This window comes from Vipera berus (assembly GCF_964194415.1).
Source record: "Vipera berus genome assembly, chromosome: W".
In the NCBI taxonomy this organism is placed as follows: domain Eukaryota; kingdom Metazoa; phylum Chordata; class Lepidosauria; order Squamata; family Viperidae; genus Vipera; species Vipera berus.
Window position 1 is genome coordinate 53,884,058 of NC_138210.1, and position 72,089 is coordinate 53,956,146.

General features: G+C 45.0%; 1 protein-coding gene across 1 annotated transcript; it reads right to left on the reverse strand.

The window, feature by feature from the left end:
- Positions 1–1,733: 1,733 nt before the first annotated feature.
- On the reverse strand, positions 1,734–44,704 carry LOC308676149 (glutamate receptor ionotropic, NMDA 2D-like; the record flags this gene model as incomplete). The annotated part of the gene is made up of 12 exons (XM_081341893.1): positions 1,734–3,176; positions 9,895–10,127; positions 15,708–15,895; positions 23,912–24,072; positions 34,272–34,501; positions 34,670–34,795; positions 36,428–36,581; positions 37,767–37,920; positions 38,496–38,692; positions 39,392–39,506; positions 41,523–42,115; positions 44,306–44,704. The coding sequence occupies 12 exons, from the start codon at positions 44,702–44,704 to the stop codon at positions 1,734–1,736; spliced, it is 3,993 nt and encodes a 1,330-aa protein (XP_081198019.1).
- Positions 44,705–72,089: the final 27,385 nt, after the last annotated feature.

The window sequence follows — 72,089 nt, forward strand, 5'->3', positions numbered from 1 at the left end:
CCTTCTGACCAGCAAAGTCAATGGGAGCAGCTGGATTCACTTCATGATTGTATGATTCACTTAACAACTGCTGTGATTTGCTAAACAAGTGTGGCAAAAAGATCACAAAACTGGGTGAGCCTACTTAACAACTGCCTTGCTGAGCAACAAAAGTCTGGTCCCAGTTGTGGGTGTAAGTACGTATGGTGATTTTGTGCTTCTTTTGTATGGGAAGAAGCATAAGAAATGTCTGCAAGAGCACTAACCTATTCAGTTTCCCACACAAAATGGCACAACTACCCCTTTGCAAGGAAAGGACGGGGAAGTCATACAATCGCATCCACATCTTCCGCTTCTGCCCCTGCTGTGTGCACAGAGAAGCCCAGCACAGTTGGCTTAAGACAGTAGATGGAAATGATCATGTACAGCATTTTATCTATTGCATCAGATTTTTTTCTTCTTCTTTTATTGGCTTTGTTTTGCTCGGTTGAAGCGCTGTGCCCTTTTCGGTCAACTGAAGAGCATCCTAGTCCTGTTTTTCTATCATTTTCTATAATCACTCTCTTAACGTGGAGAGCATCAGTGCACTGGTGGATACGGGGCGCAGGTGTTGTGAGAAGGGACCCTTTTGGATATGACTCGGGTGGGTTGGGTGAAGTGCGGGGCAGCTGCGATTGTTTCATTTACTTATTTACGTCCATCACAGCACCCAGATTGATGAGTCTGCACGTCTCTGCCTACGAGGTGGTATTTGTTTGCCGTGGGTTGCTATCTCCCTAATGAGGGGAGCCCATGATTGCAAAATTTTATATATGCGATGGAGAAAGGGAAGAAATAAAAAAGTAAGCACAAGAAGAGCAAAGAAAGTGAGGCGGGAGAAGAGGAAAATGCGCAGGAAAAAATATCACAGTTTTCTGTTTGAACAAAGTCACAGTTTTGTCTCCTACCATCCTTTCCCACCGCAAGGTCCAAACAGTCATGTGGGGGAGGCCCTCCACCACCCAACCCCCCTGTCCTGGAGCCTGAGATGGCACTAGCTGCTCCAGCTGCCAATCTGTGGGAGGGCAGGGACTCGCCCCCGCCTGCTGGCACCCTCACTCGGCTCTTGTTCAAAGAGGAGCAGCCCTGCTGTTGCAGTAGCCCATTGCCACCGACCAGAGGACCCCACCCCACCGAAGTGCCACAGAGTGGCAGGAAAGCCCTTTTTCTGGATATAAAAGGTCTGTTATGGAAATGCAGGTGGGAACAGCTCCCCTGTACCCCCACCCCCACCCCCGCTGCAAAATGGCTGGTGCAAGGGATTGGGTGCTTTGTCAGGGGGGCTATTCTGGTGGCACTTGGGGTCGCAGTAGCAGAGTGTTGCCCCTCTCTGAGATGTTGTCTCTGTTCTCCCTTCTGATTTTTGTTTTTTTTTAAGTGAGAATATTAGTGGTTCCAGTCCCCACTGTGGTTTTTATCTGTGATACTCTTTTGGTTGAACAATTCCCCTTCTCTGTGGCAGGGAGATATATGACACTGTGCCATCTCTTCTTGGTGGCATTATGGCAGCATGCCCTTGGTGGGTTCATTGGTGGCCCTGATCTGCATCCCCCTCTCCGTGGCCATCTTCGTGGTATTGCCTTTGTTCCTGGAGTTGGGCCACGGTGCCATCTCCACCTTCGGAGTCTCAACCACAATTCAGTCTTTTTTTTCTGTTATTTCATCTTAAATGTCTTTCTCTACCCCTCTCCCACGCCCGCCCCACCTGGCGCTGGTCATACCTCGGACTCCAGGCTGGAGAAATGGGCCGAACCGCGCCTGGCAAAAAGCTCCCCGCTTCGACTCACCCGGCGTGGCAGCCACTCCGGGGAGAAGCCACCCTGGTGTCGATGGGAAGCCCCACAGCGCATCATGTGGCAGGAGCTCAGGTCCTCCAGACTACGGGAGGTCGGGTGGAGGACTCCACCGCCTGGCCCCAGCTCACAGGAATGATGGTGGCAGCGTCGGTGGAAGCCGTGGCGATGCCGAGGAACTAGGCAACTGTAGTGGCTACAGTGTCGATGCTCCCAGTCCAGCCGGCGTTCCAAATGCTCTTCCGAGCAGCTTAAATAATGCAAGGCTTCCTTGCGGCACGGCGGAGTGGGTGGCGGGAGCATTTCAAGGCTCAGGCAGTGCTGGCAAGGACCGTGACACCCGTGGCATTTGGCCAACTTGTCGGCCGACCAGTAGTGCAGAGGCTTGTGTGTGGCAAACAGCTGCCTCTCTCGGGAGGGGTAGGTGCAGAAATAATCTGGCGACTGGTACCAGCAGCTGTGGCCATCACTATCCCTCTCACAGATGTCGGAATCAGAGTCTGAAAAGTCCACATAATGACTTTGGCTGTGCAAACTGGCACCGACAGCAAGCGGGTGAGAATGGCTGCGGCAGATGTGAGCCCGGGAGCTCCTCTCGCGGCTTGACGTGGTTGGGCATTTAGCTTCTGGCTCAGCTCGTGGCAGAGACGTCTCCTCAGCATGTCGGTAACGGGGGACCGGCGGGGAACGTTCATCTTCGTAGGAGAGCCGGGTGTAGCCATACCGGCTTCGCTCTTTCCCGAAAGACCGGGAGGTGCCTCTCTCCAACTCACAAGGGCTTTTAGTAGGATAACTGCTTGTAGGGCCGTCATATTTTTTCACCTCAGAAGCTCGGCCAGCCCCTTTCCCTGTTTGGAAACTTTCATACAAACCCCGGAGAGATTTGCGTTGCCAACCTGATGCCACCGGTGGCATGTCTGGAGAATCTTTTTCCCGCACTATAGCAAAGTAGGACGGAGGGTTTTCCAGCCCACGGGAAGGCTGTGGGGGAGAGAGCTGACAGGGTGCCATTTTTTTGCTACTGACATGATCTGAAAGCCCTTCGGGTTCGATGGGGCCATAGAACCGGTGGAAGCCATCGGAGAAAGGACTCTTGAGGCTGTGGCGTGTTGGTTTCGTGGTAGGGAGTTCTGCAGGTGTAGGGGGGTACAAATCCTTGTAACAGTTGGGGCTACGGGCATGACGCCACCGTTCCACAATGCGCCGTTCACGAGGCAGGAAGCTGGAACAGGGAAGCGGAGGCCCAGGAGGACTGGGCAGGGCTGGGGCTGCCCCTCGTGATGGTCCGTAGGTGTGATTCAGGATGGGCAACTGCTGCTGGTCTGGTATTTTGGGGTCTTCACTGCTACAACAACTATACATGCCCTGGAAGAAATGGGAGAAATAGTTAAATACACGCACACACACACACACACACACACACACACACATATGAAGGTTCTTCAACTACAGCTATGTTTTTTACGTCTAGCAAGCAGGCAAAACTACCGTATAATGTAGAAAATGCACTGGAAATTTTGCGAACAAGACAGCGCTCCCTAAAATGACACCTGGGCAGGTAGGACAATAAAATACAGGTGTCCTCAATTTATGACTGTAGTTAAAGCTCAGAATTACAGTCGTAAATCATAGTGGTTGCTAAAGCAGGTCACCCCCTGATGATCCCTGATTTTATAACCATTTCTGTGGCAGTCATTAAGCAAACCCATTGTACCCAATAGGCACTTTTTGTGGAAAACCGGAAATAAACATCAGTTTCCGGCAAAAAAAGTTGTAAAATTCAGTCACATGACTGTGGGATGTTACAAACAGTCCTAAGCACCCAAAATGTAATCACATGACTATGGGGGGTGGGGGGTGGGGTGGAAGTCTGCCACAACTTTGAACAGTCACTAACTAACCATTCATAAGTAACCGAATAACAGAGTTGGAAGGGACCTAGGAGGTCTTCTAGTCCAACCCTCTGCTCCAGCAGGAAACACTATACCATTTCAGACAAATGGTTTTCCAAGCTCTTCTTAAGTCAAGAACTATCTGTATTAGTTCTGTATCAAGAAAATTCTAAGTTGTGTTCTCAGCATTATCTTTGAATAGCTTGAAAAAAATGCCTGCCTTCACAGAGATTGCCCAGATAAGGGAAACAATAGCCAAGCTAGCTGAGCTGGGGATCTCACTCAAGTTAAAACACCTTTTTATCTACCTGCAATAGCTCCTGACATACACAACAATAATAGTAAAGGTTCCCCCGCACATGCGTGCTAGTCGTTTCCAACTCTAGGGGGCGGTGCTCATCTCCCTTTCAAAGCCGAAGAGCCAGCGCTTGTCCGAGGACGTCTCCGTGGTCATGTGGCCGGCATGACTAGACGCCAAAGGCACACGGAACGCTGTTACCTTCCCACCGTAATTTTTTTACTTGCATTTTTACGTGCTTTCAAACTGCTAGGTTGGCAGAAGCTGGGACAAGTAACAGGCGCTCACTCTGCTACGCGGCACTCGGGATTCGACCCGCCAAACTGCCGACCTTCTGATCGACAAGCTCAGCGTCCTAACCCACTGAGCCACCGCGTCCCCTACACAACAATAATAACAGTATAACAAATCACTGCTCCCCAGTTTTACACAATTATCTTTTTCTAAGTGCAACTTGAGAATTTCAGTGAGATACAGATGACTCCTCTCACCAACCGTATCACTTCTTCCCCACCTGTCCATTTCCTGTGTCACCTCTGCCACCCAACACAATAATCCAGCATCCAATTCCTCGGCCAATTTGTCTTTTTTGAGTCTCTTTATATCAAATCCCCAGTTTGACAAGCGTCAGCCTAATGAACCCTTGCATAAGATACCTATTCAAGATGTACCAAGGCAGCGCTGTGAATTCCAGAAGAATTGGATTTCTTTACTTTGGTCAGCCCTATAAATTAGACCAGATTAAGAAACAGACATTCTGTAGGCCTAGATCAGGGGTAGGCAACCTTGGCTCTTTTATGACTCATGGACTTCAACTCCCAGAATTCCTGAGCCAGTATGGCTCAGCTTGGAAACCTCTCCCTTTCCCCTCAGCATGGCTGGCTCAGGAATTCTGGGAGTTGAAGTCCGCGAGTCATAAAAGAGCCAAGGTTGCCTACCCCAGGCCTAGATCTACTTTTACTAGAATAGCTATAGTGACAGGATCTTGTAAATTGGAATGCACTTCCCCTCCTCCCTTTTTTATCGTCATGTGAATTTGTGGGGGAGGGAGGTCTGAAGCATTTTTAAAGTACAGGTAGCCTTCAACTGACAACAGTTCATTTAGTGACCATTCAAAGTTACAACAGCACTGAAAAATGTGACTTATGACTGGTTTCCAGAGTTATGACTGTTGACACATCCCAGGGTCATGTGATAAAAATTTGTCCGCTTGGCAATTGGCTCATATTTATAATGGTTGCCGCGTCCCGAAGTCACGTGATCACCTTTTGTGACCTTCTGATCAACAAAGTCAATGGGGAAGCCAGGTGCACTTAACAAACTTGTTATTAACGTTAACAATCGCAGTGATTCACTTAACAACCGTGCCAAAAAAAGATTGTAAAACAGGGCAAAATTTACTTAACAAATGACTCATTTAGCAACAGAAATTTTGGGCTCAGTTGTGGTCATAAGTTGAGGACTATTTGTATCTTCCTTGGTATAGGTCAGGGGTAGCCAACCTTGGCTCTTTTATGACTCGTGGACTTCAACTCCCAGAATTCCTGAGCCAGCCATGCTGAGGAGAAAGGGAGAGGTTTCTATGCTTAGCCGTACTGGCTCAGGAATTCTGGGAGTTGAAGTCCACGAGTCATAAAAGAGCCAAGGTTGCCTGCCCCTAGTATAGGTAGTCCTTGACTTACAATCAATCACTTAGCAACTGTTCAAAGTACCAACAGACCTCCCCAGGGTACTTATAATTCAGCTCTGAAGCTCTGATGACCTATAGCCCCTATGGTCACCTGACCACATTTTGGATGCTTGGCAACTGGCCCGCGTGCAGTGGTGGGATTCAAATACTGGGTCTCTCTGTGGATGCTGCTTCCGGAAGTCCGTTCTGGGCCTGGGCAACAGAAAATTAGCTACCGGTTCTGCCGAAGTGGTGCGAACCGGCTGAATCCCACCAGTGCCTGCATGTATGGCCAGTTGCTGCACCCCATTCATACGACCGTGTTTTACAATGTTCTTGCTGAAAACTGGAAGCAAATACAGGTTTTTGGCAAAACCAGGCCACAGCAAAGAAGTGGCTCACTTAACAACCATGGTGTTTGCTTAATGGCCACCATAAAACAAGGTCATTAAAAAAGGTCGGTGGCCAGGTTTACAATCGTCATGACTTACAGCTGTAATGGGAAAGTTCTATTACAGTCGTAAGTGAAGGACTACTCGTACGGGCTCCAGCCAATTTGATTGTCAACTTGCATCTTCCTTCTGTCTATCAAGGGTGTCCTCCATATCAGTGTTACTCAGCCTTGGCAAATTTAAGATGGGTGGACTTCAACTCCCAGAATTCCCCAGCCAGGTCTGTATACAATGACCTCTACAATTTTCCATCTTCTCTCTTACTCGGTTATGGGAGCACCATGTGAATAATCCCACCCTGAACCTAAGTAAGATAATTTCTTTCTTAGATAATATTCACCACTATTGCAAAGATAATTTCCCCCTACAAATAACCTCCTGCTACTGATAAGCCACCATCCCCTCATGTTGCTGAATTTGCCTTTCAGTGTAGATATCTGGCTGCAGAGCAAGACCACCAGGCTAATAAATGGAGAGAAGCAGAGAGGAAGAAGAGCAGAAGGGATGGAAGAAATCCAGTTAGACAGTTAGGATTACAAGAGATCAGTGGGAGCAAGCAGAGAAATCAAATGTTAGATTGGATTTCTGCCACTTGGATGAACTGGAGTCTCTCCCACCATTTTTAAACTTAATTTCAGTACAAGACAACAGCAATTTTAATTGGTTTTTATAAAGTGATGGACACGTGCAAATAAAAACTACAGACAGCCCTTGACTTGCAACTACGGCTGGAAGTGAAAGTTAAGTCACGCCTGATTTTACAACTTTTTGGATTACGCTGGTTAAGCGACTCCAGCTTCCCCCCCCCCCCCGTTGTCCTTGCTTTTTGGGAGCCCCCAGGAAGGTTAAAAATAGTGATCACATGACCTTGGGACTCTGCAACTGTCATAAATACATGCCAGTTGCCAAGTATCCTGCAACGGTCAAAAGTGGGGAAAACCGTCATGAGTCAGTTTTTTCAGCACCACTGTAACTACGAACAGTCACTAAACGAATGGTTGTAAGTCAAGGACTACCTGTAATCATTTCTTCCTCTAAAATCACATCAGAGCTTGATGTCCCCTAGGCGTCCTTTAGTGGTCTTTTATGAAAGCTTAAAACTAGGCTTTAAAATCAAATACATAACTCCTCTTCTTTCTCCTTCTCCCCAACCTTTTTGAAATCAGTCACCAACTATCTAGATTTCTTTTTTAAAAATTAGAGGCATGGAGTTGTAGGATGCCGATTAACATCACATTAACATTTGATTGATGCATTTCTTCCTCTCCCCCCCCCCCAGCCCCAACTTCTGGGAGTGAATCTGGCTTCTCTCAGTGTGTCACTGCATTTGATAGACGTACAAATCAGCACGTCGCCACCTCCAGTTCTTCAAACAAGCCAGCCAAATTTTTCCCCCCCTCAAGTTGAATGAAAACATATTTATTCGACAGCATGCTAATAGTCTGCCTTAATTTAAAAAGAAGTGCATTTTTTTTAAAAAAAAACAACGTTGAGAATTAGGGTTGTTTTTTTTTAACGTTAAAGGCGCTAACAACCGAGTTACATTGGCAAGCTAGTTTTTGCTAAAGACTACTACAGCCAGGTTTTCCTTAGAAAAGAGATGCCATTTAGTGACCAAAACATGCTGTGTAGGCTTCAAAGGTGGGGCTACCGTGTTTCCCTGAAAGTAACACCCGGTCTTATATTATTTTTGCCTCCAAAAGAGGCCATTAGGTCTTATTTTTGGGCGGTGTCTTATATTTTTCACGACACCTGCCTTGCCTCACGGCGGCGGCACCAACAGGCCCATCCAGCAGGAGCCTGCATGGCTGCTAGCCCACTTCTGCTGCGTCCACTCGTGGCAGGAGGCCACGTGGCACATCGCACCGCTGCTGCCACAATAAGGTAAGGCAGGTGGGGGAGGGGATGGAGCTGCCCCACATGCTCCACACCCGCTTCCTTCAGCTGCCACCCCAGCTAGGCCATTTCTTGCTCCCTTTCACTCCCCTCCCCAGCGGGATTGCCATGCTTCCGTATGGAGGAGGAGCGGGGTAGGCCTGGTCCCCTTCCGCTGTTTCGGAGCCAGGAGGGAAGTGATGGCGAAAGGCGCTGCTGGAGAGGCTTTCTTTACACTCCACCCCACAGATCAACTGTCCGGTGGCTTCTTCTCCTCCGCCAACTTTCCCATGGCTTGCGCCGTGACCGGGTGGCACAAGTCTCTGGTGCCGCCTCCCTCCATCGCTGCCACTGGAGAGAACGGAGAACGGGAAGTGGAGTGGCTTTGTGGAGCGATGCAGAGCAGAGAAGAGCACTTGCTCACTGCCCTGCATCGCCCCACATCTCCGTTCTCCAAATGGCAGCCCCATTTCCTGCCACTTCTCCTCCCGAAAGTAAAAAAAAATTCAATACTAACCTGCTTTCCAGCTCTGGCGCGTTTCTCTCCTGCTGAAACCGAGTTTGTGGGACTGAAAAAATGTTCAGTCAGACCTTCCAACTTCTTGCGGGGAAAAAAAAGATCTTGGGAGAAGTTGGAAGGTCTGACTGAACTTTTTTTTAGTCCCACGAACTCTGTTTCAGTGGGAGAGAAATGTGCCAGAGCTGGAAAGCAGCTTAGTGTTGAAATGCAGGGCGGCAAGCAAGTGCTCTTCTCTGCTTTGCATCGCTGAGCAGAGCCGCTCCGCTTCCCATTCTCCATTTTCTCCAGTGATGGCGACAGAGGGGTGGCGGAGGGAGGCGGCAGGGAAGGCTTGTGCCACCCAGTCACGGCGGAAGCCACAGGACTGTTGGTGGAGAAAGAGTTGGCGGCTGCCGCCGGGCAGGTGATCTGTGGGGCAGAGCGTGAAGAAAGCCCCTCCAGCGGCACACAGCAGCAGTGGAGCCTTTCGCCGTCACTCCTGCCTGGCTCAGAAATGGCGGAAGGGGACCAGGCCTACCCCACCCATCCTCCGTACGGTAGCATGGCAGTCCGGCTCAGGAGGGGAGTGAAAGGGAGCAAGGAATGGCCTGGCTAGAAGGGGCCTGAAGGAAGCGGGTGCAGGGCGCGTGGGGCAGTTCCACCCCCTCCCCCACCTGCCTTGCCTCGTCGTGGCGGCAGCGGTGAGATTGCCACGCGGCCTCCTGCCCCACTGAGGCAGCGAGGTGGGAGAGAGTGGGTGGGGTCCTAGTTAGGGCTTATTTTTAGAATAGGGCTTATATTAGGCCCACCCCCACAAATCAGGGTAGGTCTTTTTTTCGGGGCAGGGTTCATTTTCGGGAAAACACGGTATTACTCAATTTATGTTTATCTGTAGACACGCCCAGATAAAGAGATGGGATTGAGGAAAATAGAAGCAGGAATGCATGACCTAAAAACAGCTGATTCCTATCTCAAGTAGGCTAGCTTCCATGTTCTGAACAAATGATATACAGCAAGCAAACCTGTGTAAGTTGATTTCCTTTGCATGATTTAGTTTTAGGTAATGTCAGACCTAACAGTCGTACTTGCAATCTCGACGACCTCCTTGCTCTTGTTTATGAGTTTCCATATTTCATTGCCTATGTACACACACATATCCTCCAAGCCTCCAGGAACATGGTTTTTTTTTAAAAAAAAAACAACAAAAAACAACAACTATAAAATTCTAAAAAATTCTGTATCCATTACTCCTCGGAATATTTGAGCAATGCAATCACTGAATTCCTGCAGTTCTAGATAAAAGGAGAGAAGTAAGAGAAACTGGGAAGACGTTCATGCAGAAGGAAGCAAACAGCTCTGGGGCGTACATGGGAACTGCAGCCTCTTTTACGAACTCACCCTGCTGAAGGCCAGTAGGAAGTCCAGCCGGCCCGTGTGTCTCATGCAGTGGCGCAGTTTCCAGTAGATGAGATGTTCCCAGGCAAAGACGAGCAGGCTCAGCCCCATGGCTACCAAAAGCATGTAGAAGACCCCTGCCATGTTGTCTATATCCAGTTTACTGCTCATCACCTCAATTTTGTCGTTGTGGCAAATCCCTGACAGCCACAGGCGCTCCAGGAGCTCAATCTCATCTGAAACAAAAGAAGGGCAGTGGGTAGAAAAAGATTGCTGTTGGCCCTTTGAGGTGGTCCAGACAAGAAGCAACATCTGTGAGGACTAATGCTTCCTTTATTGCAAATGGAGCCTTCAAACTTGGCCCTTTTATGACTTGTGGACTTCAACTCCCAGAATTCCTCAGCCAGGCACGGGTGCCTGGCTGAGGAATTCTGGGAGTTGAAGTCCACAAGTCATAAAAGGGCCACGTTTGAAGGCCCCTGTTGTAAAGTGACAGCAAAAGAGTCTTTCAGGTCTGAAAGTGTCTCTCCCCTCCTGTACTTTTCCTCTGCTGAAAATTAGGGAGGATCCCTTCTGAGACGCTTTCTCCGTTCTCCTCATTCAGAGTCTGATTTTTGTTTTATCAGACTGGCTGTTGTCTAGTCTGCAGCTCTTCCTCTCGTCTCCCAAAGTCATTGTCACAAACCATTATGATAGGACCGCGCAGATGTCCTTCTCCCCTGTCCTTTCCTTCCTGCCATAAAATGCAAATCCTCTTGTTCTGGACAGAAATTGATTGCCAAGGCCTCAAATGACCAAGCAGCGCTGACCGTCTCACACAGCCTTCCTTAAGGCGTTGCCCTCTGGTTGCATGAGCAGCATAGGCAGTCCTTGACTTACAACCACAACTGAGCCCAAAATTTCTGTTGTTAAGGGCGACATTGCTTAAGTACGGTAAGTGAGTTTTGCCCCATTTTGTGACCTTTCTTGACAGAGTTGCTAAGTGGATCGTGGCAGTTGATAAGTTAGTAAGCTGGTTGTCAAGGGTGTCCGGCTTCCCCATTAACTTTTGCTGGTCAGAAGATCGCAAAAGGGGATCTTTTGGGATCCCTTGGGACACAGCAACGGTCGTAAGTATGAACCAGCTGCCAAGCATCTGACTTTTGATGGCGTGACGGTGGGGATGCTACAAAGGGTGTAACTATGGAAAACGTACATGTCACTTTTTCCAGTGCCGTTGCAACTTTGAACGGTCACTGTTGTAAGTTGAGGACAGCCTGTATACAGGAGGGCTAGAGAAATCTGCCAGTGGTGTTCACAAACACAACGGGGGGGGGGGGGAGCTGATTCAGGACCAGAGCAATATTGGAAGGCCCTTCCACACTGCCTCACTTCCACTCCTCAAACTTTCATCTACTCTTCTTAATGCTGGCCAGTAATTCTCCTCTCTCCTCTCAACCTCAGCAGCAAACAGCATCATATGAGCGAACCTCAATTGACCAGTGGCTGAACAGAGAAACCGGCATCCAATCAGGGCCACGCATCCTATCAGAACTTAAAGGTTCTGCCTATTTATTTAATGTCTTCTAAATCAGGGCTTTTCAACCTTTTCACCCATTGTACCACTTTTAGGATATGGCAACATCCGAGTACCACCAGTCGCCTAGCAAGGTGTCAAAAAATTGATGACCAACAAAAAAGAAAAAAGTGATAAAGTACAGGTAGTCCTCGACTTACAACAGTTCGCTTAGTGGCTGTTCGAAGTTACAATGGCACTGAAAAAATGAATCAGTTGCCAAGCATCTGAAGGTAAATCACAAGACCCTGGAGATGCTGCAACATTCCAGCTGATCGGCGCTTCTTCTGGGCTCAGGAGAAGCGCTGGGATCAGCACCGAGCTCCAGCTGGAGCCTGGCGCTGATCCTGGTGCTTCCACTGAGCCCTGACAGCCCCGAAGAAGCGCTGATCCTGGCGCTTCCGCTGAGCCCTGACAGCCCCGAAGAAGCGCTGATCCTGGCGCTTCCGCTGAGCCCTGACAGCCCTGTAGCTCCAGCCGTCTATCGCTCAGGCTTGTGCGGTGCTGCCACCAGTTCAGCTCATTCCCCCACTACCACTTTTCTAGGATGGCCGCATACCACCTGCCAGGTGCCAATGTACCACAGGTGGTAGCCGTACCACTGGCTGAAAAGCCCTGTTCTAAATAACCAGAGTAACCCTGGCAAAGACTAGCAAAGGATTACCGTGATACTTCACGATGCAGCCCTGGAATGTTGCCAGGGCTGTTGGGGATTCGGAACGAAGTGAGACTTCCCACCCAAGGGAAATTTGAAGCTTAGACACGCTGCAAAACTGAAGCGGCAGAGGCAGAAGTTGTCTCTGCTGTGAACAATGAAGTTGGTGTGTGACCAGAGAGGTTACGGGTAGTCTTCAACATACAACAATTGAGTCCAAAATTTCCATGGTTAAGCAAGACAGTTGCTAAGTGAATTTTGCTCCTTTTTATGACCTCTCTTGCCACCATTGTTAAGTGAACCACTGCAGTTGTTAAGTTAGTAACACGGTTGTTAAGTGAATCTGGCTTCCCCATAAACACCTGCCAGTTGTTAAGCATCCAAATTTTGTTCATGTGACCACAGGAATGCTGCAATGGTCGCAAGTGTGAAAAATGGTCACTTATTTCAGTGCCATTGTAACTTTGAACAGCCTAAGTGAATGGTTGTTAAGTCAAGGACTAACTGGCTGGCATATCTGGGAATGGTGCAAATGCCAAGATTGGAAGGATAGAGGAGGCCACTAAGGGGCCTCTTTCTATAAACAATTGCTTTAAAAATAAGATTTTCATCAGCTATAATGAATTTGAGTCTGCAGCACTGAAAAATGCAAGTATCATGAATGTTTGAGAAAGTGATGATAAAAACTTAGTTTGCATTTTTAAACTGGAATAGAACTGAATTTTGCTAGCTGAAGTTGAAGCAGACAGCACAACACAATGCCTTGTTCTTTCTCCCTTAATTTTCAGTGCGTGAACAGTGCATTTGCTGCTTGCTGCAGGAATATCCATTTGCTTCTATTATGCTCTACTTGTAAATCAAATTGATATTACCAGTAATATTTCATTTGAAAGAAACTAAGCATAGACTTCACAATACAGAAGAAAAATGCAATTTTATATTTGACAATTTTTGTTCCAAGTATACAGTAAATGAATAATTAGTGTGTGTTAAAAATCATCAGTGCTAACTAAAGCTTACAAAAAAGAAGATGTTAACAAAAAAACATGAAAACAGAAGATCAAATAAAACTGATGGAGAAAACTGAATTTTAATAGTGAGAAAAAGTAAAATACCTGGGGTATTACTGTGACAAATGTGAACTGTATGTTATTTCAAAATAAATTATGTTCAGATATGGTATGAAATTAAGGACACGTTAAGGTGGGAAAAATTAAAACTGTCACTTTTGGGGAGAATTTCTGTGATAAAGATCAATGTTTTACCTAGAATGTTTTTGTTTCAGACAATACCTGTTTTGACAACTGATATACCATTCAGGCAAAGGCAAAAATATATATCTAGATTTTTATGCAGGGGGAAAAACACAATTTAAATACAGAGTGCTAACAAAGATGCAAAGGAAAGAGGAGGATTGGGTTTTCCAGTTTTGAAATTATATTTTGGAGAGTTTGTTTGTATGAAAAAATGGGTATTGCTGAGAAACAAAAGACTTTTAGGATTAGAAGTACAGGACCTGACATATGGATGGCATATATATTTATGCTACAATAAAGTTAATGTGGATTTTAAAAGTCATTTCATTTGACACACCATACTGAGAACATCGAATAGATATAAACCAAGCCTGTGCCCCAAAACAACTCTGTGGATCTCAGCACAAGAAACATTTTACATAAGAGAAACAACAGGCAAAGATAAATAGTTAACATACTAGAAAATTATTGGAGAGTCAGCAACCCCTTTAATTTAACATTAAATCAAGAGAGCAACTAATGGAGTAGGATATAGTTGTCTGTGGTTTTCCCTTTTACAGTTATCAAAAAGATTTAAAATGGATAGAAAGACTTATGGCATAAAGAAAAGGAAGACAGGATTTGAAGTGCAATTGTGCACTGATGATGAACGTGTAATTGCTAAAATATATACCGTAAACTTTTCTTGAAATTTGAAATGAAAGAAAAGCAGGTTAAAGAAGTTATGTTATATACAAATGAATCAATCTATCAATATATGGTCAAAAAGGTTGCAATTCACATTGTTATGATCTCCAAGTTAATTTTTATAAAAATGATGTATTATGGGTACATGAGACCAGAGAAATTATTTAGAAGGTATAAAGGTATTTCAAATATATGGAAATGTGAACAACTTGAAGGCATATTTTATCATGCTTTGGAGATGTGTAAAAAAGCTTTTAAAAATGGATTTCAATACAAACAGAGGATTTTAGACATTCAGTTGAAGCCAGAACCTTTCCTTATGAGACTGATAAAGGATAAAGGGTTTTTAAAAAGCCATGGAAGATTATTTCAATATATGATTACTGTGGCAATTATCATTTGCACAAAGAGGAAAGTTTCAGCATTACCCACCATGGAGGGATATCAGATGAAATTGACAGAATTTGCTGAGATGGCCAAATTGGCTTCTTTGATTAGAGAAAGGTTATTATTGACATTCATCAATCACTGGAAACCCTTTATGGATTTTTTTTTGCATGAAAAAGAAAATGATTTTGTGACTTATGGTTTTGATGATTAAAAAGAATAACGATGATGATGAAATCTTGGAGAGAGAGATTTGATATTGTATGTATTATTATTACTGCTGAGAGGAAAATTGGACACCATTTTTAATATCTCTTTTCATGTTTCTCTCTTTTTTTCCTTTTCCTTTCTTTTCTTCCTCTTTCATATTAACTATACCTTTGTCTTTGAATGTAATTATGTATGTAAGAGGTATTATAAAAAGTATTTTTTTAAAAAAAAGTGCACTGAAAAATAGCATTACAGCACATTTCTAGCTGAGAAGAAATATTTTCTCTTATCACAGTGATGCTACTTAATCCAACCTGAGGGCAGACAGGTGAAGTAGATTGTTGTTTGTCAATCTGAGAAAAGAGCGTGGACCATGCATAAGCCTTGAACTTAAAATTTTAGGAATTATTTTAAATATATATCTTAGAAATAGATGCCAGATGCCCCACAGTGGAAGCTGTTACCAATGTAGGCTATGTAGTTTGGGAAATGGCTGCATGGAGATTTGGCTCCAAAGGGCAACATCTGATTTAGAGCATGCAGGGGCCCACTTATAGCATCTCTCAGGAACACCTTAAAGTCATTGTACCTTTTCCTGAATTCGTCAATCTTAAGATGGAGCCTACCTTGCTTTAAGGTGCTCCTGACCTGCTACTTACATGCTACATTTACAGGTACTCTGAATCACATTTGGTACTTTCATTCTAGACCTCTTCACAGTTCAGTGGGGCTATATAGTTAAAAAAAATACATTTTTTCCAATGACACTAACTTGAGAGTATGCACTTAGCCTAATGAATTATACTCTTCCTTTTAAGCACTGATATATTTCAAAAAGTCCATTTCAGCATTACCTCCCAATTCATTATTTGCTTCTAACCCACTTTAATTCTGGTGTGTCTCCTTAGAGCAGGGGTGTCAAACTCGCAACGTCACGTGACGTGTCGCGAAGTATCGTGACTTTTTTTCCCATGGCCGGCAATGGGATGGGTGCGGTTTTGGCATGATGCATCCGGCAGTTTGACACCCCTGCCTTAGAACCTGGACCTGATCCGTGAAATCTTACCATCGCTGAGAAACTGAAGCAGGGCCAGGTCAATGGGCCGTTTCCATTTGGACCCTTTCTGCAGGGCAATGCCATAGCCTGTCGTGGCAAAGACCTTCCCACTTCCGATGGTGACAAGTTTGCAACCTTCTTCCTTGCGGGCCATGTAGTTGAGGACAGCTGCATCATAAATGAAGGCGTCCAGCTTCCTGCAGGCGGGGAAAAAAAGGCGGGCTGAGATGAGTTGAGGGGAACCCATAAAAGGTGCGCCTCAGGGAAGGTCGGCTGTAAGGATCTGCGCATTTGATGTCTTTCTTCTGAAACCAATCTAAGTATTTGTTCCAAATAAACCGGACACCTGTTTTTTCAACAGAAGTTAACATTTGTAGCTCAGGACTGAACTGTGCTCCCCTTGACACTCTCAGAGCTTGGTTATTTCCTTGCAGATGTTTCATTACCCATCTAGGCCACATCATCAGTGCTAGCTCTGATGATGCACCTAGTACTGATAATGTTACCTAGTTGGGTCATGAAACATCTGCAAAACAACAACAACAACAACAACAAAAACCAACCAGGCTGTGTCAAGAGCACCGAGAACCCCATACACATTTTTGAATCTTGAAAGAATATAAAGTTTTCTTGGAGTCTAATCCACAAAGCTTAAAAGTAAGTTGGCTTGATAAGATGCCTAGAAAGTTGCAGAGCTGTTTTCCTGAGAGGCAAAATGTGGCTAGTTTAGATAAGCTAACTGGGTTGAAAACCATGTCTAGAGATGGCCAGAAGGAAGAAGCTAGCAAATAATCTGCCAGACTGGTCTGGTAGCCTAGCCGAGTCTATCTTAAACCTCAATCTATGTCAATTAACAGCATAACATAAATATTATTTTATTTATTTCCGTTTTTATTAGTTTTTACAAATAACTCAAGGTGGCAAACCTATCCAACACACTTTCCTCCTCCTATTTTTCCCACAACAACAACGGTGTGAGGTGGGTTCAGCTGAGAGTGAATAACTGGCCCAAGGTCACCTAGCTGTTTCATGTTTAAGCCTGAACTAGAACTCAAGGTCTTCTACTTTTTAGCCTGATGCCTTAACCACTAAACTGGCTCTTTATGACTGATTAATATCCCTAAAACAGTAAAAAAAAAGGCAGAGATTTAAAGCAATAGGAATACAATTCATAAGCCAGTAAGAAAGTCATTTATTGTTAGAATAAATCGTGTTGTCCACCTTTGTTATGTATGCAGGCACCTGCATAGCAACAGCCACCAGGGGGCGTTGGCCTGAACGGTTTTGGCAGGAAACCCAGTTTCGGCGGGAAACCTAGGGCCATTGGCTGTCCGCTTACCTGGCTAGGTATTTAAGGAGGCCAGGTAACCCTCATCCCTCAGTACGCTATCCCCCTTCCAATAAAGAGCTGAACACGTACTCCGGCTGGCGTCTCTTCCTTGCATTGGACCCACTACACAATAGTGGCGACGAAGGTGGGATTGCTGCCGACAAGGAGCTGAAGTCACTGGGGGAGCGCTCCGCGAGCTGAAGGGAAAGGCATTTTCCTTCCTTCTTCCCCCCCACGACCGCCAGCCGACCGGACCACGCCGGTCATCGCATCTGCGACTCAAGACCCGAACCAACACCGCGATGGCAAGAGCCGGACAACCCCGCGAATTCGACACCCGCCACCCCGAGACATGGGCCTGTTACCTGACTCACACCGAACTGTACATGCAGTTCAATCAGATCTCGGAGGACGGCGTGAAGGCGGCAGCCCTGCTCTGTACTGGGGGACCAGCACTCCTGGAGATCGCTGCGAACCTGTTCGCCCCGCAGGCCATCAACACCGTCGCGTACCGGGACCTCGTGGCCAAGCTCAACACCCACTTCAGGCCCCGGCGCTCCAAAGTGGCCACGAGGTCGCAGTTCGAAAAAGGGACCAGCGCCCCGACGAGTCCGGTGCCGAATTCCTCGCCGCCCTACGGGAAGCCGCCGTCGCCTGTAAGTTTTCGAACTTGGAGGAGCGGCTACAGGACCGATTGATTTGTGGCCTACGAGACAGGCGGCTGCAAGAGCGCCTGTTCAAGAGAGAGGAGGTTTCGCTCCAGGAAGCCAAAGACGCCATCCTGGCCCACAAAGCGGCCTGCGGGGCCGTCCAAGCAGTCCAGGAGACCCGGGCCGGCAGCCAGGCGGCCAGCATCCACCGGCAGGTCGCCACAGCCAAGGACAACCAGAACATCGACCTCGTCCAGTGGAGGTCGACCCCCGACCAGCGAGTCAGACGTGCAGACAAGCCCAGGCCTCCCAGCAACGCCAACCCTCAGAGGTGCGCAGGGTGTGGTGGGAACCACATGCGCAGCCTCTGTAAGTTCCGGTCGGCCACGTGTCGGGCCTGCAAGAAAACAGGCCACATAGCCGCGGTCTGTCGTAGCCGCCGCCCCCGAGAGGAGATCCACGAGCTGCAACTGGAGGAACCGCCGTTCGAAGGTACTGGGGCCCCGACCAAAACGCGAATTGGCTTTGTTGAGAGCTGGCTGGCCATTAACCACACGGGTAGCCGCCGGCTGCTCAAACCCAAAATTAGACTTACAATCCGCTTGCAAAGCGTCCCTTGCAGCATGGAGCTTGACTCCGGATCAGCGGTCTCAATCATTTCGGACGAGACCCTTAACTACATAAATAGCCGGAGCAAGCAGCGGATTAAATTATGGCCTACAAATTTAACCCTGACCGATTTTCAGAATTCGCCGGTCAAGGTAAAGGGGGAGGCTACCGTCTCGGTGGGGTTTAAGGGTCGCAAAGAGCACCTGGAGGTTGTAGTGGTACAGGGCCGGAGAGCCAGCCTGGTCGGCCTAGACTGGTTCGAGGCCCTGGGAATCACGGTCTCCGGGATCCACCGGATCCAGGGGGACTCCGTCGAGGCCGTCTGCAAGGAGTTCGCAGACATCTTTGACGGGACGCTGGGTAGGTACACAGGGCCCCCCATATCGTTCAAGCTCAACTTGAACATTCCCCCCATTAGGGTCCGGCCGCGGCGAGTCCCCTTCGCGCTCAAACACAAAATTGAGCGCGAACTGGATAAGCTGGTGGCCCAGGGAATCCTAAAGCCCGTAGATGGGGGAGAGTGGGAAACCCCAATCGTCACCCCCCTCAAATCCAACAGGGAAATAAGGATCTGCGCCGACTACAAGTGTTCGGTGAACCGCGCGCTGAACCCGCACGCTTACCCGGTCCCCAAGGTCAGCCATGTTCTCGCTTCCCTCCAAGGCGGCGCCATCTTTGCAAGGCTCGATCTTGCGCAGGCGTACCAGCAACTCACGGTTACTAGGGCAACAGCTGACATTCAAACCATAGTAACACACAGGGGAGCATTCCGGGTGAACAGGCTGCAGTTTGGGGTCAGCGTTGCTCCTGGCATTTCCCAGGAAGTTATGGAGAAGACACTCAGGGGCATCCCAGGAGTCTGCCCCTATTTTGATGACATCCTGATTGCAGGAGCATCAGCAGAAGAGCTAGCAGGTAGGCTCAGGGAGGTACTGTCCAGGCTGCGTTCAGCTGGCCTCAAACTCAAGAGGGAGAAATGCAGCATAGGTGTTCCCTCCACAGAATTCTTGGGATTCAGGGTAGATGCCAGGGGAATCCACCCCACAGAGTCCAAGGTGAGGGCCATCAAACTAGCACTCACACCCAAAAACAAGGCAGAGCTACAGGCATTCCTGGGCCTGCTGAACTTCTACCACGCATTCCTCCCACACAAGGCAGCCATTGCAGAGCCACTCCACAGGCTCCTGGACAAACAGGCAGCATGGGTCTGGACTCCCGCCCACGACCAAAGCTTCAGGGCTTTAAAAGCACTACTGTCGGATAAGTCCACAGTAACCCATTTCACCGAGACAAAGCCCATATGCATCGCATGCGATGCATCCCCTTACGGTGTGGGCGCAGTACTCAGTCACCTCGAGCCCAATGGGGCGCAAATTCCCATAGCATACTACTCTAGGACGCTGTCTGGAGCAGAAAGAAACTACGCCCAAATCGACAGAGAAGCCCTGGCAATTGTGGCAGGAATCAAAAAATTCCACGATTATCTGTATGGCAGGGAATTCACTGTCTACACGGACCACAAACCACTCCTAGGCCTGTTCACAATGGACAGGCAGACGCCCCAAATCCTGTCCCCCAGAATGCTCCGGTGCTCCATCTTCCTTGCAGCCTACAATAGCAAGCTGGTGCACAAGACAGGGAAGGAGATGGGCCACGCAGACGGCTTAAGTAGGTTACCCATTGACACCCCAGAACCAGACCCAGCACCAGCAACACAGATCCTAGCCCTGCAGGAGTTACCAGAATGCCCAAGGACATTGCCAGTAACACAGCCACCGACAACATCATGAGCAGGGTACACTCATGGGTTTGCACAGGGTGGCAGGACAAGTCCCCGGGGCGAACTGGATTAGGCACGTCACCTCCGCGCCCTTCAATCCATCGACCAACAGGCAAGCTGAACGGATGGTAAGGACGACCAAAGACGCACTCCGGCGCATCATTAGCGGGTACTGGCATCACAGACTGGCGAAATTCCTACTCGCCCAACACACTACACCATGCGTTGCTACCGGGAAGAGTCCAGCAGAACTGCGGTGGGGATGACGTCTCATCACCAAGCTGGACCGTTTACACCCAGACCGAGTAGCAGCCGAGACAGTTAGGCCACCACCACCATCATCATCATCATCATCATCATCATCATCTTCATCGCAATCATCACCAGCACACAGAGTTCTCAACGTGGGGAACCTGGTCTGGGCGAGGAACTACGGGGCAGGGCATCCATGGGTTCCAGGGACAGTGGTTGAGAAAACTGGACCCCTCTCCTACATCGTGGGGGTGGAGGGGGACAGACACATAAGGCGACACATCGACCAGCTCAGAGGAAGGGTCCCTGAGCGCACCACACACGCCCAACAGGAGAGCCACACCCCAGGAGAGGTCAGCCCAACCAGAAACAACACAGAGCAGGAACCAGAGGAGGAGGGCCTCCTGAACCCAGCTCTGTTCAACCCAGCACGAAGGCCCCAAGAACCAGCTGTCCAAGCCCAGGGCCAAGCCACATCCAGACGGTCCACCCGGCCCCACAGGATACCTGCCTACCTGGCGGACTATGTGTGCAAGTGACCTCCACACAGTTGCATTGTGGTTTTTTTGTTGTTGACATACAGTGTACATAGTTGTAGCTAGTTGCAATTTGTTATCGTTGTTATGTGGTTCTTCTCTAAGGGGGGAGGGGTGTTATGTATGCAGGCACCTGCATAGCAACAGCCACCAGGGGGCGTTGGCCTGAACGGTTTTGGCGGGAAACCCAGTTTCGGTGGGAAACCTAGGGCCAACCCCATTGGCTGTCTGCTTACCTGGCTAGGTATTTAAGGAGGCCAGGTAACCCTCATCCCTCAGTACGCTATCCCCCTTCCAATAAAGAGCTGAACACGTACTCCGGCTGGCGTCTCTTCCTTGCGTCGGACCCACTACACAATAACCTTGTTCTTCATTGCTCCCTCAATTTGATCGATTCACTGATGTATATATACCCCTCCATCTTTTCATCTATCTCCTCTTAAATACTTTAGTTCTACAATAATGCCACTTGTAGTTCCTTATATGCATAATAGCCTGATGTTCTTATTACAGTGAATTTATACATGTAAATAGCCTGATATTCTTATTACAGTGAACTCATTACAGGCTGGGGAGATGTCTACAGTTTTGCTTCCTTCCAAAGAGACCTTCCTTAGCCATTTTAAGATCTGTGGACTTCAACTCCCAGAATACCCCAGCTAGAAATGAGAAGAGTGGGGTATTTTGGGAGTTGAAGTCCACAAATCTTAGAATTACTAAGGTTGGAAAACACTGTTCTTCAATAATTTTGCACATCACAGCAACAATGTGATGCCTGGATTTGAAGTTGGGATGGGGCCAGAAATGGCAGTGGGCTGCAAACAAAATCAAAATAAGTCTGCAGGAGTTTAAACAGCAATACAAATAATATAACAAATTCCCTTCAGGATAAAACTCACTTTTAACTAAACTAGTGAGACTAATGTATGTGTGTGAGTGTTTATAATTTTCTGCAGAATCATGGGGTAGCTGTTAATCTGTCTTAATTAGTAGCATATATGAATGTGATCTTGGTATATAGGATTAAATAGTAAATCATATATTTATAATATAACCCAGCCAGTTGGCTTTTTAAATTGATAGCAGGCTTGACAGCTGTTCCAATAGCAACGAAGACCCTACCCATACGTCTGCTCAAAGGAGGCTGAGCTCTAATCCCTCCTGTATTATGGAAAATTATATTTAAGTCGCAAAACATTCACAAATGAAAAATTCCCCCTAGCAGTTTTACTAAAAAGCGTAATGCTGCACAATTCTTTTAGAACGGGGTTCCACATGGGGTGGGACTCGTTTTATTTAATTTCTTTCCAAAAGAAATCAGCAAGAATTCATAGACATTCAGAGAAAGCGTGGCTGTGACAAACAGTGGGAAGCCTGTTTAGTAGTAGGCACAGTTGGACTAACATGCATTCATGACAAGATGCAAGGAAGTCACACCCAGCCTTGGCAGATTTATTTATTTCTTTAAACATAAATACAGACTTACTCTCAGGTAAGTACTGTATTCAGAAGATTTGCAGATGCATTGATTGAACTGAAAGGATTCAGAATATTGTGGTTGTCCCAAAGCAATCATGTACCACTATAAAAATGGTAAGATCCAGTCTAGTATAGGGGTTAATGTGCTGGCCTAGAAATTAGGAAATTATAAATTCTAGTCCCGCTTTAGGCATGAAAGACAGCTGGGTGATTTCGGGCCAATAACCAGGAGACTGTGAGTTCTAGTCCCGTTGGCTGGGTGACTTTGAGCCAGTTACTCTCTGCCAGTCCAACTTACCCCACAGAGTTCTTTTTGTGGGGGAAATTGGAGGAGGAGGAAGTACTTATAAATGCTCACCACCTTGAGTTACTTATAAAGCAATAAAGGCAAAATAAAAATTAAATAAATAAATAAACCAGCAGGCTTTGACATTTTTTAGTTTTTAAGTAATCCAAGTCCTTGAAGAGACAGTCCTTTCGCATGGGAGAAACACGTCTAAGACGTTGTTTTCTCTATCCCAGTTGTGCATGCTCTGAAAATAATATATATTTGCCTTTACAGCTCCTTTTTCACATGAGTCTTTCAACCGACTCACTGATTAATTGACCAAAACTCACGTTATTGACTTGACTAAGATTTATTTAATAAAAACTAATTAACAAACTTGTGTTACAAGGTCACAAAATAATATGGCTGTGAGAGTCAGCCATGTCACCAGCCACATCCAACAGGCACCCATGACACTTGCTTAATCAAATGTCACACTGCAATCACCACAGCAATTAATATCCCTTTGCAGCTGTGAGTTGCAAAAGCAGGGCGAAACATGCCCCCTTTTTCAGGGTGTATGACTGCACTCCAAGCGTAGCCAATGAATGGAGTGCATGTGAGATACATCTAAAACTTGCTGGAATGTGTTTGCCGGTAAGAACTTCAGATGTTACACCTGTAGGAGAAGAGCAGGCAGAATCTGGAGGTGGAGTCAAGTGAGTAATTAGCCTGGAGTCCTTAAGTTCCTACAAAGGTCTAAGTCCAGCCCTTCTTGAATTCCATTAACTCTTATCTAGCACCAATTTAGTGCTGACCAGTAGTTGACTAGATTCTTATGAATCTTCTTAATTGGAATTTAATGTCTGGTCCTGATTCCCCCGACCTTCGTTCATTCCGCCGGGACCTGAAGACCTGGCTCTTCGAGCTCTCTGACCCAGGCTGAGAATTTTAATTTTAATTATTTTAATTGGGGGCTTTTACTTTTTCAGAGACTGTTGTAATTTTTTTTAATTGCTTTTAACTTTTGTATTTCTTGTTTTAATTACCCTGTAAACCGCCCTGAGTCCTTGGGGAAAGGGCGGTATACAAATCTAATTAAATAAATAAATAAATAATTCTTTGTACCTGACAACACCAGCTGGAATGTGAGTGACCATATAGACCATATACTCTAGGTCACAGGAGACAGTATTAGAATTAAGGTGGCTAAATGAACACAAGGGGGAGAACAACAACAATCTTGTCTTCCCTACCCCAGTTCTCCCAATGTTATACCCATCTTTGCTGCCATTCCCCCTTTACTTACCCTGTCTGCAGATTTTGAAGTGCATCTTCCACACTGCGCTGGTTGTACTTCCCCATATATTCGTGCATTTCTCCATAGTTGTTCCGAATATTTTTTTCGGTGCTACCATTAGGAACTGTGCCAAATCTCAAAGGAGGATAATGGTGTTGGGGTCTCTGGAACTGTGGAGAGTAGACAAATGAAACAGGCATTGCCAGCCCATCGTTAGAAATGGAAACACACTCAGAAAAGAAGAGACTAATCCTATCAGAGGATTGGAGGCTTCTGTGTTTTGGCTGAGTGAAATACATGATGTTTGGCTAGCCCTGATCACAATAGACACCATATTAAAAAAATTAGGATTTCTAGATATCAGGAGATTCCTGCTAGGTCAGGGGTCATGTAAACCTAGAGCTGGCTGGCTGGTAGATGGATAATTAGGAGGACAGCTCATTGCTGGACTGATGAAAATTTTTGGTTTTTTAAAATTTATTAATCTTAATTAGCCTGGTATGCCAACAAGCCCAGCCTCTTGTTCCAGCCAACAAGCCCAGCCTCTTACTTGCTGAGCCAACTGTACACGCGCCCATGCGTGTATGTGTATTGTGCGTGTATATATATGGCCTTGAAACAGAGATGAGCAACGCCCCCTAGAGCTGGACACAACTAGCACAGTAAAAATTCACAGAGATTCCTTTACCTATTTACAATGTATATAAAATATACAATATATATTTATATATTGATTTCTCTTCCTACTCTTTGTATTTTATTCTAACCAAAGGACTTTGAGGGTTAGAAAGAATGTTGAGAAATATCAAGGAGATATTTCCAAGGATATAGAGTGTCTCCTTTTATTTAATTTTTCTGGCAATCAAAGCTCTGCCCGCAATCTAGGTGAACAATGTTAGTATTTCTTGAAAGCATCTCTCAGGGGCTCCTCACTTGTCACATATAAGCAGGTATAACTGAACTCCAATATCATTTTGTAATTAAAAACAGCTTTGGGAAAAGGTTTTCAGAATCAAGGATGTGAGGCCAAATAAGCTTTTGTATCCCCTTAGCAGAAAAAACAGCCGTATACGGTATGTGCAAGCGCAAGTCACATAGTAACAGTCAGGAAGAAAGAAAAATAAACACTGTTGATTGCATTTCACTGCTCTAAATATTATTTTTTGAATCTACCTTGTATTTCATAATGGCTCTCCACGTCAGTTTCATGCAGCAGAACTGGTTATTAACCCTACAGGTTGTAATCAATTACCAGGTTTACAGTCTAGGTGCTTAAAAGTTAAGAATACTTATGAAAGTGGTCTCTAGAAGAAGCCTAGAGAGATCCTGAATTCCAGACAGTTTGAGGCTGCACAAAATTTAGGTAAAGCTTTTCAAGGCTGATTCTCTCTCTCTCCACATACATACATGGATATATGCATTTAAACTGAAGATACATACATAACCATACACACATACATTTAAACTCAACATACATACATGCATGCATACATTTAAACTCAAGATACATGCATACATGCACTGTACATACATAAAGATACATACATATATATATACTACATACATAGATTTAAATTCAACATAACATTTAAACAAGATACATGCATACATGCATTTTAAACATACATACATTTAAACTCAAGATACATGCATACATATATTTAAACTCAAGATGTATGTATACATGGATTTAAACTCAAGCTATTTATATGGATATATATTTAAACTCTGGGGTGAACAGTTAACTTTGTCTTTTATGCAAAAGAAGAGGAGGGCAAATGATTTAGAAGGCTAAGTGCAAGCAGGCCAATGGGTGAAAGTGAGGCCTCCAATAGTCTTGGAAATAGATGGACGCCATGGAAAGATAATTCTAGATACAAAAGGATTCAGTTGTCAGAAAATGATAGTTGACAGAGAGGTGCACAGAGATCAACAATACGGAAATAGACCGGGACATATTTAGAAGGATCAAGGGCAGGGACAGCCTGTTTGTTCTTCAGAAAGCTGTAGAAAAAATAACATCCTTGTCACGTTTCAACCCTCATCAAATTGGTTGCCTGTAAGAGACTGCTGTTGTGGGGGCCCTTGGACCCTTCCTCAGCATGGCACAGGAAACTACCAATTTGAAACCCATCCCTAGTCAGGGAGAAAAAGTCAGAGTGTCAGCACGCCAAAGGGATTGATTCTTTTAAATGAGGATGATGGATAAAGGCTACTCGGTGGCAAATGGCTGAGGAGCCATTAGAGCAGGGGGTGGGGAACCATGGCCCTTTTATGACTTGTGGACTTCAACTCCCAGAATTCCTGAGCCAGCCTGCATTAGAGGGAGAAATGCCTCCAGAGAAAGCTGGAAAGGAACAAGGCGATGGGCGCAGATTATCCGCAGTTTGACAGAACTGTGGATATAATCAAGGAATGGGGGGGGGGGGAAGAGAAAAGACCAATGGAGGTGGCTAAGAATATATGGCAGGAGAAGGTGAAGATGCAGAGATGGAGAAAGGTTTGTGATTAAAAACACGAAGAGGCTTGTGATACCTTTGAGATTTATTTTTTATTTTTTATTTTAATTCCATTTATATCCCGCCCTTCTCCGAAGACTCAGGGCGGCTTACAAGCTTAGCAGTAGCCTTCATTCTATGTATATGCCTGCTTATTAGGGCTTTCACCACCCCCCCAGCGGCATTATTACAAAGTCAGCTTAATTGCCCCCAACAATCTGGGTCCTCATTTTACCTACCTCGGAAGGATGGAAGGCTGAGTCAACCTTGAGCCTGGTGGGACTCGAACCTGCACTAATTGCAGGCAGCTGGTGTTACTTAAGGAGGCATTAGCCCGCTGCTCCACCAAGGCTGAACTGGCTTGTTAGGTTTTATGGACTGCGCAACTTTTGACAGAAAAACAAAGGCAAGGTTTCTGTTTTAACAGGCAGCAACTGCTGGAGAAGTTTTAACCTTCAACAGCCACATGAGGGAGGGTCACAGACCAGCAAATAGTTGGGCTGGAGCCAAAGAGAGGGGGAAAGCAAGAATTTCCCTTCCCCCCTTCTTTTATTGTCCCAGCCACCTCTGCCTTTCACCTCTGGAGAGGAGCACATTTCTCTTGATCATACTGTGAGCCGAAGGCTTGCTGGGGGCTTTGAAATGAGGCCAGAGAACCAAGACTTCAGGTTGCCCATGGCTACGAAAAGAACGAAAACCGGTGCCTTTCACCACAGCAAGCTCCAGAAGAGCAATGCTGCTCCTTCAAAGCTAGCATCTCCAATTTTATCTGTTTGTTTCTAGCTGCTACCGAAAGATTCTTCGCTGTAGTGTTGTAAGACATTAACAGGCCTCCGCTGTGGAATTTTACACCACTAAATCTGCAGTCCCAGATACGCCTGCCAAGGCAGAAAGCCACCCGCTCCGCGTGGCTTAATTCAGAGTATGAAATCTATCCAGAAATGCCCATTTCAGGCACATTTTGCAAAACTTTCTTTTCTCTACTTCCAATTACCAACTTTCCCTCCTTCCCTACCCAGTGTGAATTTGTTAAACTGAGCTGTTTAATATTTATCTGAGATTGCGTTTCTTGTTGGACATTAATTATGCCTATTAATTACACCCCAGCTTGTTAGCTCTTAACGAAAGAGATTCAATGGGAACCAGGCTGCCATGCCACAGCTGGTCCGATTTGCGTGGCCCCCTCCTTCCCACAGCTGTGGTTGTTCGTCAGGGGCTAATTGCCAGGCGATAATCAGCCACGTCCTGGTTTATAAATACATCCAATACATGCTGGGTATCAACAAGGCTTCTGGTAGAGGGCCTTGTGGAGCTACTAAATGTGACAGATGAGTCCAACAGCGTGTCCATCTCCTGTAACTTGAATCTCCAAAGGTACTGGAATTCAGTTCCCATGCTGAAAGGAAGGATGGGAGTTGAAGTCCAAAGCATTTGAAGGCATCAGGTTGAGAAACACACTGGTTTAGGTAATTTACACCTTAATACACAAACATGGGGAACAAGACCCCTTGCTTCCTTCCATCCAGTCTCTCTGGCTTGCCATTTTTTTAAATCTTTTATTGTAATTTCTTTTATTATTGTGAGCCAACTAGTGTCATTGCAATCAAATTACATACAAATTTAATACTTATTATTATGTCCATGTAATCTCTCTCTCTCTCCCTCCCTCTCCCTCCCTCATATAATCATATAATATAATCACATAATCAGTGCTTTTTTGTAAAAAAAAAAGGTGCCAGAACTCGCACATGTCATACAACCCGCCTTGCCTACCCTACAAGATTCCATCCAAAACAGGTGCCGGAACTCCGTTCTGAGTGTTCTATGACAAAAAAAGCCCTACATATAATCATATAAAACATATAACCTCTATGTTTGAAATGAAGAGCAAATGGTTCTCACTTAAGAACCACTTGTTCAATGGCCATTCTAACTTGCATTTGAATGAGTGGCACTTATAATCAGTCCTAGATGTTTCAACTGTTATAGCATCCCTACAATGGTCACCTAGCTGCCATTTGAAACTTCTTTGTTGGGACTTCCGGGTGGCAAGGCTCTGTCGATGGCGGCCATTTCGACCGTCAGCCCCGTTGTTTTCCGTTGAACTGCGAAAACAGCAACAATCAGCTGTTTCGCGGTTTGGAAATCCCCCCCCCTCGGGAGAAGAGGGGAGGGGGAGCATTCAGGTAGGGGTAGAGCTCCCCTAGAATTGTTATTCTGGGGGTTGAAGGGTAAGAGCTCCCCCGGAGCCTGAATTAGCTCCGGACTTGGGGACTCCTCTGTTCCAAGGCTTTGGAACAGAGCAGGATGCTGCAACCATCCCTGCAATCAATATTGTATTTTGGATTACTTGGATGCAGGCAGAGCTGTGCAGGAGAATTTTGAAACAGCAAGTATATGATCTTTAACTCCGGTTTATACTAAAAGAAAGGAAGAAAGATGGCACAGGTGTAAATTGTCAGTGAAAAATAAAAGGACAAGGAATATATCATAAAATATAAAGACTGAGAAGGAAGAAATTGTGGTTTTTTTTAAAGTCACTCTGCGGAAAATATTTGAAATTGGTCTAAAAATGAATTTAAGGATTTGGATATTTAATAGGGGAGAAACAAAGTTGCAAGCCAAGTGGAAAAGTGAAAGTGCACAACGAAAATTAATTGGGTGTCAAATTGGCTTCTAAACCAGCTAAAGCTTCTGTTCCTAGAAGTGCATTCTTTATTACAGGCATTGATGCCACCCCCCGTGGCACCTGCACCCGCATTAATATTAAAAGATTTACAAGATGCTTTAAAAAATCAATCTCAGCAAATATCTGAACTTATCAATGAGAAGAATAAAGAAATACAAGAGGACATTTTAGTGGCTTTTCAGGGACTGGCAGTTTGCATTGAGCATTTGGATGAACGTGTGGAAGAGGTGTATCAAAATAATTTGAGATTGGATGCTAAAATGTCAGAAGCTGAGAATAAAATGGATAAGACTGAGGACGAGGTGGTTATGATACAATATAGAGATATGGAGTTTGCTTTGAGGATAAGAGGATTGAAAGAGGACCCAAAGGAAAATTTGAAAGTGTTACTGGCAGAAGCCCTGAAACCGATTTTGGGGTGCCAAGCGGAAGAAATTACAGGGGATATAGATAAAATATTTTGTGTTAACTCTTGGATTGCCAGGCAAAGAAAATTACCTAGAGATGTGGTTGTTTATTTTACAAAGAGATCGATCAGAAATGTGATTATTCAAGCTTTTTATAATAATAGATTTAAAGTTGCTGATCAAGAAGTTTTAATCTTGAAAGAAATTCCACCAAGAATTTTAAGGAAAAGGAAAGAATTTACTTTTTTGGCAGATGAATTAAAGGAACGCCAGCTTCAATTCAGATGGGAGATACCAATAGGCTTGGTGGTGAATTATTCAGGTACGAGATATCGTCTCAATACAGTTTTGAAGGCACGAGATTTTTATTCTAATATACTGAAAGCAGGTTCTCCGCCATCCCCAGAATTTAAAGGAAGGAAGGAAGATGGAGCGTGACAGAAACAAATGGAGAGTATACAGGGAGATGAAGAAGTTATCTCACGGATGGTTAAAGAACTTCAGCAAACTTCGGAAATTGTGCAGCCCCTGGCATCGTCAGAAGAGGTTAAGGAACAAAGAATGACGCGGGCTGCAACCAGACGAATGAGACAAGAACAAGAAGAACAGAAATCCACAATTATATCTCAAGAATCTACTTATAGTGAAGCAGTGGGAGGAGCGAGACCGAAGAGGCAGGTGCTTGTGGTTTTGCAAGACCCGCTCCGAAAGCTTCAGGTCGCAAAAGATGGTGACAAAGTTTCTAACCTGGAATGTTAATGGATTAAACTCCCCGCAAAAGAGAAAGTATTTCAGTATTTGAAACAATTTAAAAATGATGTTGTGTGTTTACAGGAAATGCATATTCGTGTATCAGACCAAAAATATTTGATAAATTCCAGACTGGGTGTACAGTTTAGTGCGTCTACTTCAGATAAGAAAAATGGAGTAGTTATTTATGTAAAAAAGAATTTAACAGCCAATCTAATTGAAGCCGATAAACAAGGAAGATATGTTATAATTGAACTTTTAATAGAAGGCAAAAAAATACTTTTAGTTGGACTATATGCACCTAATCAACAAGGAGAATTTTATAAATTTTTACATAATAAAATAATTCAATGGGATTATAAATCATGTATTTTGATGGGAGACTGGAATGGCGTGCTGGACACACAGAAAGATAAAAAAGGTCTTTTTAAAAGTACTCCAAATCATGCCAGATTGCCTAAATCTTTTTTTGAGATGAAAGATGATTTGGAATTGAGAGACGTTTGGAGAGAACGAAATTTGGAAGAAAAAGATTTTACCTTTTTTTCTGATCGACATCAATCTTTTTCTAGGATTGATTTTGTATTAACTACTAATGATTTTTTTTCTAGGGTTAAGAAGATCAAGATATGTCCAAGAACTTTATCAGATCATAGTCCAGTATGGTTGGAATTGGATAAGGAGAGGAAAGATAGGAGGTCTTGGAGATTAAATGAAAATTTGTTTAGATATCAAGAAAATGTGGATGAATGTAAAAAACAGATGACAGAATTTTTTAATATAAATATGTATAAGGGTACTCCTATTGAAATGGTTTGGGATGCAAGTAAAGCCTATATGAGAGGAGTGTTAATATATTTGAATAAATATAGATGTAGATTGGAATATAAGCGTAAAGAGTTAGAGGAGGAATCAAGAGGAAAGAGAAGGCTCTAATTTTGAACCCATCTGATAAGAGGGCGAAGGAAGCAATTACTTTGTTAAGAGGTCAGTTTAATATGTTGATGGCAGATCAAGTGGCATCTAACTTACGGTATGTTAAACACAATACTTTTTGTAATGCTAATAAGCCGGGTAGGTGGCTAGCTTATTTGTTAAGGAAAAAACAAAGGTCACGTAACATAGATAAGATAGAATACAAGGGAAAAGAGGTGTTTCAGCAGAATTATATTAAAAAGGCTTTTGTTGAATTTTATTCTAAGTTATATGCTGGGGATAGAATTCTAGGTTTAAATATAGATAGATATTTACAAGAAGTGAATATCCCTGTACTTACACAAGAGCAAAGGGAAGGGATGAATCAATTGATAAATGCTGAAGAAATTATTTTAGCAATTAAACAATTAAAAGTGGGTCAAGCACCAGGAACAGATGGTTTGAGTGCCATTTATTATAAAAAATTACAGTTAGAAATGGTGGAACCTCTAAAAGGATTATTTAGAACAATTCAATCTGGAGGAGAAGTGCCTCCATCGTGGAAAACAGCTTTTATATCATTGATTCCAAAGGAAGATCAAGATCTTACCCAAACCAAAAATTACAGACCAATATCGCTTTTAAATACTGATTATAAAATATTTGCTAAAATTTTAGCAAACAGATTAATGAAGGTTATGCAGCAAATGATTCATAGTGACCAAACAGGATTATAGACACAGTTGCACTGTGGAAAGGAATGTATGGCAATTAAAGCCATTTAATATTTTAAAAGAAGAAAGAATAGTGCGGACTTGGTTTCAGTATGGGCAGACAGAAACTAGATGGAAAGAAGATCGGAAAATTGGTATTTCAACAACTGATGAAATTTGGTAAAACAAATTAGAGATCAAAATCAAGCGCATATAAGAAGGATATATAATGCATTGATAGAAATAGATTCAGAAATGGAACTTGTTAAAGATTGCATGATAAAATGGGCCCAGAATTTTCAGGAGCCCATAATGATGGATATCTGGGAAAAGATATGGGTCAGAAATGTGAAATTTACACAGGCACAAAATTTAAGAGAGAATTTTTATAAAATGTTTTATAGATGGCATTTAGATCCTAAATAATTAGCATATATGTATCTGAATTATCAGCCTAAATGTTGGAGGTGTGGTTGTGATGATGCAACCTATTATCATATATGGTGGACTTGTAAAAAAGTTAAAGCTTTTTGGATTAAAATTTGGTGGAATATGCAGAAGATATTTAAGAAAAAGATAAGGTTTTCTCCACAGTTATTTCTGTTGGGTATTATTACAGATTGTACTGTTATAGATACTAAATTGATGTTAAATTTAATTACGGCAGCAAGACTCTTGGTAGCGCAATATTGGAAGAAGGAGGAACTGCCTACTATAGAAGAGTGGACTTTAAAAGTTTCAAACCTGGAGGAAATGGCAAAGATTTCAGCATATTTGAAAGAACAATCGCAACAGAGATATATTTTGGAATGGAGAAGATGGATCGATTATATTCAGAATAAATATGGGACTAGAAAATTTCATTTAGTACATGAATAATTATTAGTATTATATGATGCATTATTAATTAGTTATTATTATTTAGTTATTTAGTTATGTTAAGAGGAGTTAAAGCGCGATAGAATTTAAAGTGTCTTTTTTAGTTGGTTAGCATATTTTAGCTTAAGTTGGTTAAAGTTTATACCCTGTATTCAGCTCTGGGAAGTGGGGGGGAGGGGGGAGGGGAAGTGGGGGGGAGGGGGAGGGAGGGAGTTTATGTTTTTAAAATGTATTTTAAAACTTTTCAATAAAAAAAATGAAACTTCTTTGTTGGTTTCCTACAGGAAGTCACAAATAGTGACCATGTGACTTCTTCACAATGGTAGCATAGGATTTGCTTAACAACACCAAGAAGTGTTGAAATCGCCATCGCGAGGTGACATGGCCACAAAATGTGTCATTGTGCTTTATGACCGCATGACTTAGCTGGTCCCAATTGTTGTTGTTAACCAAGGACTACCTGCATTGGCTATCGAGATGCCTTTTTATGGGACAGGCAGGAGGGTATACTACTTTAAAAAATACAAAACCACGTTGGATTTGTGGCAGATGTAGAGTTGGTAGCTCTTCTGTTTTTCATATAGCCACACCATCAGGGCTTGTTCTGATTCTCCAAAGGAAAGATTATCAAATTCAAGGGAAGCACATGCTGGGTAGTGCAAACTATAATATGATGAACACATTTGCTTTCTATACAGGAAGTCTGAAATTTAATTTCATCAAGGTCTTTACAAATAGTTCTCCAGCAATCATAGACTTCATAACTTTCTGGCCTTTTGCAATGGGAAAGAAAAACCTTTATAGGTCCCTGCCTTCCTTTCTTCTTCTGGATAATTCCGTCTTCTCTTTGACTGACATTTCCTGAGCCACTCTTTAGAATACAGAGCAAGTTTTCCCTTTGCTGAGCTGGCCTGATCACAGGCAGGTACATACATCTTCTAAACACTATTTAAAATAACCCTTGCAAAGTCTGAATGGCTCAATCAAAGGAAGGTTATCTTGGAAGACAAGCTGCTTTGCAAGACAATTCACCGAGCTCAGATCTAAGACAATGCAAGCAGACTATGTAAAAAATAAAATAAATCTTGGTTTCTTTCAGGAAATGCTAGAGGGAAATGGACAGTGAAGGAAAAACGAAGATGCAACCCTACTCTTAATCTTAAACTGTACCAGTAGCATACCTCTCCCTGATGTTTAAGTTAGTCAAATATCGGAGCAATGGACTTGACAAGGAGTTTTCTGTCACCAGAACCTTCATTTACATCTCAGTTTTAAAAATAGCAGATTTGTCAATCCATTTAACCTGACTGAAGATCAAGTTTCGTTACCTAGTGTCTTGTTTTATTTTAAAGAAAGCAAAACTGTTTTAAAGATGAAGGAGAGCCCAAGAAATGAGGAACGTGAAATGGAATCAGTGCAACTGTGTCTATAAATCTGTCTGGGGATAAAAGGCCAAGCAGATGAGCAGGTCTGCACTTTTTTCCTCATGAACCCCATTCCCCATTCCCTTCTTCTCACCTTCTGGTCACTCAGCCCAGACACCGTGTCAACGTACTCCTCCTGGATCATAAAGGCAGCCAGGTTGGCTGTGTAGCTGGCAAGGAAGATTACAGCAAAGAATGCCCAGATCAGCACCATGATCTTGCTAGTGGTGCCTCTGGGGTTCTCCACAGGCACAGAATTATTAAACACCAACGCCCAAAGCAACCAGATTGATTTTCCAATCGTGAACTTGGAGCCTCCAGTGCCTAGAAAGCAGATGGGGGAACGGGGGTGGGGGGTGGGGGAGAAAACAACTTTCAAAAGCTAACCTGACCTGAGAAGGCTCAAAGACCAGTATGATGCATTGCTTGACTTCCAGAGGGAGCCCAAATTTCCACTCCCTCCCTCTCTCCCTGTAGCAGTGGTATACTCACGTTTGCTGTTGCTGAGGCTGCGGTTGTAGCCCACTGGGCTGAAATATTCAAAGATGAAGACAGTCACTGCAACGACCGTCAGGCACATGACGAACATCATCACCCAAACAGCAGGGCTGTAAGGCTCTGTGGAAAGAGAAATGGGGCGGGTGCCCATCTGACACGCAGACAAGAAACAAAAACAAAACCCCTCCTTCATGAATTAAAATTGTTGAACTCTTTGCTAAGCACATTGCTAAGCATATTGCTAAGCACATTGGTTTGTGCTTAAATTGTAAGCCGCCCTGAGTCTTCGGAGAAGGGCGGGATATAAATGGGATTAAAATTAAAAATTAAATTAAATTAAAATGCTCGTCCCACCTCTTCGTTTTCCAGCCTCCAAGTCATATTACCGATATCAAATTAAAGACGGTAACAAAACATTCAGGACATAAGCTCACTAGTCAGAACAATTAACCAGAGGAATGACAGGCCTCCAGAAATTGTGGGTGCTCCAACATGGGAGGTTTTTCAGAAGAGATTGGACGACCATTTGTCTGAAATGGTATAGGGTTTCCTGCTTGAGCCAAGGGCTGGACTAGAAGACCTCCAAGGTCCTTTCCAGGTTTGTTATTCTGGTATTTAATCAATCAGAATAGAGCTGGAAGGGACCTTGGAGGTCTTCCAGTCCAACCCCCAGCTCAAACAGAAGACCCTATACCACAGGTCTGCAACCTGCGGCTCCGGAGCCACATGTGGCTCTTTCAGCCGTCTCCTGCGGCTCCCAGTCCTCTGCCATGTGCAGTCCAAAAAAAAAATGGGACTAAAAAAGTTCAACCAATCAATTCAAATATGCAGGGTAGGTGCATATCTCGCCTTGGCTCCACTCTTCAGTCAAACCCTGTTCTGCACATGTGCGCATGTACGCGCATGCGCACACATTTTTTTGCGGCTCCCAGTTTTTCCTTTTGTGAGGGAACCAGTTCTGAGTGGCTCTTTCACTGTTTCAGGTTGCTGACCCCTGCCCTATACCATTTCAGACAAATGGTTGTCCAGTCTCTTCTGGAAAACCTCCAGTGGTGAAGCACCCACAACTTCTGATGCAAGCTGTTCCACTGGTTAATTGTCCTCACTGTTAGGAAAAAAAGGTAAAGGTAAAGGTTCCCCCGCACATGCGTGCTAGTCGTTTCCAACTCTAGGAGCCGGTGCTCATCTCCGTTTCAAAGCCGAAGAGCCAGCGCTTGTCCGAGGACGTCTCCGTGGTCATGTGGCCGGCATGACTAGACGCCAAAGGCGCATCGAACGCTGTTACCTTCCCACCGTAGTGGTCCCTATTTTTCTACTTGCATTTTTATGTCCTTTCGAACTGCTAGGTTGGCAGAAGCTGGGACGAGTAACAGGCGCTCACTCTGTTACGCGGCACTCGGGATTCGACCCGCCAAACTGCCAACCATCTGATCGACAAGCTCAGCGTCCTAACCCACTGAGCCACTGCATCCCTTCACTGTTAGGAAGTTTCTCCTTAATTCCGCGTTGCTTCTCCCCTTTATCAGTTTCCATCCATTGGTTCTTGTCTTGCCTTCTGGTGCTTTCCCTGAGACTAACTACGCCCTTGTTCTGGGATGAGTGGATGTTACTACGGGGGGAATTGAAGGGTCTTGCATCTCTGATTCTGGTGCAAAGTTTTGGAATAAGAGTGACCTGCAAGCTCTTTGTCCCATCGGCGTCACCACCCCCAATGCTTTTTCCCTTTGCTCAAATCTCGGCCTGAGCATTCACCTAGGAAGGCAGAAGGTGAAACAGTTCCATTGCTGCGGGACACCATGACACTGATGCCTGTCTCGACGAAGGGCACAGAGAAATCTATGACTTCAGCTCTTTCTGCATTGATGGTCAGGGATCCAATTGCCATGTCAGCTCGCTTGTAAAACACCTGATGGAGAAACAGACAGAAGGAGAGAGAGTGGGCTGGTGTTTCTGAGGCAGGAGACAAATAAACATCCTGAGATTTGTGACCCAGGTGAAAAGATTAATACTGTCTAAAGGCATAATATAAGAAGCAGGAATATATGGTTTTAAGGTGGCAGGGGCAGCTTTCCCATAAGCTGTGATGAAGATTAGATGAGCAGTCACTGTCAGTGAATTGTTAAGATAGTCCCTTTCTTCCGTACAATATCCAGGAAGGCTTGACTTATGACCACAATTGGGATCAGAATTTCTGGTGCTAAGCAAGATGGTTAAATGGGTCACACCCAATTTTACATCCTTTTATTTATTTATTTATTTTGCCATGCTTATAAAGCAAACCTGTCAAGCTCGAAGCATGTTTTTGCTGGTCTGACAATTATTGCTTCTCAGCTTGCCAGTGAACTTGGGGGAGGGAAAGGGATCATAATGCAGACTTCAAAATATCAAGAAAGCAGACGGTGAGAACTAAGGACCGTTCACCAGGTGTCTGGCCAGACCCAGAGACACTTTCTCATAACATTTTTCCTCCGAATTGGGCAACGTGACCTGACAAAGGATGAGGAGGGGGAATTCTATACTTTTACTGTATGAGATCGGGTGGGGTTTTTCCAGAGCTGGTTCTGCTTGTGTGCGTGCCAAAATGACGTACTCAATAAAGATTTACATTAAGAGTTCAACAAGCCTCAAAGATGTTTACTTGGTTGGGTTCGTCAGTCGGAACCTTGACAAAACCACTGCAATTGTTAAGTGAATTATGCGGTTGTGAAGCAAATCCAGCTTCCCCCACTGACTTTGTTGGTTGGAAGCTGGCTGAGGAGGTCACAAATGGCGATCATATAACCCCAGGATGTTGCAGCCACAGTAAATATATGCCGGTTGCCAAGCACCCCAATTTTAATCATGGGACTGTGGAGAATGCTGTGATTGTTGTAAGTGCAAGTAGGAATGCAAGTTACCTTTTCCAGTGCCATTTTAACTTTGAATGGATGCTAAACGAATGGCTGCAACTGGAGGGCTACCATAGAGAAGAACTTAAGAGTCAAGAAGAACAAGAATAGCTAGTGTTCGGGAGAAGCTGAGAACAGGAATAGGAATAACCTGCATTTCTAAGATTTTGTGCAGAAATTGAAGCCCCTCGTTCCCCAATTACCTCTCCAATCATGCCATTCCACATGCCATTGACTTTTTTCCCATGTTTGCCATTGGTGACAAGGTAGAGGTCATAGGTGAATCCCAGAGTTTTCGCCAAACGCTTCAGGATGTCAATGCAAAACCCCTTACAACATCTCTTCTTTAACTGATTGCTGTGAACCGTGCAAGGAAAGGGAAAAGAAACTCAGCGAGTGATTTAGGAACATCGCAGAAAGTAATTAAGAACGAGCATGGCATAGTGGTTAGTGTGGAACCCAATTCCTCAGCCAGTCGTAAATTTCATTGGCTGGGACTTTGGGGAAGCCACCTGAGTAACTTTGGGCCAATCACCAGGAGACTGTGAGTTCTAGTCCCACCTTAGGCATGAAAGCTGACGGGGTGACTTTGGGCTAGTCCCTCTGTTTCTCAGTCCAACCCACCTCACAGGGTTGTTGTTCTGAGGGATACAGGTGGAGGGAGAAGTATGAGTATGTTCACTGCCTAGAATTATTTATAAAAATAATAAAGTGGGATACAAATTAATAAATAAAACTGATAAGAAATATGGAGCTGGGAAAGAGAACAACCTGTAGACCTCCAAGTTCCTTGGGAAAAAGGTAGGATCTAGCTGGAATGAAGCATATAAGTCCCATGAGGTACTCTGATATTTTTCAGGAAGAACAGGATTCAAAGTTTAAGAATAATCTGCCAGGCTTATGAGAAACCTGCTCGAGCATATTAAAAATACCTGTCAGTAAGGTTGAGAGGGTGATGGCAGGGCACCGAGTCACGGATGCAAGTCTTAGTGGCAGGATCAATGTCATCCACAATTACAAAGGGCCTCTCCTCCAAGGTTGCCACCATCAAGTGCTTGTTGTCATCCACGGGTTGTAGGAATTTCCTATAGCGTGACATACTCAGGATCCGTCGCTCCCACCGTCCCACCTGCCTCCCAAGGCAAAGAGAAGAGATTAAACACCCCCCCAATCTTCATAGTCCTGCCAGACCCCTAAAGGGACGCCAAATTCATTTAATATACAAGAATTGTTTCAATCCATCAAAGCAGACATTTCTTTCAAAAAAAAAACAAGAGCTCCCAAATTCAGCTTCTTATATTACATTTTGAATTTTCCCATCAACCCCTTTCCCTTAAAATCACACTCATCCTTCAACTAACGTCCTTTGGGGACATCCGACTTAGACACAGGTTAAAAATATATTGGGTAGATAAGAAACTTGTCCTCTGGCCTCACTCAGCAGCTTAGCTTGGCTCAGTGTCCAGCCTCAGCAATTTCCAAAGCTGGAGTCAGGACTGTATACATCAGCCCACTACATTCTTCTGCTGGAGAGAAGCCACATAGTGGTTTGATTTAGCTTGTTTGTGTGAGTAATTAAAAATTCTTTAGTCTCTTTTCTCTGTCGGGAACGCAGAAGTGAATGACAGGGGACAGAATGGAGACCAGAAGGCTCTCTCTGTGTTTCTAGTTCTCAGAAGCTTCCCTAACTCCAAATTCACACGTGCCATGTTTCCCCCAAAGTCACCTTCACTCCATATTACTTCTTCTCTAATCCTTCCTGTCCTCCAATTATCTTTCTTGCCAACCTACAGCTCGTTCCACCCCTACCCCCCCTCCTTAAACTCACCTCTTCCCAAGTCCGATGTTTGCTAAGTGAGATTACAGCCAGAGATGGATTGATCAGGTAGCCGTCCTCGTTAAAGGAGAAGTCCTTGTCACCCCAAGTGACATTCATGAAATATCTGTGTGAAAAGGCAGAAGGGAAGCACTTTGGACAACCCCAATCTGTGTCTTTAACCCCTACTTTCTCTCCTATACTCATGCCTGACACCAAAGACTTTTATCCAATGTCTGAGACAAGAGAAACTCGGTAAGATGCGGACTAGGCTTCTAAAAGAAACCAAGAAAAAAAAGGCAGTTTTGAGTAAAGATGGATGACGTGTGTGCGGATTTCAGTTTGGGAGTACGAAGTGGAAGGAAGGGAACAGGTAAAATTGCAGAGAAAAGAAACAGAGCTACTGTCAGAATCCATTTATGTTTCATTTCTAACTCCCTCTGTGCAAACCCAAATCTCACCCCCACCCCCTGACCGGATTCTGCCGTTCCCAAGGAGGAAAGAGAAGACAGGGGAGTTTATTGCCCCATCTCTTTCCCTTAGATGTAACTTTTTGTTTATTCAGCCTGCCTGTTGGCCATCGCAAAAAGACCTACTAAAGGAACACTCTCCCTCTGAACTTCGAACAACTAAGAAAGGGGGTGAGGAGAATTCTGGATCTTGCCGATGAAAGGAAATCCTCTCCCTCTCTGTTTTACGAGCAAACAAGGAAGGTGGTGGTGGGGAATTCTGGCTTGTATCTCCGGATGGAATGTGAAGGGGAGGAAGTAATTGTGTTGCGAATGGACTGATGGTTCTCCCTTTCCCATGAAGGGTTTGACACCTGAGACTTGACTGATCCGGGACTGACCAAATGGACTGAGGGGTGGGGTCTTGCTCGGGGACACTTTAAAAATATCAATCTGTGAGACAGTTTTCAGATCCTGTCTATTACATCCTCTGTCACCTACATCTTAGTAAAAGTTCCTGCTTGGACAATCTTGTCTCCAAGAGTTTTTCTTTCCTAAGATGTGGATTGGAGTAGGTTCTGACAGCTGCTGTATTCCTTGACCGCTGCAGAAAAGCTAGCTGACTTTTGGGCCCCCTCAGCTAAATCCAAGCAACTTTTCCCACTAATAAACTAGAATATTCTCTACCCACTTTAGAAACAATACAAAGGAATGTCAGCATTCAACTTGCTGTACCCACTGCTAATCCCGTACATCTGCCCACCTTACGTCTGTTCCACATAGCAGTCAAATGGTTTTGTCTCGATTTGTGAAAGTGCCACTCATTATTGACCACGAGTTGTCTTCTTGTCCAGGTTTTACATCTATCCCCTTTCTATCCCCTTATTATTGGCCAATGGGGAAAACATGAACTGGCATGGGTCTGGCTTCAATATTCTCCTTGCCTTTTCTCCTGTGCTACATTTCTCCTCCATTTGAATAACTTCAGATTAAAAAAATGTGAAATAAAGAAGGCCCAGAGAAACAAATCAGACCAGAGAAGAAGGAAGGTGCTCCTGTCTTTTATCCTGTGCTCTACCTTAAATTAGAATGGCAGAACTGACACTGACTAGCTGCTTCCATGAATGGGACTGAAAGTGATAAATAAAAGGAAACTTGTAATTAAGCAACCAAAGCCACTTCGGCATCCCTTATTCTGGAGACTACGAGGAGGATTATCAGAGCTGTTGGATCTGAAGGTAAAAATACAGCTTGGAACACCCTTATGGAAGCAATATTGCAGTGCCAAGGAGGAGGTGTAGTATGACTATGCTCAAAGACATAACAGAGGAATAGAGGTGGACTCCAGGGGGTTAAGATACAACTGTGGTCCATTCAGGTTTATGCCATTTGTAAATGTATGCATGACGCAAGACTTTTTATTGCTTAAGATGACCCTTCTCCAATTGTCTTGGATACAACACAACCTGATGCCAGCTGGGAAAGGTGAAAGCTGTAGCCAACCCATCTGGGAGGCATCCGATTGTGGAATTAAATGGGTGGAATAATGTGCAAATCAAGAAAAGAATGAAAGTGGAGAAAAAGGCACCGGGTAGGAACAGGTCACAGCTTTTCGTGAAAGGGAATAGTAGATTCCTCTTGATTGTACTACCCTCCCACCTAAAACGCCCTCCCCAGCCTCTTTCCCTGCTAACCGATGTAGATTCTCGTTGAATTGGGTGAGATTGGGTGCCCGGCAGTCGCTGTTGAATTTTGGAATTGAGCCGTAGACTTTGAAGAGGGCTTCAGCCCCTTTGGCAATTATGGCCACACCGTTTTGTACTCTGTGGTAAAGATCGTCTTTCCATCCTGCTGAAAGCACCATGAACAGACCCTCGGGCAGTTCCTCAGGCAGATAGGCAGTTCTACCAAAGTTGGCACCTGCCATGAACCAAATATACCCAGGGCCAGTAAGTTTGACTTCACGAGCAGCGCGGAAGATGCTTTCTGCTTCTTCACGGGAACAGTAGAGAAGGCAAATACGGGCATTTATTTCTCGGAGCTGGCGTTTCAGGCGGGCTCCATCTGGGTCATCGGTAAGGTTAAGGGTCACAGTGCTGCGGCGTTCCCAACCAATGAAGCTGCTGTCGGTCAGGACCTCAATGTAATCTACAAAGTCTTCATAGCCAGGAAACAGGGTAGTAATGACGGCAAATGCTGTCCAGTCATATTGTTCCAGGACCTCAAACATCACCTGCAACTGTTGTTTGGTGGAGGAACCAAGCTGCAGGAATGTGGATCCTTTCTCCTAGGGGTTTTAGAAAGGACAAAAGTGATCAGGCTGAAAAGCAGAAACAGTTTTACATATTTATTTAGTTGTAAAATTTATTGGCCGCCCACGTTATCACAAGGTAATTCTGGGTAGCTTACAATCTTAAAATGAGTTTTTCCCTTGTTTTCTATCCAGATTCAAATAAAACATACAAATTTCCAAATGGTTTTTTTTTGAAAAAATTTTTATTAGTTTTTATAGGGTTAAAAAGGAGGATAGGGAAATGGGGGTTTGGGATAGGGTAGAGGAAGGGTTGGGGTTGAGGATTGGGGTTTTCCCCCAATAACATTCAAAATTTCGCAAACAGCATGTCTGGGTAAATGTACATAAATAAAGATAATAAAGCTAACAATAACACTGATAGGTATAATAAAATATCAAAAACAATACTAAATTTTCAATGTATGATGTCATTCTTACTCAAATAAATTCAAAATTGCATATCACATTCCTTTCTCTCTAACTCGCTTATCTAGTTATTGATAAAATTTATTCCAAGTTCTATAGTAAACTAAATGTTCTTTCTCTTTAATCTCTAAAGTTAATCTATCCATTTCTGCACAATCCAATATTTTCTTAGTTAATATGTCTTCAGTCGGTAACTTTTCGTTTTTCCAATATTGGGCATACATAATTCTCGCTGCTGTCAATACATGTAACATTAAGTATCCGCTCTCCTTGTCATAGTTAGGGCCTATCATTCCTAAGAGAAACAATTCTGGTTTAAATTCTATTTGTTTTTTTAATCATCTTTTCTAACCATAAGTGTATCTTAAGCCAAAACCTTTATGCTTTAGGACATGACCACTAGATATGGTAATAAGTACCTGGTCTTTGATTACATGTCCAACAAACATTTGAAGTATTTTTAAACATTTTAGCTAGTCTACAAATTTCCAAATGTTTTCAGTTGAGGAGATAAAAGTTCAGTTTTAAGTTCTGCTTTTAACCCAGGCCTTCCCAGCAACCTGTCTTTCACAAAAATAATTCCCGAAGTCTTTATGAACAGAATTAGATCATCTTGTTAGAACTATTAGCTCCTATATGTAACAGAAAAGGGGCGTTGCCTTACCTGAACGCCTTTTCTCAGCATGATGATGGAGAATCCACGAATGGCTTAACTCTGTCTTCCTGCCCAGTTAGACTAAGTCAGTCAAACTTGCCACGCCTCTCCTGGGCCAGGAACTCCTCCCAGTCACGACGAAGGCGAAGCAAATGACGACAGTCCGACGTGTTGGCTCCCATACCCCTGACACAGGACCTGACGGACACTAAGGGGTTGGTGTGGATTCTCCATCATCATGCTGAGAAAAGGCATTCAGGTAAGAGAACGCCCCTTCTCCAGCATGATAGATGGAGAATCCACGAATGGGACATCCCAAAGCTGCACTGTCCCTATGGGAGGGAATCAGTCTGGGCCTGTGTCCCACCCTGTGGCACTACCTGTTGCAGCACTCTCCGGCCGAATGAGGCGTCTGTGGAGGCTAACCTATCCAGTTTATAATGCCTCACGAAAAGGGAAGGCGAGGACCATGTCGCCGCCCTACAAATGTCCTCAATGGACACCCTACAAATGTCCTCAATGGACGCCTGTGTCGCCCAAGCCGCAGAAGTTGCAGCACTACGAGTAGAGTGAGCAGTGATACGCCTGGGAACTGACAGGGAATGAGATTGGCACGCCCCTGCAATACAAGCCCTGATCCACCTACATATACAACCTGCTTAATTACTCAGAAGAGTTGACTCAGCAAGATTCTGGGAGCCAAAATTACCACGTCTATTCTGGGCACAGACTAAGTCGTGACTGGGAGGTGTCCTGGCCCAGGAGAGGCGTGGCAAGTTTGACTGACTTAGTCTAATTGGGCAGGAAGACAGAGTTAACCCATTCGTGGATTCTCCATCTATCATGTTGGAGAATGAACATGTAGTCTAATTATATTATACCTTGGTAATATTGATCTTTTCAACTCTGCTAGTATTTCTTAATCCCTACCAAATCCCCTCCCCCACATATACACATTTCTGCACATCTAGCATTTAAATTATCTCCTAAGGGCCCTTTTTCCAAATTGTTTTGCCTATAGAATAAGCAGATTTCTGTTAAACAAGTGACCAAGCTTCCATGTATATTCAGGTAGCAGAATAAGCCCAGGAAAGTTATGTTACCTTGGGAGTAAGAACAATGGCTGATCCTCCATTGATGCCAATGATTGGAACTGAGGTCTGTGCTGAGATGAAGTCCAGGATCTGGGCGACGTCCTCCGTTCGTGTGTCATCCTCAAAAACGACTCCATGGATGTGCAAGGAGGAGAGGACATCACAGAGCCGTACAATTAGGCTACGAGGGTTGGTGTCGTTCAGAACGACAGGGATGGGGTTGATCTCCATGGAGAAATTGCGAAAATCCTCAAGTGAGAACCGGGCACTTTCTGGTGTGTAGGTTGAGCCACTGAAAATAATGGGGATGTTGATGGTTCGTCGCCGTAGGTCCAGGAAAGGGCTGGCACAGGCCAGAGCCATAACAAAGAGCATCCTAGCAGCGGGGGTGCCCGGGGGCAGGCTCATCTCGCAGGACCTCTAAGTTCCCCCTGTAGAAGGTTGGAAGAAGAAAGAGACTAGGGAATGAGAAGCAGAAGATCAAAGGGGACAGGGGGCCAATTGTGACCTCAGAGCTCAAATGGAAAGAATTTGGCCTGCTGTTTGGGCTAGTCTAGACTTCCTCTCCCAAGGCAGCTCTTGATGGTGCCCAGTTCCTTTATATCAGGGGTCTTCAAACTTAGCCTTTTTTAATGACTTGTGGACTTCAATTCCCAGAATTCCTCAGCCAGCGTGCCTGGCTGAGGAATTCTGGGAGTTGGAAGTCCACAAGTCATAAAAGGGCCAAGTTTGAAGACCCCTGCTTTATATCAGAGGTAGGGAGCCATGGCCCCTTTAGGATTTGTGGACTTCAGCTCCCACAGGTGACTCAGGAATTCTGGGAGTTGAAGTCCACAAGTCATAAAAGGGCCACGTTTGAAGACCCCTGCTTTATATCAGAGGTAGGGAGCCATGGCCCCTTTAGGATTTGTGGACTTCAATTCCCACAGATGACTAAGGAATTCTGGGAGCTGAAGTCCACAAGTCATAAAAGGGCCATCGTTCCCCACCTCTGCTTTATATCCTTCTCCTCCTGTTGATCATACAAAATGACATAACTCTTTCTCCCAAACTGCACATTTCCCAATTTCTCTTCCCCTGAAGGGTCAGCCCTTCTGAACTCCAGTCCTGTAGATGTACAGGTAGTCCTCAACTTATGACTACAGTTGAGCCCAACATTTCTGTTGCTAAACAAGACAGTTAAGGTGAATTTTGCCCCACTTTACAACCTTTCTTGCTACAGTTGTTAAGCAAATCACTGCCGTTGTTAAGTTAGTAACACGGCTGTTAAGTGAATCTGGCTCCCGCATTGACTTTGCTGGTCAGAAGATCGCAAAAGGGGGGGATCACACGATCCCAGGACATTGCAGCCGTCATAAAAACATGGCAGGTGCTGAGCATCCAAATTTTGATTAAATGACTATGAGGGATGCTGCAACGGTCCTGTGAAAAACAGTCATAAGTGCCGCTGTAACTTTGAATGGTCAGTAAACAAATGGTTGTAAGTTGAGGACAACCTGTATATGATTGAAATCCCATCATTTCCAGCTAAAAATGAGCAGTTCACCCAGATCTATTGAGCCTAATTCAGAGTCTGAATGTCAGTTGTCAGTCCTTCGCTATGTTTCTACTATTCCGAAGAAGCAGTGGATAAGATTAGGGCCAAATAAAGAAAATCAAGCTAACCGTAACATGGACTGAGCGTAGCTCAATGGAATTGATTCAAATGAGATAGGACTGATAACCACTTAGCTATGGTTATGTAGAGGTAGTCCTTGATTTATGACAATTGGGACCAGAAGTTAAGTGAGTCACGCCCAATTTTATGAACTTTTTTTTTACCATGGCTATTAAGGGAATCATGTGTTTGCCAAGTCAATCTGGCTTCCCTCACTGTCTTTGCTTGGGGAGGTTGAAAATGGCGATCACGTGTCCCTGGGATGCCGCAACCATTGTGGATACGTGCAAGTTGCCAAGCATCCAAATCGAGGATTACCTGCGCATAATATCATTTCTTTCACTGCATAAAAGTGGACGTTCAGACACTGTGAAATGCTACTTCAGAAACAGAAGGCTAACTCCCACAAAACAAAAGCCACATCTCTGGATTTCAAACATGCCTTTGTGTTCCTACCATCGTTCCTACCCAACACTCTACCAAATTTGGTCATGGATCTCGTCTGGCTGATGCTGGGTCACTTGGTCTTAACCTGACCTACTTCACAGGATAGTTATGGGGGGGGAAATGAAGGGAGACTGTACTTTTCGTCCTCAAGAGAAAAGATATCAATAAATACTTACTGCTTAAGGGCAGGGCATTTTTTAATATACTGTATGAGACAAGAAGCCCTTCAAAGATGAAATTCCCATTTATATTTGGAAACACAACCCAGGAAACTTTGCAGCGTATAATCTTGCTATTCATAAATTTTCTCTCTAATATGAACTATGCAGAAACCACTTCTAATCATTGTGATTTTTTTTTATGATGCTTTACCATCCAAACTCTTGAATTACTAGTGGAAGCTACTGATTTACTAAGAAATGAGGCAGGAAGGTTGTGTATGGCAGGAAGGTTTTTTGTGGGTGTGTGGGTGTGTGTGTGTGTCAACCAATCCTTAAACTCCCTGATGTCCTAGAAAGGGAGTGAGGATTTACCCTTTTGTGCCTACAAATTGCAAGTATCTAACTGGGATTATTTTCACCTCAGCTAAGGAAAAAAAGGTCAGCAGAAACCTGCAAATTAAAGGCAGAGGCTAAACACACACACACACATTCTTGACCTCCCCAGTTCTATCCTTACCATCCAGGTGCTACACAGCCAAGAGAGTCCCTTGGTATGTTAGACAACTGGCGGCTGGGCAGTTTTAAAACTATAATTAACCGCCTGTCTCTATCTCTCTGTGCGCCTGGCAAGCCACTTCTTCACAAGGGAAATACTTATCGCAAGGTAAAATATTACAAAGAATCCTATGTTGCCTTTACTAATTTTTATTACCACTTTTACCCTGAAACAGACTATCTATGTGGCCACTTACCCACACAGCTCTCCACAAAGAGTCATTGCGAGATATCAGTAACCTTAAGCTGCTGATTATTTCCTTTCCTCCTGACATTTCACCCACATTCACCAAAAGTGAATTAGATTGTACGCAGGACATACACAGGACACAAACAGGCACGCACACACCCAAACATGCAGCCTACAAGAACTGAATCAATTCTCTCTCTCTCTCTCTCTCCCTCTCTCTCTCTCTGTGTGAGAGAGGGGGAGGGACGGGGGGGGGGGGAGGGAGAGAGAGGGAGATATAGGAATATAGCCAGCCGTACCAACAGGCTGAAAAATAGCTTTTATCCGTGGGCTGTTAGGCTTTTGAATGGGACATAATCTCTGTGAACTTATGCAGAATTGACTTGGGAGGCCGGTGTGTGGTGTAGTTGGTTCACATGTTGTGGTAGGATGGAGGGTTTGTTGTCATTGTGTGTTGGGGGGAGAGAGCACGGGGGGGGGGGGGAGGCTCAGCTAATCTCAATGTACACATGTTGTACTTTGACAATAAAGGTTTATTATTATTATTTATTATTATTTATTTATTATTAACAGAATGGTTTACATTGAATCTTCCATTTGCCTCAAAGCAATCTGCCAAACACAATTGATCGTTAGCACAAACACTTTATAGACACTGGAGAAGCATCTTCCAAGTCTGCTTCATAAATTACACGAAGTATTTTTAGGATGCTCCTCAGAATACAAAAACCTCTGAAAACAACTCTCAAAATAAAACAATACAGTTTATTGAATGAAGAAAAAAAAATCAGCATTGGTGGAAAACATGTATTCTCTTATGTGTGGCTTAAAGAACTTACTAGTACCTACGGTTACTTTCTTCCTTCCTATGTCCTTTTATTATGAAACAAGAGCACTCATTCAATGTATGGGTAGTCCTCGACTTACAACATTTCATTTAGTGACCGTTCAAAGTTACAGCAGCACTGAAAAAAGTGACTTATGACCATTTTTCACATTTACGACCGCTGCAGCATCCCCATGGTCATGTGATCAAAATTCACATGCTTGGCAACCGACTCACACTTATGACGGTTGCAGTGTCCCAGAGGGATCACCTTTTGCAACCTTCTGACAAGCAAAGTCAATGGGGAAGCCAGATTCCCTTAACAACCGTGCTACTAACTTAACAACTGCAGGGATTCACTTAAAAACTGTGGGAAGAAATGTTGTAAAATGGGACAAAATTCACTTAACAAATGTCTCACTCAGCGACAGAAAGTTTGGGCTCAATTGCAATCGTTAAGTCGTGGACTCACTGCATTCGTGGATTGTTCAGATTTGAGGAACCTTCTAACCGCAACAATCAGAAAATATGTTACAGAAAGAGTTTTTCAAATTATCAGGAAGCTAAAAATATGGGCTGGGCTAGAAAGAAAACTTCTGACCACTTTTTCTTTTTATAGCATAGATAAAAGTAAAAGGCGTATCTTTTTTATCAACTGATTTTGAAAGAAATCAGCTGCTACATAAGATGAATCTGCATTCACAAAATGTACATTTCAACCCTATTTTGATATCAGGAACAACTTGAAAGTAAATAAATAAATATTACGGATACGATACTTTATTCTTTTTTTTCGGGGTGTTGTTTTTTTTTTACCCTAAGGGGGTAGGTGCTGGTGAATGACCATCCATCATTTCCACATGAAATATCTGATAGAAGCTTTCTCATCTCACGAGCAAAAATGATTTTGGCTCCCTTGCCCATAAAGTTGCAATGAGAATTGAAGAGCTGACAGATATTGTAAAAATCCTTTACACATACCAAGTGCCGCGGGGATTATAATGTATAATAATATGGCCACCACCTGCCACATTCAAGAAAATCCTATGCCAGCTATGTTAATTCAGGACTGCTCTAATATGCAAATGAGCTCCGGCCCTCTGGCTCACTGTATTATTGTGATGCAGTCCGCAGTGTGAGAGCGAGTTTTTTGCTCCTGGTCCACTGCCACTTGGCACATTCAATTGGTCGCGGTAGGGGGGAAAAACCCAACAAGATAAAGCCCCACTGATGGCAACCGTGCCAACTGATATTTCCCTGCAGTAAAATGGGCAAAATTGCATCAGATGATTGCCAAATCTCTTGATTTGGCAACAGATGGAAAAGGTTAACCATGCAGATCTCATCCACAGCAGAAGAACTCAATTCACATCCGGATGTGCCCAGCACACTTGACCTACCAGTTACCTCCTGCAATGTTAGAGGCCAGTGTTTCTCAGCCGTAGTACCTTGAAGATGCGTGGACTTCAACTCCCAGAATTCCCCAGCCAGCAATCCGCACATCTTCAAGTTGCTAAGGTTGAGAAACACTGTCATAGGCACGAAAGTCCTGCTTTGGGGACCTAAGCCCACAGCTTCATAGCGATGTGTAACAAGGTCTTTTTCATTCTCACCACCCTGACTCTGCGCAATACGATGGTTCTTGCTTAGGCTTCTTTCTCTTTATCATTTGATACCTTTACGATTTTTTCAGCTCCAGTTTGAATCTGTCAAGCCTCCCTTAATTGGTTTCTGACTGCACCTGTTAATCCTCTTCTCAAATCAATGCTCAGATCACCAGTCATGTGGAACTGGATGATCCTTCGTTAGGGATGTAACCATAACGCACATTAATCTGTTTTTAAGAGAATGTCTGAACTCGCATGCTAAAGGACAGGCAGTGAAGGGAGCAGCTTAGATCGTTTGTGGGAATGTATTGACGACAATAACAAATTGTATTTGGTATGGCAACTCCTTTCCAGCATGAAGAAGTGACAGCTCTAAGGATTCGGATCAGAACACTTCTGCGTTGGAAGATAAAAATAATTGGATGAAGGTACAATCTCCATCTGTCTGGGTTCTTAATTCTCAGCCTCCTCTCTGGTTGTGATGGAGCACTTTCTGTCGTCAACTGTTGCGATGCTTCTTGGCCCGTGGTGAATTCACCTGGACTTTCTCGCTCCAAAGACTGCATTCTCTGTATTCAGATAGAGCTTGCCATAAAGAAGGGTGTAGCAACAACCTAATGATGGAGACTGTTGACATGCAGACAACAGCCATGAGTCTGACTTCTTCCTTATGAATGAAGAACTCTGTTCTGGAATATCCCTTCCCCTTCGCTGCAATTCTGAGAATTGATCAGTATTTCTCAGCCTTGGAAATGTGAAGATGGGTGGACTTCATTTCCCAGAATTCCCCAGTCAAGAGGGCTGGATGGGGAGTTCTGGGAGTTGAAGTCCACACATCTGCAAGATGCCAAGGTTGAAAAACACTGGCAGAGATCAATTCATTCCCCAAGGCAAAGGGTCTCACAAGGGTTTTTAGCCGCTGCTGAATTCACCAGAAATGTTGAGCCGATTCCAAACAGGGGTTTGCTGCCAAGTTAAGCATTACACACCTCTCTGGCACAGAGTGGGTTCATCATTCTCCACTCCTTCAGGTTTTGGATATACCTGGGAAATGGTGATACCAGCAGCTGGGGAATGGACTGGCACCAGGACGGCGTGCTCAGTGATGGAGGGAATCCAGGTAGGAGGAACCCGTGCCAGGAGAAAGGGACAGGGAAGTGGTAGTTAGAGAGAGGTCCAAACCACAAATGCCTAGTCTACAACTTCCCTCCCTCGCCGGAGAAGATCAGGTGTATGGAGACATGCCTAGCATATCATGCCCACTCCATCTCAGGCACGCAAATCTGCAAACCTGCACCCGCCTTGCCGTCCTCCTCAATTCAGCTGATCCTCAATTTACAACAATTCATTTAGTGACCATTCAAAGTTATAACGGTACTGAAAAAAATGACTTAGGACCATTTTTCACCCTTGCAGCAAACCCATGGTCACCTCATCAAAGTTCAGAGGCTTGGCAACTTATGACGGTTGCAGTGTCCGGGGGTCAGGTGATTCCCCCTTTTGTGACCTTCGGACAAGCAAAGTCAATGGGGAAGCCAGATTCACTTAACAACCGTGTTACTAACTGAATAGCTGCAGTGATTCACTTAACAACTGTGGCAAGGAAAATTGTAAAATGGGGCAAAATTCAGTTAACTAATGTCTCACTTAGCAACAGAAACTTGGGGCTCAGTTATGGTTGTAAGTTGAGGACTACCTGTACTGAAGCTGGGTATAGATTTGCCTCTTCCAGCCTCTCCGTCACCCTGATCCTTAAGCAGGAATTTCCTGCTTGTTTTTGCTCTCTATTGTTGTTTTATGTCTGTGATCCTTTTCAATGCCACCGAGCCGTTCTGAGCATTACAGAAAGAGAAAAGCTTCCTCTCCAAGAAATGAAAGCTACCCTTTGCCCACGCATACACAATGGCCTGGTGCCATCATAAATGCGTGGGCAAAAAGGCTTTCTTGGAGAGAAGTCCTGCAACAGCTAACCAGATATTTCTACTCCTGTATTAATAGTGCTCCTCGGGAAATTTATACCTTGTCTGTGGGAAATTTATACCTTGTCTCCAAGTAACAGTTCCAGGCCTCACAAAAAGATCGCAGTTTACAAAGTTATAAAACTCTCGGTGAATTTACCGTCTGAACCAAAATAGCCTTAAAACAAACCAAGATGCAACTGGTCAACTAAAGCTGATTGAGTATAAAAGCTTGGCCAAAGGGAGCAAAGGAGATTGCTTATATGGTACTATGAGGTTTATTCCCTCATCTCATTCTGCCCTTTTGTGTAATCCCAACTGTGGTGGTTTAAACCATAGGTAAATGGGGGGGGGGGTCAGAGAAATAGCATTTACCAAGACAACATGAAACACTTTTGTCCAGAAAAGAGAAATGAAACTGGGTGGATTTGATGGCTACTGCTGACTGCTACAAAATTCTGAAGGATTTGGTACCTGTACTAAAAGACTGGCACTAGTTTCCAGCTGCTCACCAGCCACAATTTGAGGCATTGGTTCTAACCTTTAAAGCCCTGCACCATTTAGAGTCTGAATATCAAAACAAGTCTCTTCCCTTAATGATCTAGGTAGCTGTTGCAATCAGCAAAGGCTCCTCTGAAGATGCTTCTGCTATCAACAACCTTGGAAACTGCTTTTGGCCTCCGAACGCATCTTTTCTGCCAGACCTGTATTTCTTAACTGACTTCTGTGTGGTGATTTTATTAATTTTCATACAAATTAATATGTGTTTAACTTTTTTGGATCGATGCATTTGGTTAATGGCTTAAATATGAGCCAAAGTGGAAAGCCAAGGGATGCAAATTAATAAATAAATAATTGGATGGATGGATGGATGGATGGATGGAAGGAAGGAAGGAAGGAAGGAAGGAAGGAAGGAAGGAAGGAAGGAAGGAAGGAAGATGGTACTGGGCCTATATACATAGATAAAAAAAAGAATTTCTGTGATAAAGGCCTTATATGGGGTCCACCCTAAATAGCAAATTTCTGCTTTATTGTTCAAAATATATGTGGAATTTTATATTTCATATTTTCATATTTAATTTTTGATATTTTTATATTTTAAATTTCTGCTTTCTTATTCAAAATATATGTGGGATTTTATATTCTACATTTTACATATTTATTTTTGATATATACAAAAAAAAGTACCGTATATACTTGAGTATAAGCCGACTCGAGTATAAGCCGAGACCCCCAATTTCACCCCCAAAAACTGGAAAAAGTTGGTGACTTGAGTATAAGCCGATCCGCCGTTCTGCAAGCCTCCGCCGCCGGCTGCTTCGTTCCGCAGCGGAAAGAAGCAGGCAGGCTGCTTCGTTCCGCAGTGGAAAGAAGCAGCCTGCTTCGTTCAGGCTGCTTCGTTCCACAGCGGAAAGAAGCAGGCAGGCAGGGGGCGGAGGAACGGAGACCGGGCGACGTTTGGGGAGGTTTGGGCGCCTCTCCAAATATCCCCAAACGTCGCCGGGTCTCCGTTCCTCTGTGCCCTGCCTGCCTGCTTCTTTCCACAGCAGAAAGAAGCAGGGAGGCAGGGGGCGGAGGAACGGAGACCCGGCGACGTTTGGGGAGGTTTGGGCGCCTCTCCAAATATCCCCAAACGTCGCCGGGTCTCCGTTCCTCTGTGCCCTGCCTGCCTGCTTCTTTCCAGCAGGCAGGGCACAGAGGAACGGAGACCCGGCGACGTTTGGGGATATTTGGAGAGGCGCCCAAACCTCCCCAAACGTCGCCGGGTCTCCGTTCCTCCGCCCCCTGCCTCCCTGCTTCTTTCCGCTGTGGAAAGAAGCAGGCAGGCAGGGCACAGAGGAACGGAGACCCGGCGACGTTTGGGGATATTTGGAGAGGCGCCCAAACCTCCCCAAACGTCGCCGGGTCTCCGTTCCTCCGCCCCCTGCCTGCCTGCTTCTTTCCGCTGTGGAAAGAAGCAGGCAGGCAGGGCACAGAGGAACGGAGACCCGGCGACGTTTGGGGATATTTGGAGAGGCGCCCAAACCTCCCCAAACGTCGCCGGGTCTCCGTTCCTCCGCCCCCTGCCTGCCTGCTTCTTTCCGCTGTGGAAAGAAGCAGGCAGGCAGGGCACAGAGGAACGGAGACCCGGCGACGTTTGGGGATATTTGGAGAGGCGCCCAAACCTCCCCAAACGTCGCCGGGTCTCCGTTCCTCCGCCCCCTGCCTCCCTGCTTCTTTCCGCTGTGGAAAGAAGCAGGCAGGCAGGGCACAGAGGAACGGAGACCCGGCGACGTTTGGGGATATTTGGAGAGGCGCCCAAACCTCCCCAAACGTCGCCGGGTCTCCGTTCCTCCGCCCCCTGCCTGCCTGCTTCTTTCCGCTGTGGAAAGAAGCAGGCAGGCAGGGCACAGAGGAACGGAGACCCGGCGACGTTTGGGGATATTTGGAGAGGCGCCCAAACCTCCCCAAACGTCGCCGGGTCTCCGTTCCTCCGCCCCCTGCCTGCCTGCTTCTTTCCGCTGTGGAAAGAAGCAGGCAGGCAGGGCACAGAGGAACGGAGACCCGGCGACCTTTGGGGATATTTGGAGAGGCGCCCAAACCTCCCCAAACGTCGCCGGGTCTCCGTTCCTCCGCCCCCTGCCTCCCTGCTTCTTTCTGCTGTGGAAAGAAGCAGGCAGGCAGGGCACAGAGGAACGGAGACCCGGCGACGTTAGGGGATATTTGGAGAGGCGCCCAAACCTCCCCAAACGTCGCCGGGTCTCCGTTCCTCCGCCCCCTGCCTCCCTGCTTCTTTCTGCTGTGGAAAGAAGCAGGCAGGCAGGGCACAGAGGAACGGAGACCCGGCGACGTTTGGGGATATTTGGAGAGGCGCCCAAACCTCCCCAAACGTCGCCGGGTCTCCGTTCCTCCGCCCCCTGCCTGCCTGCTTCTTTCCGCTGTGGAAAGAAGCAGGCAGGCAGGGCACAGAGGAACGGAGACCCGGCGACGTTTGGGGATATTTGGAGAGGCGCCCAAACCTCCCCAAACGTCGCCGGGTCTCCGTTCCTCCGCCCCCTGCCTGCCTGCTTCTTTCCGCTGTGGAAAGAAGCAGGCAGGCAGGGCACAGAGGAACGGAGACCCGGCGACGTTTGGGGATATTTGGAGAGGCGCCCAAACCTCCCCAAACGTCGCCGGGTCTCCGTTCCTCCGCCCCCTGCCTGCCTGCTTCTTTCCGCTGTGGAAAGAAGCAGGCAGGCAGGGCGCAGAGGAACGGAGACCCGGCTTCGTTTGGGGACTTTTGGGGAGGTGCGCGCGCACCTCCCCAAACCTTCCCAAACTTCGGCAGGTCTCCGGACGGCGGTGGCTTGGGAGAGGTGAGCGCGATCCCGGAAGCTCCAAAGCCTCGGCCGCGCACAAGTCCTCAGTAAGTTTTTTTGTTGACTGGAGTATAAGCCGAAGTGGAATTTTTCAGCCCAAAAAGTGGGCTGAAAAATTCGGCTTATACTCAAGTATATACGGTATATAATATCATCAAGAGAGTAAAAGAATTGACATGGAAATGGGCTGGTCATATAGCAAGAAGAATGGATGGCAGGTGGACCCCTTAAGGCAGTCATAGAATGGATCCCACTTCATAAAAAGTGTCCTCGAAAGAGACCTTAAAACAAGACGGATCGGTGACATCAGCAAGCAAAAGAAGGCTCAGGACTGTATTGGTTGGAAACATGCAGAAGAGGCCTTCATCCTGCAGTGGATAGACAACGGCTAAAATGAGGATGAGGAGGATATGTGGAATTTTATGGTTAATCTGTATTAGCAATTGCAAATGGGTTCTCAAAAATGGTTGAGGTGGACTTACAGTACCATGCCACAGCACGTTAATGCTGATGAGGCAATGCCTCTCCATCAGCAGGACTAAAATCAAAAGCCACACTGAATATGTTATTAGTTTTAATAGCCATACCCCTAAAGCGCTACAGATAAATTACAAGTGCAGTAAGGAAGTCCTATCAATCAATGGCAGAAATAGAAAAGGGGATGAAGAGGATGAAGAAAACAAGAACATTCGGGCACTTGTTCTTAAGTACTTACAGCAGCAGCTTAAATGGAAATGATTTAGAGAGGTCAGGACCCAAATCCCAGTCCTTCACCTGCCACAGCCAGGTGGAATCACAGCTTAAAGACCAGTGCTATATTATCCAGCAATTACTAAGGCTAGGCTGGTCTGTGGATTCAGTTCCAAAAAGATGCTATGAAGTGTTTCAGAATGCAAACACAGTATTTGTCTCAATAAAGGAGACTATTTGTAGCTCAGGGTTGAAATGAGGGGGGTCCCTGGGGTGCTCTCTGAACTTGGGTTGTTTTCTTGCAGACTTTTCATTACCCAAACTAGGTAACATCATCATTGCTAGTAAGGAGTGGGGTTTGCCCAGTATTTGTCTGCAACTCTTTAAACCAGCTACATCTTTCCCCAAGCAATCTAGTTGCTTTAAGAAATTGAAAAATAGTTGTTTTACATTTGCACCCAAAAAATCAAACTCAAAGCAACAATAATTAAAGGAGGGTTGCCAGCTCTGAGAATCCAAAAATTAGGCCTTCACTTCTCTCAAATCCTTGAATCTCCCTCCCCCCCCAAATGCCATCAATGTGTTACATAGATAAAATTATTAAATATATGGGTAAAATAATGTTTTTCTTTTCATTAAATTACATTTAAATTTGGGGTTTTTCCCCCCTTGGCTCTCCCACTATTAGGATTATAGCTTCTGAAGAAGGTTTATACAATCTTCAATTAAAGGGTTCTCTCTTTACAGGACTGGGAAGAGACAATGGGGCAAATCAAATAGACTTTCAGCAACAATTAAGAGGCTAGTCATCATTAGTGTTCTATGCAGAATGATGTAAAATAAGACGACTCTGCAAACAGGAAACATTTAATTCAAGGTAAAGGTGTTTTTTTAAGAAGAAGTTCTTCTCAGATGTGTTTTGCCTGTCATTTAGAGCAGTGCTTTAATTATGTGTAGGGTATACCACACCCACAAACACACACATATACAGACAAAACCACCAGAAACCAAATTCTTAAAAAAATAGAAAAATAATACATCACATTCTGGAATGAAACATGAAAACAAATATATTAATGCTTTCTGAACAATGTAAACAAAAGATGACAATTCAAGAGAAAAATACATATTGCCCTGGGAAATCAAGTTGCAAGGCTCAACATCCTACCATGTCTTGTTTGGATAGGTGACAGTATAGGGCAGGGGTAGGCAACCTTGGCTCTTTTATGACTCGTGGACTTCAACACCCAGAATTCCTGAGCCACTTCAATTCTGGGAGTTGAAGTCCACGAGTCATAAAAGAGCCAAGGTTGCCTACCCCTGTAGGTGCACTCAGATGAATTCCGTACATTTCCATGTGCCAAGGCTACAATTCAGAATTCCATTATCAACATCACACAGTATTCAGTAAAGGCACACCAGACAGACATGTATGTCACATATATACACAACAAAGATATGTCCATGTCCGTGTCCCTAGCCACATACGCAGACAGCACCTTGCTAGTGCAATCTGCTGGGAAATACACAGAAGGTTGTGTCAAGCATCTTTGTCAAACCCATCATTACAAGTGACTTCACGAAAGGTTGCCTTCTCTCACCACAGGCGAAGCGTGTGTGCTAGTGTGAGCTCTCTCTCTCTCTCCTCTCAAATGTACTGCTTATGTTTAGATTTTTAGAAGCAAACCGAACCTCTTCCTTCAAATACAAGTTGTAGAAATGCACCATAGACCACACCAACATTGGGAGAAAACAGCCCCTGGTGTTTTGACAGCATTGCATAAATTAAGCAGACCCCTTAAATTGTCTACCTAAGATGGAACACAGAGCAATCTGGGATTCCTTGATCTCCTTCAGGGGCATAAAAGAATGAGACCTGAACTGCAGAGACGGGTCTACAAGTTCGATCCCAAATGGAGAAGCGGTTAAGCACCCATCTCTTCTGCCTCTTCACAGAGGAGGAAGCAATTTCTGCAATCATAGAAGTGTTTCTATTCCTGGGAGCGCAATCAAAAAACAGCACTCTGCCCAGCTCATCAGGGCCATGTGCGAGCAGAGACCAACATCCCCAAGCTGCCTCCATGCTGCCTTTCCCTTTTCTGCTTCTGTCACTCCATCACTTGGGGGGGAAGGGTGGGGGGAGGAATCCTTATTTTTGTATCCGGAGGCCATCCTGAATAGCAGTGGTGGTGGTGGTGGTGGTGGTAGAAGGGACAAGAGTCACAATAAAGAGGGATAATAATAGTAAGTCAGGATATCCTGGAAGGAGAGGTGAGGAGAGAGAGTTCTTTCGTATGCCTTTTAATGTGTTAAGCCAGATGATAGACTGGTTTTGCTGCTGGCCACCACCAAATGGCATGCAGCTGTATAGAACCAATGGCAGCAGTGATCAGAAGAGTCTCTTGCAGCAAGGCTGGGGAAGGGGGCAACTTGCATCCAGAAGGAACAGAGGGAGTAGCAGGAGAGTCAATTTCTTCTCCATTCTGGCACCTGCCCTACAGAACAGCTTCCCACCCTACACAATACAAACAGCTCTTACTGTTGGCCTTTTGCAAGGCCGTGAAGACCTAGCTCTTCGCAGGGACTGAAGTCAAGATGGGGGCTCTGATATGGCCTTATGTGTTTTGTAGTTTTACTGTGGCTCAGTTGTTTGACTTCTCTTACTTTAATGCAATGTTTGTCAGCATTGTCAACTTTTGAGAGGGGTGGACTTCAACATCCAAAACTCTGGGAGCAGGCTGGGGAATTCAGGGAAGTCCGCCCCTCTCAAAGTTGCCAAGGTTGAATGGAAACCCTGGTTTTTATTTTGTTCGCCTCCCAGAGCTCCTTGAATAGATGGGTGGCCATAGAAATTAGAAGGATAAAATAAAATAAAACGCTGCTGTAGATGTCTAGAGCCTCAAGAAAGTTGCCTTTTCACAACTCCATCATGCCCTCTTCGTAAAATGGGAATTATATCATAGGCTTTCTTACTGGGGTAGTTGTGAATCTTTTGCAAATTGAAACCGAGTTAGCTTATCTCTCTGGGGCAGAGTTTCTCAACCTCAACAACTTTAAGAGTGGACTGGTGGTTTGAGAATTCTGGGAGTTACAGTCCAACCATCTTAAAATTGCTGAGGCTGAGAAAAACTGCTCAGAGGAAAGTGGAAAAGAGGGAGGGAGGGAGGGAGGGAGGGAGGGAGGGAGGGAGGGAGAGAGAGAGAGAGAGAGAGAGAGAGAGAGAGAGAGAGAGAGAGAGAGAGAGAGAGAGAGAGAGAGAGAGAGATTATACAGACAAACAAGAAGGGATAATTCCTCATCATGCTACAAAAGACTCCAGGTCTCCTTGAACTTCTTAAATGTGTGAGATGAAGGACTGTGATAGTGTCATATAGATTGGAGAAGGAGGCTGAAGAAGCCCAGGGGTCCTTGGGGAGACTCTTGACTGGTCTGCCTCTCTGTTAATCCTCCCCCTCCAAATCTTTGTGAGATCAAGGGGAAAAAGATGTGCCCTCAACTGGCACCCTCCGAGGAAGAGCTGGTTAAAAATTGTGAAAAAATAATTCACTTTCAATCTGGATTTAGCCTGCCACCGGCTTAGAGAGGTTCCAGCTAAAATGAAAGGGAAGCCAGAGTTGCTAATGTCTGTATTTACACTCACATGTTTGCATGGATTTCTCAATTCACCAAGAGACCTTCCTAATTCTTGCTCCATTATTCTCAATCTTTGCTTCCCACTTCCCTCACCCCTGCCTCTTTCCCCCATCTCTCAAGAGCCTTTTTTTTCTCTCTTTCCTTCTCCACCCCCCCCCCACTCTCTCTTTACTTCCTACTGGAAATATTGATTTTTCCTGCCTTTTCTCTTCCTCCCCTCGGGCCCCAAGTCGTGCTGTGTTTTTGTCCCTTTCCTTGCTTTGTATTTCTGCGCGTGTATTAGCCGGAAGAACGCAGAAAAGAACACGGCCTCAAGGTGTAAGACATGGCTGGTTGAATGCCACCCATCTGGGCAGAGGGCCTCTCTGCCTGGCACACAGGCCCGGCCGATGGCGCTCAGCTGAGATTAAAAGAGACAGCTGACTTAGGGTGTGGCAGCTTGACCTGGGGTCCAACCTGCAGCTGGAGAACAGCCATTATTTGGAGCGATGCCTCGGTTGGGCATGTGCCTCCCAAGGGGGTCTCTGCAAACCTAGGAATTCTTCAGGTGGATTTCTGCAGAACCTTCTTGATAGGGTGCAGGATACAACTGTGGCTTTGTTATGTTTGGCAAAAGTAATATGCTGTTAGTTAACACTGCAGCAAGAAGCATAAATGCTGCCAAAATACTAAGGGTATATAGGAGGTACTTCATCACTTGAAGGCAAAGGCGGGTGGAATTCAAAAGGTCAGTGTCATTCATCTGAAATACCTGGCCTGGACATTCTGAATTATCTTTTTTTAAAAAAATAATAATAACAATCCTGGTTTAGACCATGTGGGAGGACGTTTGTGTGAGTTTATGATAGTCAAAAATCAGGATTCGGCTGCACGTATTCAGGCTAACAGATATTATTAAAGGGCATAAGCTTTCGTGAGCCTCCACTGAGTTTATGCCTTTTAATAAAATTTGTGAGCCTGAAAAGTACTACGGACTCTTTCTGATTTCTGGTTCAGACCAGGAATTGAATTACAACATGTACAGTACAGAAATTCCACTCCATTTTCTGAGCTATTCCCCACTCATCCATCTCAATTCTCCTTCACCCTGCAGTGATGAATGCAGAATAAAGGACTGAAGACACAGGAAGATCAATGCCAAATGGATGTTAAGAGGGGGGAAAAAAACCCACACCTTCTCAATAGTAAGAGTACAGGTATTTCATTTAGTGACTGTTCGAAGTTACAATGGCACTGGAAAAAACTGACTTATGACCGTGGCAGCATCCCCATGGTGACATGATTGAAATTCAGATGCTTGGCAACTGACTCCTATTTATGACGGTTGCAGGATCGTGTGATCACTTTTTGCGAGCTCCTGACGAGCAAAGTCAGTTGGGAAGCTAGATTCACTTAGCAACCATGTTACCGATTTAGCAAACAACAGTGGCTCATTTAATCACTGTGGCCAAGAAATGTCATAAAATGGGTCAAAACTTCACTTAGCAACTGTCTTGCTTAGCAGCAGAAACTTTGGGCTCAGCTGTGGTTGTAGGTTGAGGACTGACTACCTGTAGTTGGATCATGACCCAACATCCCAAAGAGGAAGATGGACTCCCTTTTCATTTGATGCGTTTTTCAAACTCAGCAACTTTTTAAGATTTGCGGACTTCAACTCCGAGAATTCCCCAGCGAGCATCGGAATTGAAATCCACACATCTTAAAATTGCTAAGTTTGAGAAAAACACTGGTTTAGACAGCCACCTCTCTGGATGCTTTCGTTGCATTAATCTGAATTCCTGGAGTGAGCACCAGATTTTTTTTTTTTAATTCCATTTATATCCCGCCCTTCTCCGAAGACTCAGGGCGGCTTACAAGCTTAGCAGTAGCCTTCATTCTATGTATATGCCTGCTTATTAGGGCTTTCACACACACCCCCAAGCGGCATTATTACAAAGTCAGCTTAATTGCCCCCAACAATCTGGGTCCTCATTTTACCTACCTCGGAAGGATGGAAGGCTGAGTCAACCTTGAGCCTGGTGGGATGCGAACCTGCACTAATTGCAGGCAGCTGGTGTTACTTAAGGAGGCATTAGCCCACTGCTCCACCAAGGCTCTGGTGGTCTAATGTCCCCTTCCAAGCCAAGGGTTATATTATACTACAGAAATACACTGGAAGGAAAAGACTGTATATTTCACTGGCAGAATCTGAAAGGCTGAAGCTACAAGAGGCAAGTTAAGAAAACCAGAAGGCACGTGTCTCCATCTGCATCTGCAATAGCCCTTAGTCCACAGGCCTTGGGCAGCAGAGAGACCAAAACACTTTTCTTAGCAATTGGTTCCTTATGTTTTCTCCTATGATTTTTTTCTTCCTTATGAAAAAAATCCCAAATGAAGTTGGGAAGAAAGGCTAGAAAAGTATAGGAATCTGTGGGTCAGTCCTGGACAGCAACCTTGCTGCTCTAATGTAGGACATGGGAACTCAGGCTGAGTGTTAGATGGCAAAGATACAGCCCCACTGAACTCCAAAACTCTCTTTTGGGCTAAGGTGGTGGGAATCCAGGTTGTTCTGTTCACACAAGATCAATTCAAACACAGTATGCTAAATTCTGTTAGGACAGAAAGAGTGTTGACACTTTCAAACATTGGGATTGGGGAAGATTTCTGAGAATACGATGGACAACCAAGAAAACCGAAAAAAATGGATCACTGAACAAATCAACCCAGAACTGTCACTCAAGGCAAAAATGACCAAATTCAAGTTATCTATCTTACTTTGGACACATTTATGTAAAGACCTAATTCTCTGGAGAAGGTTTTATTGCTGAGAAAGGTAGAGGGAAAAAAGAAGAGGATGAGCAGCAGCAAGATGGATGAACTCATTAGAAAAGCAATGGGCGCGCCATTGGAGGACCTGAAGGACCAGGCTCGGGACAAACTGTCATGAAGAAAATCTATCTATGTGATTGCTAGGAGTCGACACCCGCTGGATGGCATACAACCAATCAAACAAACAAACAAATTAATTTTAACCTTAGTTAGGAGGATGCATGTCTGCGTGCATCAGTTTACCGATAGCTGAGAACCTCATTTACAAAGGCATCTCTCTGGATTAGTTATTATGATCCAGTGTGCTGGTGAACCCAGAAAGTGGGTAAATTCATTAACCAGATTATAAATCGTGTACTCCATTGGGATGAATGTCTTAGTTAGAGAGGGACTGTAGCATTTGCTGGCTCAAATCAAAAGTCCATCAAGTTTAAGATCCAAGATATTGAACCAGATGTTTTTCCATCAACTTCCCTCTGTTTGCCCTACACAACCAATTATGTTCAGAGATACACCATTTCTGAACACGGGAGCTCCATTTCATCCACCCGGCTTTATAATTTCTGACAGATGTCCCTTCTATGGGAGGTTTAAAAATCTCTTGTTAAACCTTCTAACTGTATTGCTGTCATCAACCACGGCAGAGAACGCCACCTCTTCATTCTTTGTCGAATGCAGAAGAGGCTTCCTGTTGCTTCTCTGCATCTCCAGCCAGCTGTTTTCAGAGGGTGACCTCACAGTTTGGTTTTAAGCAAACCAAGACAAATACTCTACCTGCTTTCTTCATCATTATTGACAATTTTATATTATCTCTTATTCACTTTTTTTTACACATGAATTTAGGAAAGATTTTTTAAAAAAAAATAAAGATACAAACTGGTATAGAACGAGAGGGGTGAGGGGTGACATGATAGCAGTGTTCCAGTATCTCAGGGGCTACCACAAAGAAGAGGCAGTCAAGCTATTCTCCAAAGCACCTGAAAGCAGGACAAGAAGCAATGGATGAAAACTAGTCAAGGAGAGAAGCAACCTAGAACTAAGGAGAAACTTCCTGACAGTTAGAACAATTAACCAGTGGAACAACCTGCCTCCAGAGGTGGTGAATGCTCCAACACTGGAGGTTTTTAAGAAGAGACTGGACAGCCATTTGCCTGAAATGGTATAAGGTTTCCTGCCTGAGCAGGGGGTTGGACTAGATGACCTCCAAGGTCCCTTCCAACTTTATTATTATTATTATTATTATTATTATTATTATTATTATTATTATTATTATTATTATTATTATTATTATTAAAAAGAAAAGAAAGAGATAGGTTCCAAAGAGAAAGTGCAAGAAAGGAAAGAAAATAGGAAAGGGAAAGGGGAAAAAAGGAAAGGAAAGAAATAAAAAGAAAAATTGAAAAGCAGCTACAAAGAAGTAGCTTGCAAGCTTCTTTATGCCAGTTATAAGTACAATTATAAATTTACCTCTTACTCTGTGGTTACAACATAACACTCTGCTTTCTAAAGCCTCTCCTATCTATCAGCAAACCATACATCAGGAGTTCATTTTTCACAGAAAAAAGTCAATAAGCTGTTTCCAGTCCAATAAATGTAGATAAAAATCTTTTCTCTGATCAATGTAGCCATCTCAACTTATACCCCCGTTTTTCTAAATTACAGCCCACCTGTCCTCATGCCTTGGCATCTGCATTTATACTTGGGAGATGCCCCCATTTCAGGGTTAAAAAGTATGTGTGTGTGGGGGGGGGAGGTCAGCCCCTAGGATCATCACACTTGGCTTCACTTTCAGCCACACTGCCTGGACGAGACACACAAGCCTCAGCGAGGTTTAATCAAAGCCGGCAAGTTTCATTTCCACCTGCCAAAGCTTGCAGGGATAAAATCCCCCAGATCGTTGCAGGATTTGGGGAGGGGGGGGAGAGGACTCAGACAGCCCGCAAAGGGAAAGAATTAGAAGGGGAACCAATTGTCGGGTTCCCAAGGCCAGAGGAGAGATGAGGGGGTCTGGGGATTTTGTGCCTCAATTTCACACCTTCCACAAACCCTTAATCCCATCGAGTGACACCCCCAGTCTTCTCCACTGCTGTAATTAATTTAAAAACTACAAGCATACACACAGTCATGCTCTCCAGGCTTTTGAGCACAGAATCTCTGCTGACACCTTGATTATTTTGGTTTGCCACATCCGTATCTCTGGGTCCTGCTTTTTCTATCTCCTCCTCCTCCTCCCTGCTTTAAACGTTTTGCTCACAACTATGGAAGCCCCTTGTTTTCCTATCTTTTAGCCACCGCGTTTTAAGTCTTGACTCTGGAAGACGGAGATAATGATTGGCATCTGTAGGGTGTATTTCTGCAGACTTCACTCACCTGAGATGAAGCCGCTCAGAGGTTGGGGTCGGAACCATATCAACAAAATGAGATTTCAACCCAGCCCCCTCTCATTAAAACCCAAAAATAAAATAAAGCCTTCTTGGAATTTGCTTGGGAAAGAGATCCCCTCAGCCCACAATTCTTGTCCCCTAATTCTGGAGGGGGCGCACACTGCAGTTGCTCAGAAACGAGGGGTGGGGACCTCTCTGCACATGCTCAAGACAAGTGTGCTGTGGCTGAGTTCTGGATGAGGTCAGATCAAGCTGAAACTAGCAGTCCTCAGGTCATCTGCCAGTGCTGCCGCTCTCAGCTGCTCCAATCTTCTAGCACTGGCCTCCATGCAGAGGTAAAACAAGACGCCTACTCAAATCACTGCTTTCATCTCTCCCCTCAGCAAGGTCCATTTCCAGCTGTTTTGATCTTTGCCCGCTTCCTGGAACCTGGACCCCAGGTTCACTCAAACAGCTGTGGCTGGCCATTTTGACCGCGTCCCCCTGCTGCTGCCTTCTCCGCTCTCCCCTTGTGTGAGGGGGGGAGACCTTTTCATAAGTGTCCATTAGTGGCTTGTTTTGGTAATGGGAACATCTGGAGGAAGGGGGGGGTGCATCGGCAGCCATTCCAGGTTTCTGCTTCGAGGAACAGGTGGGGGGTTGATGGCAGTGAAAGATAAATGAGAGAAGGGGGGGTTGGAGGGGGGAGATACAGATACAGACCATGTGCACACCAGAAAAAATGGTTCAGGGTGAGAAGAAGCAACGGAAGGAGGACCAGCAGAGATCCACAGGTCTAGCAGCTGAAGGAAGACTCAGCAGCACCGTGGACCCTATGCCAAGCAGGTAGAAAGAAAGTGGGCACTGTCTCATAAACCAGCACTTATGGTAGAGTCTGGGTTTCAAAACGGTTGTAACATGCACATGCCAACACAGTTTTCACTAAGCAGCCTTCGGCCGCCTCATGCCCTGCAGATGTGCTGAGCTTCAATGTGTCTCGCTCTCATTCCTGCATCCCGAGTCTCCGACAGCAGTTTGCAATGTTCATTTGCACAGAAGATGCAGGGGAAGAGTTGGACTTAGATGCTAGGTTAGGTTTTTGTGCAAGTGCAGTGAGCAAGAAAGAAGGCATTCTGATGGCATTTATGAACTGTTCGCTCAAGGAGGGGGAGTACACATATTTAAACTAGCCTGTGCCTGTCCGTGCATCCCTTTATAAAGACCAAAATATGACTAGCTACAGGCTGAAAGGCTACACAAACACAACACAGGCATTGTTATGTCAGTGCACACAGCGTGGATAACCACATCTTCTTACAAGGTTACACACAGGACACTTGAAAGCCTCGCACAGCATCCCAAAGTCCCAATATAAATTCCATTATGTATTCTGCAGGACGGATACAAAAATACAGTATAGGTCAGGCTAAAGAAAGTACAGCTTTTCCGAGCAGGAACAGTCAGAAATCATGCATCTAAAATTCTCTAGTGACCGAGGGGAAAAATATGTAGATATAAATCAGAACTCTACTGACGAAGCATCTATCTTCCAAATATGTGGTTAAAGAGGGGAAAAATGTACGTGATAAATTCTAGCCACTGTGCACATTCCCCAAACACTGTAAATAACAACTTAATTGTAGAAAGAGACCTGGGTACACCAGCCCGTCAATACAGTATGCATAAAGGGAGGTTAGAAAATATGGACTAGTCACACTTAGCTAATAACACTGCCTGTTTTCTAAGTGGAAAATATGCCTGCTGTCAATGAAATGAAAAGTCCTGTTAATCACCAGCCAACCTGAAGACACTGCACGTTGACTAGACAATGTACAAACTTTTAGTTCAGGTTGTTCATTTATGCATGTTCTTCACAATGTCAATTAACTGGGCAGAGTGGCAAAGAATATTTGCGCATATTTTCCATTCAACACACATGAATCATAAGATATATATATATGTGTGTGTTACTAATCAAAAGGGTAATGCTACGTTCTTCAGAAATACAGCTGATGAAAACTAACATAAAAATACAGTACTCAATGGCGAAATAAGGACATTAGTAAATATAGCAAGCAGGGGAAAAAGATATTACCTATACAAATAGGTCCACTCGGTGGATATATTTTGGAGAGCCGTGATACAAGACTGGGCTAAACATCACAGGTTGGCAGTAACTATATTTCTTTCTGTTCAGTTTCTTTATTCCATATCTGCTGGGTGCATAGAAACTTTTATACTATTTTAGCATGGCCATAAGAACATCAAAGCTTGTATGTATTCATGTAACCCAGTAAACTGGATATGTTGGAATCCCTTAAGGACTACACCAAACTAGGTATGTTACTAGGACACTTCCACCCGAGTCAACATCTTCTCTCAAGGTATGAAAGTAACAATCGGTGGGAAAAACACCACAAATAACAGGGAAAGAGCTGACAGTTGTACATTGGGAGCATGGGACAATCTCAATGTGGCCTCTTTCTCTGGTGAGAAAGGAAATTATTTAGAGTGAAAATCAGCTGCACCAACAGAAGCTGCCATTCTCCTTCATTCAGGTCCTTCCATACGAGGTTCTCCAGCTCTGTTTGGTCACTCACATCCAACATAATCATCCTTGAGTATTTCAGGTGGATACTATATTGAGGAAGGTGCCCTCTGACTAGATTACTCACACTGTGTTATACAAGGGAAACTGCTGAAGACTGCTATGCGTTCCACAACTCCTCTAGATGGGCTGGCCAGCTAAGTTTTGAAATCTGACATCTGGAGACTCATAGTTTAACAACGAGTGGAATAACGTATGGGGGGAAAGGGCTTAAGCTAAATCTACAGCCAACCTTTGCATGATTATACAGGGGATCAGGAAAGATACACATTGTAGTAGGAGAAACAATTGCACATAAACAGACACCCAACCCGGCCTGAACTGAGATAGCTCCTAATGCTGGCAACACTCATGGTATAAAAAGCAGAATCACATACAGTGAAGAAAGCGTTCAATCACTGAAGCAAATAATCGGAGAGCAAAATAGTCAGAAGCCCACACAAACACAGTCAGAGGAAAGGAACAAACCATGTGCAAGACACAGGCCCACACCCGAGGAGTAATTCAGGCCCAAATTAAATGCAGGGCCACAAGCACACTTTCATACAGCCAACAGTCAGGAGACATTGCCAACAGTGTCCCTGTTGTAGAAGCCAAGGAGTTCACCAACACATTAACAGAGACAGGTGTGGAATTGCCTATTTCACAAAGACGTGAGCAACATCACAGGTGGATAGCCAGCCTCCATGTATGAAAGCTCACAAATACGTGTTCTCAGGGACTTCACACCTAGCAATGTGGAGTCCCAAATGCAAATATTCACAGACATGGAATTACTCAGATATCATAGTCACCATTAGCCTGGCCCAGACCAACGATCCATCTGAGCCTAGTCTCCAGAATTCAACAAAGGAAACATGGCTTCAGCCCCCTTTGCAATGGAGGCCGCTGGGAGGGGGGGTGGGGCTCCATTTCCAGTCCTAGGAGAAAAGGGGGCAGAAACACATGGGTGACTGGGTAGCCACTGACTGATGGTGAGATTGCACAAAAGATGTACCATGGACCCAAGACAGGTGTGACGCCGCTGGGCCTTATCCAGATACCCACCCTCAAAAGAAACAAGGCTGAAAGAGTAGTGAGAACAGAAAGAGTTCACACATCCTTCAGCCTAAGCCAGCATCTCCTTAGGGATTCCCACACACACACATTCTGAAAACAGTTTCCAGAGGAAATCACAGTGGTAATTATGGCGTGATTTTATCTTCTCCCTCACACTCGCAATTTAACAGATGGCTTGCCTCCGCTACCTAAGCTTCTTGGCTGATCCCACCCTCCATCAACCCCTCAAATACAGTGTCTCTCTCTCTCTCTCTCTCTCTCTCTCTCTCTCTCTCTCTCTCTCTCCCCCCCCCCCATTTTTAAAGACCAGCTTAACACCCTGCTGACAGGATCCTGTGACAACAGGTTCCACAAGTCACTCGTAGGCTGTGTGTAGCAAAACTGTCTGGTAGCAACAGAATGGATGAAAGAGCATTCTCAATAGGACAAATGTAAACATGCTAGCCAAGATAAACAGTTTACTGTCATTCGTCAAACACCAACAACACCTTGAAACCTCACCTTTCCCCCCATTGGTTCAGCCCCTTCTGCTTTATCGTTCTTCAAAGAATGGCACCTGACCTGTGACCTCTGACATCATCACCATCTCTGTGATCTCCTGCCTAACTCCATCTTTGTTCCCTTCCTCCATCTCTTAGTTTTCCACGCTTTGCCTTTTTTTTTCCTTCCCGCCCATGGCTGAGAGTCAAAGAGTTCCAAAAGAGTTGCAGGCCACTCAACTTATTTGACTGATTGTGAGAGAACTTTTATAAAACCCACAGTCTTGTTTTTTTTTAAATCTCCAATTTCACCCACACACCCTTCCCAGGTGCCTTTTAAAGCCAAGAGCTAGGAGGGCGTCACAAAAGGGACCCGAGCCCAAATTTGGGAAAGCCTTGGAAACATCTGCAAGAATTCCACTGCATCTTGGCACCAACTCACAATGACTGAGCCTCTTCGTGCGCACCCCTCCCCACTCCCAAGAGAAGCAGGTCCACTGGCCAGGCAAGCCAAAGAGCAAGGCTGCCATCTCCAGTGCCCCTCCTGTCCTCTGGAGATGAGCGAGCTTACGAAGAGAGTTGGCCAAGAAACTGGCCACTGTCTGCCTTTCTAGACAAAGAGGTCTTTGGCTCCAGTAGATGGAGTGGGAGCGGTGGGGAGGTCAGCTATGGATTTCCAACCAAGAAGTTGGGGAACCCAAACTTCTGTAGGACATTAGCTAAGAAATGGGGAACCAGGCAGTGCGATCATTTGGGGGAACATGCAGCTTGAACCAACGGGGTGCCCTGGCTTCTTTCCCACCCTGCCTCAACTTTCTGCATGTTTGTCTTTCTGGGGGTGGAGGTGGGAGGGGGGGGAGGGAAAAGTGAAAACCAGCAGATTTCCATTCTCCCTTAGCCCCTTTTGCTTTGGAGTGCCAGCAACAGGATTTTTTTTCCCTCCAATGACCAGGAGATAAATTACTCTGCAGCTCAGCCTCTGAGCTTTTCCATTCTGTTCATGAAAACCCCCTCCCTTAATTCCCATCCTACCTGTCAACCCTCTTATTAAGAGGCCGATTTAGACAAACCTCCAATCAACCTAATCATGCATTCTACCTCCCTCTCCCCTCCACCACCACCACCCCGGCTCATGTGGGGAAGAGTTGCGTCTTTAGGAGCCAATCTGCTGCCTAGAGAACTGGAAAAGGAACGCTCCTAAGCCCTCCACACCTGACTTTCCTTTGGGCACTTCTGTCTCCATTGCAGACCCCAAGACCTGCCATCAGAGCAGCCCTTGGCTGCCATTCCTCCTGTTGATGTGAGGTGTGGTTCCTCCACCTTTGGGGATGGATGGAAAGAGTCACCCTAGCCCAGCTCCACCAGCTCACCTTAGCCAGCTTCTCATCCAAGCATCCTTTTGTTTGGGGGACCCCCTCAAGTGGAATCCTCTAGCAGACCCCAAAGGGGTCTTCTTTTCCGCCTCCAATCCCAGCGTCAAATGGCATTCTCAGCTAATTAAGGCCCTGCCATACGCATGTTGTGTGTGTGTGTGTGTGCATGCGTGTTTGTGACTGTGCGCGTCTTGGAAGCTGGACAAAACCCAGCATTACCCACCCCTGGAGCTATAACGCTCCGATTCCCCAGTCACCCTCCCTTTTGTGAACGAATCTTGCAGTGGGGAGGATGCTCTGTTACTTTAATCACAAAGCCCCCCAACAGAGAGTTAAAGATGCCGGGATCGGATGCCACTTTAACCACTATCCCCCACTACTTTCAGGAGACACCTCTTCCTCACTATCCTTTCTTTTCCAGGCTCAGCCCAAGCCCCATAACCATTAGGCCCATCTCTCCTTCTCTAAAACTCAAGGCACCTTGCTCCTGGATCCCACTCCCAAAGGGCCCAGGGGATCATTCCCAATTTTCAACCTTCCTGTCGGCCACCCTTTGCCCTCCCTGCCCGGAGGCCACTGAGCCCCACAAGAGAAAAGGAACTCTTTGGGGGTGAAATCAAATGGGCATTTCCCCCCCCTCCCCTCCCTGCCTCCTTTTCTCTCTCCTAAAGGGGAGAAGGAAGCAGATGCCCTTCAGTTAAGCTGCATTTTTCCCCCTTTTCACCAATGCAGATTCCCTTCTCTGCTAAGAAAAGGCAGAGGCTGCAGTGAAGTCTCTGTAGTGTACATCTCTGGTCTTTCTGATTCTTTTGCAGTTCCAGACCCATATGGATTAATTCAGAATACAGTAATGAGGTTAAAAAAAACACACCTTTTTTGGCATCTCATACCCTTGCAGTCTGGATGTTCAATGCCACAAACAAACCATGGGTGAGGGTACTCTCTCTCTCTCTCTCACACACACACACACACAACACATGAATACCAGAAATGGGGGGGGGGAGAGGAGAGAAGGGGACTAACGGAGGGGCCGTCACCCATTCTTTTTTTCCCCCTGCAAACCAAGCCCCTGGGGGCAGGTAAGAGGAGGCAATAATACGCTTTTAGAAGTCTGAACTCAAACCTCAGGCTGGGGGCACGTCCGTCCCACAGAAAAGGCAGAGGACAAAATTGTGACATCAGGGTGGAGGGAGAAATGCTTTTTTTTTCCTTTCCAAAGGGAGGGAAAGAAAACCCTTTTCCACCAAGGGTTCCCCTCTTTCCCTGTCCCCACCAAAAGAAAAAAAAGGCCCCCCAAAGAGGCAGCGATGGAGCAGGAGCTCTCCCCCCACCCCACCCCCAAAGTAATAAACCTCCGTGCTGCGACTCTGTTCCAAAGCACCGGGACGTTCGCTGCGGGGAAGGTACATTATTCAATACAGAAAAAGAGGAGGGGGAGGGGGGGAAACAAGGAATTAAATAATTAAATCCAGCTTACCTTTTCATGACAACTCCTGAGGAAAAGGATAAACCAGGAAACTGAAGAGAGGAGCAAAATGTTCTCCGCCTCTGGAGATACACAGAGAAAAGAGATGGTCTGTATTTTTCTTTCTTGATTTTTGGTTTTTGGTTTTTAAAAATATTGTAATGTTATTTTTTCCCTAGCCTCTCGGCCCCCCCTCCCCCCCCGCCGACCCACCCACCCCCCGTTTCTTTTCCTCCTGCGGGAAATCAAACAAGCGCTAAATCCAACCAGCCCGCGGAAGCACCAGCAACATCTTTTGCCCTCTCCTTCCCTTCCAAAAATTTCTTTCCGATCTTTATTCACCGCTCAGGCGCCCCCCCCCCCACCACCACCTTAGCTTCTCTCTCTCTCCCCCCCGCCCCCCATCTGTCTCCGTTCAAGGTTGTTCAGGCTTCCGCGCTACACATGTTGCATCCCAAAGTTAAAGCAGAACCTGGCGCCGAAGCGGGCCCGGCGAGGAGGGGCTAAAAGAAATAAATAAAGGGGGAAAGCCCCGTTGCCTTCTTCCCCCACCCCCGCTTCCCAGCTGCCTTTCCC